We start from the raw sequence: 72,089 nt of genomic DNA, 5'->3' as shown, positions 1-72,089 counted from the left end.
TTATTATCGCAGATTTATTGAGGGCTTCTCTAAGTTGGCATTGCCGTTGACGCAGTTGACTAAGAAGGGTCAAGTGTATGTGTGGGATGCCGCTTGTGAAGCGAGTTTTGTTGAGTTGAAGAAGCGGTTGACCAGTGCTCCAGTGTTGATCTTGCCTAATCCTGGTGAGTCCTTCGTTGTCTATTGTGATGCTTCTTTGATGGGTCTTGGTGGTGTTTTGATGCAGAATGGTAAAGTTGTAGCTTATGCTTCTAGACAGTTGAAAGTTCATGAGAGGAATTATCCTACGCATGATCTAGAACTTGCAGCTGTTGTATTTGTGTTGAAAATGTGGAGACATTATCTGTATGGTTCCAGATTCGAAGTGTTCAGTGATCACAAGAGTCTGAAGTATCTGTTTGATCAGAAAGAGTTAAATATGAGGCAGAGAAGGTGGTTAGAATTACTGAAGGATTTTGACTTTGAATTGAGTTATCATCCCGGTAAGGCTAATGTAGTTGCAGATGCGCTGAGTAGAAAGTCTCTACATATGTCTATGATGATGGTTCGAGAGCTTGAGTTAATTGAACAGTTCCGTGATATGAGTTTGGGTTGTGAAGTTTCCGCTAATAGTGTAAAGTTGGGTATGCTGAAGTTGACTAGTGGGATTCTGGAAGATATTCGGAATGGTCAGCAAGTTGATGTCGCTCTAGTTGATCATATTACTATGGTTAACCAGGGTAATGGTGGTAATTTTGAGATTGATGAGAATGGTATCCTGCGATTTAAAGGTAGAGTTTGTGTTCCTGAGGTGTCTGAATTGAAAAAGAGTATTCTTGAAGAGGGCCATAGGAGTGGATTGAGTATCCATCCAGGTGCAACTAAAATGTATCAAGATTTGAAGAAGTTGTTTTGGTGGGCTGGTATGAAAAGAGATGTTGCTAAGTTTGTGTATGCCTGTTTGACTTGTCAGAAGTCAAAGATTGAACATCAGAAACCGGCAGGTATGATGCAACCTTTGAAGATTCCTGAATGGAAGTGGGATAGCATTTCCATGGATTTTGTGACGGGATTGCCGAGGACGACGAAAGGTAATGATTCTATTTGGGTGATTGTGGATCGATTGACTAAGTCGGCGCATTTCTTGCTGATGAAGATTAATCACTCTTTAGAGAAGTTGGCAGAGTTGTATATTGAGGAGATAGTGAGGCTGCATGGTATTCCATCCAGTATTGTGTCTGATAGAGATCCCAGATTTACTTCTAGATTTTGGGAAAGTTTGCAGAAAGCGTTGGGAACTAAGTTGAGGTTGAGTTCAGCTTATCATCCTCAGACTGATGGTCAGACCGAAAGAACTATCCAATCCTTGGAGGATTTGTTGAGAGCTTGTGTGTTGGAGCAGAGTGGTTCTTGGGATAGTTATTTGCCGTTGGTGGAGTTTACTTATAATAATAGTTTTCATGCTAGTATCGGTATGGCTCCGTATGAAGCATTGTATGGTAGGAGGTGTAGAACTCCATTGTGTTGGTATGAATCAGGTGAGAGGGTTGTACTCGGACCTGAGATTGTGCAGCAGACGACTGAAAGGGTTAAGATGATTCAGGAGAAAATGAAGATTTCTCAGAGTCGTCAGAAGAGTTATCATGATAAGAGGAGAAAGGCACTTGAGTTCCAAGAGGGAGATCATGTGTTCTTGAGAGTTACTCCGACGACAGGTGTGGGTAGAGCTTTAAAGTCTAAAAAGCTTACTCCGAGGTTTGTGGGTCCGTATCAGATTTTGAAGAGGGTTGGGGAAGTGGCGTATCAGATAGCTTTACCGCCGTCGCTTTCTAATCTGCATGATGTGTTTCATGTATCTCAGTTGAGAAAATATATTGCAGATCCTTCGCAGGTTGTTCAGTTGGATGATATCCAGGTGAGGGATAATTTGACCGTTGAGGTGTTGCCAATTCGGATAGATGACCGAGAAGAGAAGACCCTGAGAGGTAAGAAGATTGCTCTAGTGAAAGTTGTTTGGGGAGGTCCAACTGGTGAGAGCTTGACTTGGGAGCGTGAAGATCAGATGAAGGAGTCGTATCCGGCTCTATTTGCTTGAGGTATGTTTTCGAGGACGAAAACTTCTAAAGTGGGGGAGAGTTGTAACACCCCGAATATTGTTGGACTAATTCAAATATTATTTTAATATGATTATTGGAAGGTAAAATGATTTATTAAATAATATTGGGAATTATTATTATTATTATTATAGATGTTAATTATTTAATAACAATTAAATAAATAAATGGAATAGGAAGAGTGGAAGGGTAAAAGTGGAATTGGGATAAAAAGAGGCCAAAGTGAGAACTTAGGGTTTTTTCACGTATTGTTGCCTCAGAGTCAGAAAAAGGGAGAAACGCTGAAGAGAAAGAGAAGGAAGAGGGAAAGGCCAAAGATTGCTCAGAGCTTCCTTCAATCCAAAGAGGTAAGGGGTCTGAACCTTATTAAACGATAATATGCGAGCAAATTCATGATATATGTTGGATTGTTGATGGATTTTGGGGATTTTAGGGAGATTGGGAAAGTTGGGGTTTTGATGGAAATCCCCGATTTGTGAGTTTCGTTGAGTTATATGCTTTATAACCGAAGTATGTTGTGTATGTATGACTGTTAAATGTTGATATTGGGTTGTTAGCTGTGGAGTATGAGTTATGGCAAGTAGAGAAGCAAAGCTGCGCTAGGTTCTGTAGCAGAGGGCTTCTGTTCGCGCGCGATTCGCGGCGCGAAGCCCAGTTCGCGGCGTGAACTGGGCAGAATCCAGAGGAGTTCTGGAACGCACCGTTCACGGCGCGAACCCTGCTGCGCGGCGCGAACTGTGTTGTGCAGAAGTTGATGTTGGCGAGTTTTGGGTACGTTGAGTTGCGAGACTCTTAGTAAGTCGCTGTACTTGTGTTATAAACAATTAATAGTGATTATATGATTGTGTATGAGGTGTTTATGATGATGAGATGTTGAATTTACGTGTTTAGTTATAAATGTGTTATGTAACGATGTGATATCGTTGTAATATTGTTGTTGTTTTGTTGAGTGTGTGTCATGTTATTAATGATGACGATAACATGACTATATGATGCTGTTGTTGCTATGTTGATTATGATGCATGTTTGATGTGCATGCATTCATGAAAGGCCGATGCCTAGTGATGAACGGACTGAGTTCCAATGATGTTGTTGACTCCGGCTTGTTGAGAGGCTTGGTTCCTTGCGGGGAACTCGGATTCTATGGTGATGAATCTGGGAGTGGTGATCCTATAGTTGGTCACAAAATGGGTATACCGAGTCGTGTTGAGTCATGCATGGGTGTGTGCATTGCATTTGATATGTTGTTTTGTTGATGTTCATGAGTATGATGATTATGATGATTATGATGAGCTGTGTTGGCATATGTGAAATATATTTATGTTTATATTTCTGTCGTTATATTATTATTTAATGATGTAATTCTCACCCCTTCTGCATGTGTTTATGTTCATCTATGATGAGCAATGTGCAGATAAAGAAGAGTAGCTATTGTTGAGGTTTGAAGAATAAGTGTAGAATTATTCTGCAGAGTCGAGTCAAATGCTCTGGTCATGTGACACCGGGGTTATGGGATTCGATAGATAATTGGTTATTATTTACGTTGTTTATGATGACTAATATGCTGAGATGTTTTGTTGAGATAATGTTGAAACATTATTATTAATTGTTATATGATGAATGATAATATTGGTGTTGTGGTCCGCTGCGAAGTTTTAATAAAATAAATAATATGTTTTTTTGTTGTGATGTGATAAAAGTATTATGTTGTAAGAAATGTAAACTCTTCTACATGTTGTACTCTGATAATCTATCTAAATATGTCGTTTGGGTAGGAGGGTGTTACACTAAACATGACTATGAGCATGTTGAAAGCTAAAGAAGTGCCAAAGAAGTTTTGGGGTGAAGTAGCTTCGACAATAATATACATTTTAAAGAGATGTCCAACAAAGAAGATAATTAAGAAGACATCTTATGAGGCTTAGATATGACAGAAGCCAAATGTTAGTCATCTTAGAGTTTTTGGATCAATGTGTTTCAGGCATGTACCGAAACAATTGAGGAAGAAAGTAGATGATAGAAGTCAGGCTATGGTGCTCATAGGTTATCATTTGACTGGTGCATATAAGCTGTATTCACCAAATGACGATAGACTTGTGATCATCCGAGATGTTCTAGTGGATGAAAGCAAAGGGTAGGATTGGAGTCAATGGTATGTTCGACAGGAGCAAGAAACAATCAAAATTGTGCTTTGATGAAGACCAACAGACTGAAGTCACAACCAACCGAAATGAAGAACCACCTGAGCAAAATGTTAAGAGATTGAATAGAGCAATAACTAAGTCGACAAGGCTAGCTAGATATGACATATTTTCAGGTCAAGAGGTCGATGCATATGGTGACTTAATAGAAGAAGTAATGATGATGGCTGAATTAGAACCAATCGATTAGGATTAAGCCATGAATGATTCGAATTGGTTAGCAGTCATGCAAGAAGAACTCTGGGAAATCGAGAAGAAAAAGACCTGGGAACTTATTGAAAAAGCAATTAAGAAGTCAATTGATGTGAAGTGGGTTTACAAGTTGAAGCTAAGGACAAATGGTGAGATTTCTAAGCACAAAGAAAGACTGGTAGCAAGAGGTTTTCTGCACACAAAAAACTGGTATTGATTTCGACGAAGTTTATGCACATCTGGCAAGGCTGGAAACCATCAAAATTGTTGTGTCGAATGCAACATACAAAGGATGGAAGATACATCAACTAGATGTAAAGTCAACATTTCTGAATGGACCTTTGGAAGAAGAGGTATATGTCAGTCAACCACCAGGAATCGAAATCAAAGGACGATAGTCGAAGGTATACAAATTGAGGAATGCTCTCTATGGTTTGGAGCAAGCCCCAAGGGCTTGGAATAAGAGAATATATAGCTTCCTAATCCAAGCATGTTTCTCAAAATGTATCTCATAACATGGGGTGTGTGTCAATAATGCAAGCAGATTTAGTCGAGTTATCATATGCTTGTATGTGGATGGTTTACTGATTACATGTGCAGATAAAGAAGAAGTCAAAGAACGCGATTCGAAATTGATGCAGGAGTTTGAAATGTCTGACCTAGGGAATTTATCATATTTCTTAGGGGTGAAGTTTAAAGACACAAGTGAAGGATTGTTTCTGCACCAGACGAAGTATGCTTAACACATCTTGAAGGGTTCAATATGAGTAATTGTAAGGTAGTTGTTACACCGTTGGAGACTAGAGCAAAATTGAGAAAGGAAATAAATTATGAGTTTGTAAGTGCAACAATGTACAAGCAAATCATTGGATCCTTGAGATATCTTTACAATACCAGACTTGGCATTTGTTAAAGTGTCAGATTGTTAAGTAGGTTCTTGGAGAAGCCTTAAGAATGTCATCTAACAACAGTCAAAAAAGTGTTGAGATACATCAAAGGTACGATTTATCATGTTGTGTTGATGCCAAGTCAAAAGAAAAACAGCACAAAGCAAAGATATATGGTTACATTGATTCAGATTTCAGTGGAGATCAAGATGAAAAGAAGAGTAATGCAGGCTACATATTCATGATTGGAGGTGCCCCAATCTCATGGAGTTCAATAAAGCAAAGCATTATGGCGTTGTCGTCTTGTGAAGTTGAATATCTGGCTGCATCATATGCAACATATCAAGCAACATGGATAGAGATGTTGCTTGAAGAGCTTAAGATAATGGAACCTAAGAAAATGAAGTTGTTTGTAGATAACCAGTCGGCTATCGATCCGACGAATCATCGAGTGTGTCATGGTCGAAGTAAGTAGATAGAAAGAAAGTATCATTTTCCGAGGGATCTAGTTAACAAAGGAAAGTCTGAACTTAAGCATTGCATAATAGAATCACATTTGACTGGCATACTCATCAAACCCCTGAAAACAATCAGGTTCAATGAGTTAAAGAGAAATATTGGGATGAGAAGTCTCGAAAACATGAATTAGGCGGTGTGTTAGAAGTTGTAATTCGATGTTTTGAATAAAAATTAGTATTCGACTGTGTCAAAGTAGTCAATCCAAGTAATAGGAGTCAGTTGTATTCGACGGAGTCGAATAAATCATTTAGCTTGGGTTGTAAATTTTGGGTTTAGACCCTGATTGTCTATAAATAGGCATGACATTGTATAGTTTTACATATGACTGTTTTAGTAAACTTAATAACTTTTCAAATATATTTTTTCTCTCTTCTCTCTCTTTTTTCTCTTCTTTTTCTTCTTCATTCTTCTTGAAACCCCAACTATTATATATGTTCCAAAAATATGTTACTCAAATTATTCTTACTAATGATCAAATTTTTTATATTAACAAAAAATAATTTTCAACACCAAATTATGCAACTTAGATATATTATTTACTTGTTGGTTTGTTAGTTACTACACATGATAGATAAGTCTTTTTTTTCTGCAATTGAAGAAATAAAAAATGTTTCCTCATCCTCTTAAAGTAATCATGACCTCATTTTTGTATTAAAATTAATAATTTCTTAAATTTAAATTCACACACACACACATATATATATATATATATATATATATATATATATATATATATATATATATATATATATATATATATATATAAAATTTTATAAATGGAAAATTATAAAATAAAAGAAAGGCAACTAATGGTCCACCAAAATACAAAAAAGGGTACTATCAGTTAGCACAAGGTCAATTAGCACAAAAGTATCGAGTGAATACCACTAAACATATAAAGTAACCAAACAAAATATTTTAAAAAATCACAGATACATATGATAAATCAGCCAATAATGAAACAATGGGAAATAGAACAAAGCAAAGCCAAAAACAAAAAAAAAACATCCTAATAGATCACCGCCCACATGAAACCACCATAAATAAGAACAGAGTCCTCAATAAAAAGCACTTATAAACACTACCACGAAAACAATATCATCAAAGACTCTCAAACATCTATTGATTTAGATAGAAGATAGAATTTAGTCAAGCAAAGAAAATACAAAAGTTGATGCCATTTTTAAGTCAGGAAAATGTTTTTTCCATCCACATCCTTCACATTAGTTGATGAATAAAAAGATAAATAATTCAAAGAGAGACCTAAGATCCTCATGGAGAACCAATAACCCCACATTCTAACCACTGAAAAATCGTATATCACACCGTGGAAGTCACCTCACAGAAGAGATGAGAAATTGAATCTACCAACCCCTACACATAGCATAAGAAATCTCATATAGATCAACTAAAATCATATGTTTAAACAAATTCTCGCTATTTGAGATCTTATCTTGCAGAAGTTGACAAAAACCATCACTTTAGAAAGGATTTAACTTACCCAGATGAAAGAAAGGTTCAAGTTCACATACTGGGAAAAGAGTGCATGGATATTTAGCTTCAGTTTGGTAGAAAAAGTATAGGCTACCGAAAAGATCTCGCATGCTGCTACCACCCCCTATCACTATCTAAAGTAAAGTGGCATTCCTTGGATAACTCAGAGTAGCAATCATATCATGTTCATTAACAAAATATATATATATATATATATATATATATATATATATATATATATATATATATATATATATATATATATATATATATATATATATATATATATATATATATATATATATTCAATTGTCCTCCCACATATCTACCTCACCCACTAACCAATTTTGTTAACCAATGATACTAGAGTCTAGAGAACCTAATTAGAGGAATCGTCTACATTGGATAAAAAAGATAAATTCATTTTTATTGAGTAAGCGCAGAACGAAAACCATAAGACCTACCCCATCAAGGAGGAAATGACATGAAAATTCATATCTAACATATAGGACATCACACTAAAGATCAGAAGTATCTGAAATCAGCCTTCACCTGGATTTACCCAAAAGAGCATAGTTAACCAGACAGAAATTTCTGACACTCAATTTGCGTTGTTACCTACTATAATATGAAAGGGTATTCATCGTCATATAAGTGTGAAAGATATCATAATCCAAATTTTAGAATCAATGATCAAACATGTTAAGAGTCTCACATCGGACAATATATGGCCTGAACACGAGTTTATAAGTGGGGGTAACCCTCACTCTACCAATTGGTTTTGTAGGGTTGAGTTAGGCTAAACCAGAACAACAAAAAAATTAGTGTTAAAAATTATTGAATTAGGAGAGACTAAGAGACATTTAGGTTAGACTTTATTATATATAGAGAGATTACAACTAATCACATGATATAGTCGATGTGGGACTATTCTATTTACAAATATCAACACTCCCCCTCAAGCTTGAGCATATAAGTCACAAATATTCTAACACTATGTATTTACAAATATCAACACTACCCCTCAACTCAAGCTTGTTACATATATAATTAGTCTGACAATTGATCATTAGAATTGACAAAGCTTGTGACGATGTCACCTGACAAAGTGACAGTCTATCTCAATATGTTTGGTCTTCTCATGGAAGACTGGATTTGAAGCAATGTGCAACTTTAACCAAATAAGTTCACATGTTGCCATTGCCATGGCCCTATACTCTGCCTCGGCGCTTGATCTTGCAACTACGTTTTGTTTCTTACTTTTCCGGGATATAAGATTTCCTCCAACAAGTACACAATATCCAGAGGTGGATCGTCTATCAATGGGTGACCCTGCCCAATCAGCATCAGAGTATCCAATTATCTGAGTATGTCATTTATCTTCATACACTAAACCTTTTCCTGGAGCACATTTGATGTATCTCAGAATCCGGATAACAGCATCCATGTGTTCCTGACAAGGGGAATTTAAGAACTGACTTACCACACTAACCGCAAAAGAAATGTCTGGACGTGTGACTGTGAGATAATTCAACTTTCCAATCAATCTCCTATACCTTCCTGAGTCAGATAAAGGCTCCCCCTGATTGGGTAGTAGTTTGACACTTGGATCCATAGGAGTATCAGCTGGTTTAGCATTCAACAAACATGTTTCTTCCAAAATATCCATAGCATATTTCCGCTGAGAAATCACCAAATCATCTTTAGATTGGGCTACCTCAATACCCAAGAAATAGCGGAGTTTACCAAGGTCTTTTGTCTGAAGTTGATTCGAGAGATGTTGTTTTAACTGGAGTATACCCTGCTGATCACTATCAGTTATGACAATATCATCTACGTACACAATAAGATAAATACACCCTTGGGATGAGTGACGATAAAAAACAGAATGGTCAGCTTCACTACGGACCATACAAAATTGTTCTACTACAGCGCTGAATCTGCCGAACCAAGCTCTCGGAGATTGCTTAAGACCATAAAGAGACATGTGTAACCTACACACCATATTCAATGACTCCCCCTGAGCAACAAATCCAGGTGGTTGCTCCATATATACTTCCTTTTCAAGATCACCATGTAAAAAAGTATTTTTGATGTCAAGTTGATGAAGAGGCCAATGCTGAATGGCTGCAATGGCTAGAAGCAGTCTAACAGATGCCATCTTGGCTACAAGCGAGAAGGTATCACTATAATCCAATCCAAAAATATGAGTGTATCCTTTGGCTACCAAGCGAGCTTTAAATCGATCAAGCTTACCATCTGGACCAACCTTCACTTATAAAGTCAATGACAACCTACTAAAGATTTCCCAGGGGGTAGAGGAACCAGTTCCCAGGTACCACTGCTTTGAAGAGCACGCATTTCATCAATCATTGCTTGCCTCCACTCAGGGTGAGATAATGCTTCACCTGGAGTTTTAGGAATAGAAACAGAAGACAAAGAAGACAAACAAGTATATTGCAAAGGGGAAAGACGATGATAACATAAATCAATATAATGTGGAGACGGATTTCGTGTTTGACGTATACCTTTTCGAAGGGCAATCGTAAGATCAGACTCAGGTTGCAGGATCGGATCCGGTGATGGCGGAGGCGTCGGAGGAGAGTCTGCAATGACCTCGGGGACAGGTGTGACCTCAGGGACGGGGACGACAGACGTTGGGCGACGACGTTGATATGTTTGAAGTGGTCGAGAAGTAGGGGGTCAGGAGTCATAGACTGGTGGGGGATAATGGTAGGCGGGACATTAATAACTGCCAGAAAAGGTGTGGGAGTACTTTCTTGAAGAGGTTCTGGAGATACTGGGTTGTACCCGAAATATGGAACAGATTCGAAGAAGGTAACATCGACCGATATGAGGTATCGTTGTAGAGTATGAGAATAACAATGATAACCCTTTTGGGAATGATGATAACCAAGAAAGACACACTTTAGTGATCGAGCTGCTAGTTTATCAAGACCAGGGGAGAGATGGTGTACAAAACACGTTGACCCGAATACTCGAGGAGGAATTGGGTGGAGAGGAGAATTTGGAAACATGATTGAATGAGGGATTTTATTATTAAGGACAGATGAGGGCATGCGATTTATGAGGTAACATGCCGTGAGCACCGCATCCCCCCAAAAACGGAGAGGAACATTACCATGGATAAGTAGGGTCCGAGTGGTTTCTACAAGATGCCGATTTTTGCGTTCGGCTACCCCGTTTTGTTGGGGTGTATGAGGGCAAGATGTTTGGTGCAGAATACCATTGGATGACATAAAAGTTTAAAACTGTTGGGATAAATATTCACGTGCATTGTCATTTCTTAAGGTACGGACAGACAAACCAAATTGGGTTCTTATTTCTCGATAAAATTGTTCAAAAATAGAAAACAATTCAGATCGGTTCTTCATTAAAAATAGCCATGTGCAACGTGAAAAATCATCAATAAAAGTTACAAAATATCTAGACTCAAAAGTCGACACGGTACGCGAGGGACCCCAAACATCGGAGTGAACTAAAGCAAAAGGGGAGGCAACCCGTTTATTGACTCGATCAGGAAAGTGACTACGAGTATGTTTCCCTAACTGACAAGACTCACAATGTAAAGTGGACAATTTAGATAGACTAGGCACCAACTTTTGTAGCTTGGGAAGACCTGGATGACCTAACTGCGCATGTATAATGAGTGAAGAATCTGTGGTGGAGCATGTGGTAGATGACATAGAGAAGTAGTAGAGGCCTTGAGACTCACATCTGACGCCAATCGTCTGTCCCGAACTCCGATCCTGCAGAGTAACATTACTATTAGTAAAGGTGATAGAACAATTTAGAGAACGAGTTAAACGACCGACTGACAGTAAATTAAATGGACAATTAGGTACATATAGGACAGAAGTCACAGAGAGAGATGGTAAAATTTGAACAGTACCAATCCCTTGGGATCGAGTTTGACAACCATTTGCGGAAGTTATACTCGGTAAGAAACCAGAGGTAGAGAGGGAAGAAAAAAGACCTTTATTACCGGTAACATGATCAGACGCACCGGAATCGAGGACCCAAGGACCAATAGGAGATGATTGAGAGAAGCAAACAAATGAATTACCCGTGTGTGCAACCGAAGTCGTGGAACTAGAGGTCTGATTATTCTGACACCACTTGAGAAAATCCTCGTAGCTTGGCGTAGGGCTCTGAAGAGAAGGTAAAGTTTGCATAGTATCTGGATTATCAATTTGAGCTGCATTTACCTGGCGTGGAGGTCTACCATGTAACTTCCAGCAACGGTCGATAGTATGTCCAAGCCGGTTACAATGGTCACACTTGGGACGAGGTTTGGAGTTGGATGACCCTCCTCAAAGGCGATTTTGATTGTTGCCAAGAGATGCAAGGGCAGCAGTGTCACCTGGTGTCGAAACAACAATAGATGGAGGGGAAACCAGACCAAATGCATAAGGTGTAGCCAAGCGCAACAGTTGTTCACTAACTGCATCGTAGTTAGGAACAATTGTACCTGATAAAATCTGATTACGAACGGACTCGAGTTCTGGTGGTAGTCCCTTAAGTGCCATGACCATGAAAAATTTACTCTGTTGTTCGGAATGAGCTATTGCATCTTTTGCATAAGGCATGAGAGTTTCGTAACTCGCTTTCAAGGCATCAAGCTTACTCAGATAGGCTTGCATATCCATATTTTGCAACTTCAGTGTGTCGAGTTTGAGGATGACGCTGTATAGACAATGAACGTCGTTGGAGAAGACTTTCTTAGCCTTTTTCCAAACCTCATTGCAAGTGGAGAAGGTTTGATACTGCGCTTGGAGGTTAGGTGCGATGGAAAACCATAACACAGTATAGAGAGAGGCATCCGTTTTCTTCCATTTAGCGAGTTTTGCGGCGACAACATCAACCAATTTTGTGGTTAGGTGATCTTCATATCCCTGACCATGAAACCACATATCGACAACACGAGCCCATATGTTGTAGTTGGCTGATCCGTTTAGTTTTACACAGTGGGTCAATCGGGTAAAGCACAGCGAAAAGTTGTCTCTTAGTAGGCTCTAGATACCATATTGAATTAGGAAAGACTAAGAGATATTTAGGTTAAACCGTGTGTTTTAAAAGCACTACGGAGACTTTATTATATTTAGAGAGATTACAACTAATTACATGATATAGTCGATGTGGGACTATTCTATATACAAATATTCTAACACTATTTATTTACAAATATCAACAAAAAACGGTAGTATATACTGTGATACAAAACCATTTTCACTTATCAATCAACGAAAAATCATGGTTGCAACAATAACTCTTAATATCTTTATTTGAATGTAGCATTGTAGATGAGAATTTTAACAAATGTAATCTTCATATCTTTATTTGAATGTAGCATTGTAGACGAGAAATTTAACAAATGTAATGGCATTCCTGAATACATGATTGGTTACATAGAAGAAAGAAATATAACGAACATTTGAGTTTGTATAACTCAAAAATAGTACAAATAATAAAGAAATTGCGTGAACTATTGAAATGTTGGAACGCTAGGTTGTATGAGAACAAACAAAAAAATCATTGCATAAATAGATGAGCAATTATTAAGAGTTTGATTGAAGTTGCCAAATTCAAGCGTGCTATAGGAGTTGTTTGAAAATAAATAACAATAGTGCACAGCATACAAAAATATGTACACAATAAAATTTATCAGATTTTTTAATAACATTAATAATTTATAAATAAATCACTAAATAGTAGGTTTCATATACATAAAGATGAATTCAAATAGCCACAATAAAATGTGCAACTCTTCATCCGTGATGAAGCAAAATATTGAACCAACATTGATTTGTTGACCTCAAACTTTGCAGAAAAAGGCTAAAGATGGAAGTTGTCTATCATATGGTAAACCACATCAGCACCATCTGAATTCAACCAATACGTTTTCACCTGAGAGCAACCATACAAAAGAAAAACATAACAATGAACATCAATCTGAAGTGGCATCTTTGAAGCATTTGGCACTAGAGTTTCGCAAAAACGGGTCTATTAGAAGCTTGCGAGTTTAATGGCTTCTTCTCCAAACAAAAAAATATGAGGGAAGATTCAGAGCAAGTAAAAATCTATATATATATTATGCAAAGCCAAAAACTGGTTAAACTTCTATCAAGAAAAAAATATCCAAATCTTAAGTATATATTAGAACTTCAGTCAGATGTATCAATGCCCAGAAAATGCAGAATTCTATTATTGGCATGAAAAATGATATTTTGACACTATTTTAGATGTCTAACGCGCCCTGTATGTATACGGTGTAGATACAATTTTAATTTTTAATTAGTTTTTTTATATTTCATCTTATCAAATCAATAGTTATAAGCGTATTCTATTGCCATGTAACAGAAGCAAGCAGAAACAACGGTCAATAGAGTGCACAATCCCCTCACACACAGCTATGAAATTATTAGAGCATAAGGTGAAATTTCCATGTGCTATTTAGAGTATTACTAGATTGCAATACTTTATAGGCTTTACCAAACCAAAATTGTTTAAGATCATCAGGTTTAGTCTTAAGACCTGGTTATCTGCAGTTCCTGTTTATAGTATCAAACTGTATTTGGGTTTTAGTTAAAACTTTCGTATCTTTTTGAATGTTTTCAAAGTGTTCCTAATTGATCAAGTTAGAAAAAATTTGTAAGACGTGAAAATTTCAATTAGTTATTTAGCACAATGCTCTTCTTTCAAGAATAATCCTCATCACTCTTACAAATTTATTTTATGAAATCACTATTTTCCAGGTAGTGTATGAACAAACCGTGCAAGCATAGCGTAGGATTTTAAATTTCAATATAGCATTCTAATACGGTAATACCCCATATATTTATTTCTGTATGAGTCAACTAACCCAGACCTATCTCCTTGTCACACAGAACATAATACTTTATCTCATAAATCTAATTTAACTTTTGGGAAAAATGTTTCCCAACCCCGGCATGAGTTTGTGTGTGTTGAGATATGATTGATTTGTATACCATTAGAATTGTTGTATATTGACTTATCCCCTTTAACCAAGAAAATCTCGGAGCACAATACTCAATATAAATAACCCCAGTTGTTGTGATAATTCACTTTTCTAAATTCACCACGGATAGAAAACCCACTTTTGGATATTATGTAACCATTGGGCAAAACTTGATTTTCTATAAAAGAAGAAACTGAATGTTGCCACAAATAATGAGTGCTAAAGCAGAATATCGACATTTTAAAGTACATTATATCTAGTATCATCTATTTTCATGAGTCGAGTACAAAACATGAAGAAAGCATTTGGAAAGACTGCATCAAATGGAAATCACACAAATTCTGTAATAAACATTTAAGATACAACAAAGCATACCTGAATTGTACTGTGAGCAACGTATCGCTGTTTACTTGTCTGAAAGCTGACATCCACACGCTCCCAAGATACCTTAGTTAGACCCCTTATCATCTTCTCTACATTAAGGAAGAATTAAAATATCATAAAAATAAGGACTTTATAGTAGTCTATGAATCAAAAGAATCAGCTACTGAATAGTTTGTTCAAGACAATTCATTAGATATCAGTCAGGCAACTATTGTTGTTAACAGATCCCAATCCCTTACTTTTAACATTATTTCTGAAAATTAGAACTTCTAAATTAGGGCCAGCTAGCATATTTGCATAAATTAAATTAGAGAATACCAAGTGACATATCTAAGTTTAACGTATTTGTCCAATTGAGATGGACAAAAAAATGATAATATGTTTTTTGTCCTTTTAAAATTGAAAATTTTCAATTTTGGTCCATATATAAAATCTATTCTGCTTAATAAAATCAATAAGAAAACTGTTACATGCTATAATTTTTTTTATGCTTAACAATATAATTTGCAAAAGGTCATAAAACATACAAGGAAATGAAAAACAAAGAATAGAAGATTGCTCTTATTTTATTATTTTAATTCTGGAAGAATTAGACATTTGTACTAATTATCAATAATTAAGAATAAAGCATATCGATCCTCAAGACATGGATCCAAATGAAGAGTTATGCTCCAAGGTATCAGTACAGTCTCATTTATGCAGGAGCAGTACAGAAAAATAACACAAATCATTTTATGAAATTAATTTGCATCATAAAATAACGAAAGAACCTTCTAATTCAGCTGTTTGGCCTCCAACATTTGAAGACTCTGTATTGTAAATGCCGCTGGTGTTATCTCCTTCAACATAAACAATGTGTGGGTATTTTTCATCATTTACAATAAGATTGGACTAGCACAAAAGAAAACAGAATTTAGTCTCTGAAGGCAAGGTGAATTATTAAGGTAGAATAATATTATTAGATTGGACTAGCACAATACCTTAGGAAGTTCATGCTGACGGCGAATCGAGGAGGTACGCCATCCAACCATCTCTTCAAGCTAAGTCAAGAATCATCTGTGCGTAAAAGTATTTCCTTATTTGAAAGTTTCATCAGCACCTTTGTGCCAATTTATACTTGAAAAATTACCAATTTATTATTAGCCAAGGTGACATGGTTTCTAGCTGTCTATAAACTCTTTACAAAGAACACAAAACTGCCTCTTCATACTTTGACATATGTGGTTGCTCTAGGTTCATAAATCTTAAGCTTTTGTAATATTGGAAATTTAATAAACATCAAAGATGTGTTATTATTCAATATCTAAATTAAAAAAGGATACGATCATAATTCGCATTTGCATATGCCACCCGGCGCTTGAATGCATGCAAAGCTGACCTACATCATCACAAACAATTACATCGGCAATATTACAGAAATGGATAAAATGATATGTTGAAATTGACTGATACAATAGTACTAACATGAATTTTAAATCGTCCGAGTCATCAACCATCCGCAGGAGCAGAGGAGGTTTTCCACCATCACTGTCCATGAGGAAGAGATGCTTCCCAGATCTCCCGGCAACTAAGTGTGCAGTTTGGGATGCTCTTCTCTCAAGGAAAGGAAGACCGCAAAGCAAGGGAAGCTAAAACAAACAAACAATGGAGAAAAGCAATGAGAGATTTTACTGCAATTTCAATATATGCACTTGAATATTAGTGTTATAATATAAATAGGTTAGTTATAAGTTTTATAGTATTATGTAATTAAAAGTGATTATGATAACTGCAAAATATTTGTATTTATTGTTTAATTTATACATAAGGTAGCCTACTAAGTAGTTGAGGCACATTAATTACATCATATACCTCCTTTTTCTCATTTCATTTTCTCTTAACATGGTATCTAAAGCCTAAACATGAAACAATCCTAATCCATGAGAACATAGTAGAACTATGGCCTGCAAGTATACAAGTATAATTTAATTTGCTGAAAAGTGTGTTTCACCTCTAGTTTCCAGCCTCCCGCTGTGTATATCTTTCTCAGAACTTAAAACTCATTTTCGGTTCACAATTCCCTGCTATCATCAGCCGCCTTCCCAACCAGCAACCACTGGATCTGAAGCACCTTGTCAAGCCTAACCCATCATCACTAATGTTGTCTACAACGGACCCCACTAACTCACTGTTTTGTCTCCATTTGCCTTAGTTTATTTTAGTGTCAGTCATATTGTGTCTACATTTGGGGGAATGGATTCTCTCAAGTGTAATTTACACTTGAGAGAGTAAAGTGCAGGAAAATATTCCTTTTTAAACATAACCAACTTTCACAAACGGCAGGAAAATTAAACTAGATGATATTGGCCTAGACATTGTCCTTATCCTTAAACAACCTTGTGTTTGGAACATGTCACATTAACAGTTCTGTGACTGCTTCCAGCAGCACAAACCATGGTGATGGTCAGACGACAAAACTACCAAAACAAACTTAAGTTAGACAATACATTTGTTACCCATGCTGATGACTCAATTTAGACGTTTGTTGCTCTAAGGGACTACCGGAGACTATTGAATGTTTGCTAAGACCAATCACTAGATAGTATGCCATTAGATACTATTTTGGGCCGCCCACAACGGCCCAAAAGCACGGAAACCCAATAGCGGTGACAGGCAACAGTAAGGCGCTGAACATGTGGACTCCTTTTCCCTATCAAGGAGATAAATTCTCCTACAGAGTCTAACCTCGCCATCCAGACCAATTTGACGGAAGGCCGCATTTGACGCCCTCTTGCGCAAATTCAGTTGCTAACTACCTCTCCTATTTAAAGAAGGGATCGCGCCATTTATCGAGCTATTCAATCCTTCTCCCTAAATAAACTAAGATGATCTAAGATATTATACTATCACAAATTGATCCTACTAGATAAACTAAGATATTCGAACACAATATAATTATTGTACAAGATATTTTTGAATATCCTAAAAATATCTAATGGGAAAAGGATACAAGTGTAACCAAAACAAATTCAAAATAAAAATGTCAGTCTGAAGCTGTGCCTATAGAGTATAAACTGATTGCCAGAAATTAAATGCCAAAAGCTATAACCAAACCTAACAATTTCCCTAATTGCAGTGAGTTTCGACTTAAATGATATCCATGTGTACGTTTCTTCTAAAAAAATTGAAATGACTAATATTTGTTTGTTCAACAACTTTAAGTAATTAAGTGACAACCTCAACCAAATCTTGAGCTACAGCTAATATAAAAGTACCTGTTTATTTCCTCTTGAACCAAGATGAGGTGTTGCAAATGTTATAAAGTTCATTGGCTCTAAACCGGCAATTTTGGCTTCATAACTCTGTTTAAGGCACTGCTTTGAATATTCTGTCTTCTCTTCATTGAAACAGTTTCTGGTGGAACCAACGCGTTCCAATTTTGAAGAATCATCATAAAGTCTCCCAATTGCATATCTTGCCACCAAGCCTCCTAAAGAATGTGCGACAAAAGATATCTTCTGTACCTCTGGCCATCGTCTAGTAACCAATAGTACCTGGTCAAATACGAAATAAAACTGAAGATTTAGATGCAAGTGAGTAATGGCAAACCCAACATTATAAATGAGATTTTAGGGAAGCAAGAAAAATTAAGATGAGCAAAGAAAAAAAGGTCATATTATTATTACCAAAGTACCTCTTCAGCCAGTCTCTCGCCCATTGTGTCAACACCATCAAACGTCAATCTTGAAGAATTGCATTCACTGCCTGTCCATAAATTGTCGAGTAAAATAACAGATGGTTTTCTTAATAGACAGTGCAAAAGATAATACAAGTTAAAGATTGGCAGACTTGGAAATGTCAGGGCAAGAATCAGATGAATATCAGAGTAAGATGATTCAATATTTTGAGAAATTAAAAAAAAAATAGTTGATAAATTTATGTGATCAGTAAAGTTTCTGTTTGTGAAAGATGTTTTATATCATCTATAGAAAGATGGAGAGAGTTCAGCCAAAGAACAAACTATCCATTTGTAATTCAACAACTGACACAGATCACAAACCCAACCAAAAAACTTAACATTTCAGTGATATGGTGTATTTCAAATTCTACTAAGGTATAAATGTAGCAGCTATATTTATGAAGGAAGAGGGAATGTAGCCAGCTATATTTATGAAGGAAGTGGGAAAGCTTACGGTGCACAATAACTTTATCTGGAAGCCTCTTCACAAACTGCTCTGCAGCATATCTCCAATCAGAAGCACTGAAGAGGAAAGCATGTTTCATTGTAACCATAGAAAAACAAAGCATGTTTCACATATAATCTATTTCAAAATATCGAATAAACTTCATCGCACCAAGGAAAAATGAGATAATGTTGAATAAGTGTTCAACTAAATTATTCAGCTAACATAATCATAGAATAATAGAATTTTGATTATAAACTCAAACTGCCCCAGAATCACTTCTTTTTATTGGCAAATGTTAATAATTAGTTGTAAGAAATGTTAATGTGTTAACAATAGATATAACAAAATAGAGAAGAAGAAAGAGGCCAGGGTTTTAATAATGTGAATATTGTAGAAATATAGTGTATATTTCCTTATGTTTTATGAGAATTACATATGCTGTATTTATAGACTGCATAAGGCAGGATTTGAAAGAGAAATCTGACCTAAGAATCAGGGGAATTAATTTCCCATGAATGCTAATTCTAATTACAGAAAAAAAACAGGAAATAATAGCTAATTAATTACATTAATCTTAATCCTTAATGAGCTGTACAAACAGAATCATTTGATTCTGTATTGATTATTCCATACTCCCCCTCAATCTGGGTGGTAGATGTCTATCATACCCAGATTGGATCTGATATTCTCGTATATGTTCCTTGGAAGGGCTTTTGTTAGAATGTCTGCAGTTTGCTGGCATGATGGAATATGATTAACACTTATAATTTCATGATCAATTTTCTCCTTGATGAAGTGTCGGTCTATCTCCACATGCTTTGTTCTATCATGCTGTACCGGGTTCTTAGCAATGCTAATAGCAGCCTTGTTATCACATAATATCTTCATGGGGTGATTGGTAGGAATTTTGATCTCATCTAGCATTCGCTTAAGCCAAATTCCTTCACAAATACCTTGTGACATAGCTCTGAATTCTGCTTCTGCGCTACTCCTAGCCACAACAGATTGTTTCTTGCTTCTCCAAGTTACCATATTACCCCATACAAATGTGCAGTAGCCTGTAGTTGATTTCCTGTCAGATAAACATCCTGCCCAATCAGAATCGGTGTAGACTTCAATGCCTCTGTTTGAGTTCTTTTGAAAATAAAGTCCTCGGCCTGGCGTACCTTTCAGGTACTGGAGAATTCTGTTCACATTTCTCATGTCAGTTTCAGTTGGATTTGACATATAACGACTAGCCATGCTTACAGCAAAACCAATGTCTGGTCTGGTGTGAGTTAGATAGATTAGTTTTCCGACTAGACTTTGATATCTATCTTTATTAGCTGGTACATTCACATCTTCACTCCTTTTTACTTGTTCTATGGGAGTATTGGCAGCTTTGCATCCAAGCATACCTGTTTCTTGAAGTAAATCCAGAGTGTACTTCCTTTGAGAAACTGAAATACCATTCTTTGTTCGTGCAATTTCCATCCCTAGAAAATACTTGAGCTGTCCCAAGTCTTTGACTTCAAATTCTTTTGCTAGAAGTTTCTTTAACTGGTTGACTTGTTGATCATCGTCTCCCGTAATTACGATATCATCAACATAGACAATAAACAAAGCTATCTTCCCATCCAAAGAGTGCTTGACAAACATGGTATGGTCTGTTTGACATTGAACAAAAACATCTTGCTTGACAACTTTTGTTAGTCTATCAAACCATGCCCTTGGTGATTGTTTGAGGCCATATAGAGATTTGCGAAGTCGACAAACCATGTTGGCGGTTCCAGGTGATTCAAGTCCCAGAGGAATTTGCATATATACCTCTTCTTCTAACTCTCCATTTAGAAATGCATTCTTTATGTCTAGTTGGTGTAGGGGCCAATCTAGATTTGCTGCCAAAGATAGTAGAACCCGGACAGACTTGAGCTTCGCAACAGGTGCAAAAGTCTCCTCATAATCCACCCCATATGATTGTGTGAACCCCTTTGCAACCAACCGAGCTTTGTACCTGTTTATACTCCCATCAGCATTGTGTTTAATTGAAAATATCCACTTGCATCCTACTGCTTTCTTCCCTTCTGGTATAGCAGTGATCTCCCATGTGCCATTTCTTACAAGTGCTTGAACTTCTTCTGTTACAGCTGCTGCCCATTCAGGTTTCTGCAATGCTTCTTGAATATTATTTGGAATTTCTATGTTGTCAACAGTTGCTACAAAGGACCTGTAACTTTGTGATAGTTTTCCATAGGAGATATATTTTTCAATAGGGTGTTTAGTGCAAGTTCTAACCCCTTTTCTCATAGCAATAGGAATATCAATATCTATTGTATCAACATGTTCAGAGTTAGGAAGAATATTACCTGTGGGAACTTCATTTTCTAGAGTCTGGTTTGACTCATGGCCTTGCATTGGAGCTTTGCTTGACTCTACCTCCTTCCTTTTATAACAAAAACCCTTCCACTTGCTTGTTTTTGGATCACAATCCTGTTGAGATGTGGTTGAAACTATAATTGGTTCTGTTTCCGTCACAACTTCTGTTGTCCTTTCACTTGGCTGAATGTTTGAGGTCTGGTCTGGTAATTTTTCAGCTGGTTTAGGCATAGGTTCGGCTGATTGAGTGTTGCCGGTTTGGTTTGGTAAGATTTTGTCATGTTCGGTTAGTTCAAGAGGCAAAAGTTGGTATTCTGAATTTTCTATATGCTCCCCCTGAATACCAGTTTTGGTGTAATAGGGTTGATTTTCAAAGAAGGTTACATCCATAGTGTGGTAAAAATTTTTGGTATGGGGAGAGTAACACCTATATCCCTTTTGGTGAGGAGAGTAACCAAGAAAAATGCATTTGATGGATTTTGGGTCTAATTTGCTTCGGTGAGGGTTGAGGTTATGGACAAAAGTTGAGCATCCAAATATTTTTAATGGAATAGAGGAAAAGATTTTGCTGGTTGGAAATAGGTTTTGAAGTGTGGAGAGTGGGGTCTTAAAGTTAAGGATACGGGAGGGTGTTCGATTTATAAGGTGAGTTGCTGAAAGGACAGCTTCTCCCCAAAAGTGTTGTGGGACATTTGTGGCTAACATGATTGATCTAGTCACTTCCAAAAGGTGTCTATTCTTCCTTTCCGCGACTCCATTTTGTTGGGGAGTGTCCACACACGAGCTTTGGTGAACAATTCCAACCTTTTGAAGATAGGAATTTAGAGCAAGGTTGTAATACTCACGGCCATTGTCAGTTCTAAGTATCTGAATATTGCTTTGGAATTGTGTTTGTACCATCTTATGATAAATTTCAAATATTCTCCCTACTTCTGATTTTTCCTTCATTAGAAACACCCAGGTAACACGTGTGTGATCATCAATAAAGGTGACAAACCATCTCGAGCCTGTAATGTTGTGGACTCGTGATGGTCCCCATACATCACTATGGATTAATGAAAAAGGTTTTGAGGGTTTATAAGATTGGGGTGAGTAATGGTTTTGTTATAAACCAATCGAACAGTACACACACAATTTGTTTATGCAATTAAAAATAGTACTGACAGTGCAATCAAAATGCAGTAGCAGAGAAATAGTGGTTATATTGATGGAAAATGGCTAAGCCAATTGCAAGAGGAATACAGTAACAGAAAAGCATAGAAGCTTCCAGAGAGGAGAGAGAGTCAGGATATCAATCCACTAAATTCTTCCCACCCTATCATTGCCACTCATTGTGGTACTTATTAAAATTCTGCAGCATATTTTCTGTTAGGGAATTTAGTCCTCAATCCACGTCTAGGCTCCTCAAAATGTGGATCATGTGCCACGTGTTCTTCTCCATCATTTACTGTGGTAATTTCTTTGTCCTTATTCATAACATTACTCCCCCCTTTAAAATTAACCTTGTCCTCAAGGTTAAAGTTTGGATAGTTATGGGAAAATTCCCTCCAATTTTCCCATGTAGCTTCAGAGATAGGCAAGTTAGACCATTTAATCAAGACTTGAGGCACTTCAATACCATTCTGCAATAGAACTCTAGAATCCACTGCTACCTCAGGTTGTAAAATAGGACCATTTTCAATAGTGAGTAATGGTAGAGGCAAATATTGAGTATGATGTTCTCCTTTGCACAACTTCAAATTAACAACATGAAACACAGGGTGGATTTTTGCAGAAGGTGGAAGTAAAACTTTATAAGCTACAGCACCAATTTTCTGAATGATAGGGAATGGTCCAAAGTATCGAAGTCCCAACTTTTGGTTCTGATGTAAGGCCAATGAATGTTGTCTGTAGGGTTGGAGTTTGACCAACACCATATCCCCTAATTGAAACTCAACAAATCTTCGCTTAGCATCCGCATACTTCTTCATAACCTGTTGAGCTCGGTGCAAGTTAGCTTTGAGAAGTTGTAAGGCGTTATCCCTCTCAGTGAGCAGCGTTTGCAAGGCCGGTGGATCAGCTGCAGCAGTATCGTATTTGAGAAGAATCGGAGGCTCCCTACCATAAACTGCTTTAAAGGGCGTCATGCCAATACTACACTGGTAGGAAGAGTTATACCAAAACTCGGCCCAATCTAGTAGTTTAGACCATTTCTGAGGAACCTGACCAGCAAAACATCGCAAATACATCTCAACACATTTATTAACCGCTTCAGTTTGACCGTCCGATTGTGGATGGTAGGCTGAACTCATAGCTAAAGTAGTCCCACTTAGCTTGAAAAGTTGCTTCCAAAAAGAACTTGTAAAGACTTTGTCACGATCCGACACTATACTTTTTGGAAAACCATGGAGTTTCACCACATTGTGCAAGAATGCTTCAGCTACTTTCACACTAGTGAAGTCAGATTTGAGAGTAGTAAAATGGCTATACTTTGAAAGTCTGTCCACAACGACCATGATAACCGTGAATCCATTGGATGGTGGCAACCCGGTAATAAAGTCCATGGATACGTCATCCCAAATTTGCGATGGAATAGGCAAGGGTTGCAGTAGGCCGGCTGGGGCAGCAGTAGAGTATTTAGCTTGTTGACATATTAGACATTGAGAGACAAACAAGCGAATATCTCGAGACATTGAGGGCCATGTGAACTGAGAAGCAATTCTTGCTTTGGTGCGTGCAATTCCAGCATGTCCTCCTAACATAGATGAATGGAACTCTTGCAAAATTGACTGAATAATGCTAGGCACATTGGGCACTATTATTCTGTCCTTCCAGTATAGAATGTCTTGTCTCACTTGATACAAAGGGTCTTGACAAGTTCCCTGCAAACATTGCAATTTAATCTGAGATAGAGAGGGATCAGCATTGACTGCAGTGATGATAAGTGATAACAGAGGATTGACAGGTCCCGACAAAGCCATACAAAAGGACCGAGACAAGGCATCAGCAGCTACATTGTCCTTGCCTGGTTTATATTCGATAGTGAAGTCATATCCTAGAAACTTATGCAGCCATTTTTGTTGCTCCGGGGTTTGTATCGTTTGGTCGGTTAAGGCCTTTAAGCTTTGTTGATCTGTGCGGATGATAAATTTATGACCCAATATGTAATGTCTGAACTTAGCCATAGCCTCAGTAACGGCGTAAAGTTCTCTAACATATGCAGACTTGTGTTGCATCGAGCTGTTGAGTTTTTTAGAGAAATAGGCAATTGGATGCTTGTCCTGACTCAGAATTGCACCAATGCCAGTACCCGATGCATCAGTCTCTAAAATGAAGGGTTTAGAGAAATCCGGAAGTGCCAAAACAGGAGCCACGGTGATGGCCTTCTGTAAAGCTAGAAATGCCTCAGTTGCAAGTTGGTTCCATACAAATGCATCTTTCTTCAACAATGCTGTCAAGGGTGCAGCAATAGTAGCATAATTTCGAATAAATCTGCGGTAATAACCTGAGAGACCCAAAAAACCTCGTAAGTGTTTGAGCGTTCTAGGCAATGGCCAATCCAATACAGCTTGTACTTTGGATTTGTCCATTTGTACGCCCTGGTGAGAAACCGTATGACCTAGATAATCCACTTCACTGAATCCAAAACAACATTTGGACATTTTTGCAAATAGAGAATGTTGGCGTAGGAGCTGCAACACTTCAGTCAAGTGAGATAAATGAGCTGACCACGTCGGACTGTATATAAGAATATCATCAAAGAATACCAATACGGACTTTCGGAGTTGAGCCTGGAATACATGATTCATTAAGCTTTGGAAGGATGCAGGGGCATTCGAAAGGCCAAAGGGCATGACCAACCATTCATAAAGGCCTTGATGTGTTCGGAAGGCAGTTTTATGTCGATCTTCAGGCTTGACCAGTATTTGGTGGTACCCGGATCTAAGGTCTAACTTAGAAAAATATTGCGCACCAAAGAGTTCATCTAAAAGTTCATCCACAGTTGGGATAGGAAAACTGTCCTTGATAGTGATAGAGTTTAAAGCGCGATAGTCCGTGCAAAATCTCCATGAGCCATCTTTCTTCTTAACTAGTAACACAGGGGAAGAGAAAGGACTGTAGCTAGGTTGTATAATACCTTGGTCAAGCATCTCTTTCACCATGAGTTCAATTTGTTCTTTTTGACTATGGGGGTATCGATATGGTTTCACTTTCACTGGGTTGCTACCTGCCGCCAACGGAATAGCATGATCTTGGAACCTAGCTGGAGGAAGACTTTTTGGTTCAGCAAACACATCAACAAATGCTTGTAATATAACTTCAATGTCAGGGTGTGGATCAGCGTTGACAGTGTTATCCTTAGGTACAATCTTGTCAAACTGAAGGTAAAAAGCAACATCAATAGCATGAGTATGTTGTAATCTCCTGATGTGATGGAACTGTGCCGGTCTTGGACCCTTAGATTTCTCACCATAAAGTGTAATAAAGCTATCCTTGACATAAAATTTTAAAGACAGAGCATTGTAATCAGCAATATGTGGTCCTAAGGTTTTTAACCACGGGACTCCCAACACCAAATCAGCTCCAGATATAGGTAATAAGTAAACAGGGATATGTAATGTGTTTCCTTGAATAGCTATAGGTAAGTCTTCAATGTAACCCATCGTAGTCAAGGAATTCCCATTTCCAACCATAACTTGAAACTGTGTATTAGCTTGGACTGGCAATTGCAAGGATTGAGCAATCCTTGGTTGTAAAAAATTATCAGAGCTGCCACTATCCAATAAAATTGTAACTGCAATGCCTTGAATCTGACCTTGAAAGCGCATTGTGCCCAAACCATGAGAGCCATTCAATGCATTAAGTGACAAGTGATGCTCAGAATCTCCAATTGTTGGTGGTTCATGGAAAGTGGTGGCAAGGGAATCTGGTGGTGGGTCATTGTCATCCTCCTCCATTTGTAATAAGAAGTAATGACGGTTTGGACATTTGTGGGTAATGGAAAATTTCTCATCGCAGTAATAACAAAGCCCTTTTTCGCGGCGGATTTGCATCTCGGCACGAGTAATGCTTTTCACTGGGTTGTTTGGTTTAGGGTTAGGAAGTAATGGTGGATTTGTGGGGTTTCGAGGTGTGGAATTTGGGCCAGGGAAATGGTACGGCTTGTTGACGGTGGAATTGTTAGGTTTTGGTGGTGGTGTAGGGCAGTATTTGTCTTCGAAGAGTCTGGCCAAGGCGTAGGCGCGAGACAACGACGACGGTGTTTGAGCAATCACGTCACGCTTGATATCCGGTTTAAGGCCACTTATGAAACAATCAAGGGTGGCTTCAGGACTCAAACCTTGTGCTCTGTTGGCTAATGCAGTGAAAGCAGTGTAAAATTCAGAGACGGTAGTGGTTTGTGTGAGTTTGAATAGAGTGGGTCGTGGGGATTCATACGGAGATGGGCCGAACTCCATTTCCAAGGCCCGTGTAAACATGGCCCAAGACTGAAACGGCTCATTTCGAGAAATCATTTGGAACCAAGGCACAACGTCTTTTTCCATATGCACGGCGGCAATGGTAAGACGGTGGTTATCCGGCGTAGCATAAAATTCAAAGAATTGTTCAGCCTTAAAGATCCAATTCATTACCTCAGATCCATCAAAACGCGGAAAATCGAGTTTGATGTTGCGCATCTGAAACGGTTGAATCGTTGGAGTTGGGGTCGCTTTGTTAGAAGAGTTTTGCGTCACATGAAGGGAGCTAAGCTGATTTTCAACCCGTTCGAATCTAGCTTGATCCAGGTGACGAGATTGCATATATTCGTTGTGACGGCGTTCTGAATCTTCAAGAAACTTCTGCAACGTTTTGTGCATATCAGCGATGGAGTTCTCCATACTCTTCATGCGTGTATTCTCAGCCATTGAAGAGCTCAATGAGAGCACCAAATGTTATAAACCAATCGAACAGTACACACACAATTTGTTTATGCAATTAAAAATAGTACTGACAGTGCAATCAAAATGCAGTAGCAGAGAAATAGTGGTTATATTGATGGAAAATGGCTAAGCCAATTGCAAGAGGAATACAGTAACAGAAAAGCATAGAAGCTTCCAGAGAGGAGAGAGAGTCAGGATATCAATCCACTAAATTCTTCCCACCCTATCATTGCCACTCATTGTGGTACTTATTAAAATTCTGCAGCATATTTTCTGTTAGGGAATTTAGTCCTCAATCCACGTCTAGGCTCCTCAAAATGTGGATCATGTGCCACGTGTTCTTCTCCATCATTTACTGTGGTAATTTCTTTGTCCTTATTCATAACAGGTTTTGAGTATGTTTAGACAATTGGCAAATTTCACACTGAAAATGTTCCTTGTTTTTATTGAATAAAGAGGGAAACATTTTTTCCAAGTATATGAAATTTGGGTGGCCTAATCTATAGTGCCACGTCATTACAGGATTATTATCACTTGAAACTGCAGCTGCAACATGACAATTATTCTTGAGTTTTTCTTCTGATTTTTTCACTTGAAGGAGGTAGAGTCCAGCACACTCTTCAGCATTGCCAATCGTCTTCCCCGACTCCAAAGTCTGAAATTCACACAAGTTAGGGAAGAATTTAGTAACACATTTCAAATCTCTTGTGATCTTGCTAATAGACAGCAAGTTACAATCCAGTTTAGGCACATACAAAACAGAGTCAAGTGTAATATTTGGTGAAATGATAATTGATCCTTTACCCATGACCTTAGAATGTGTACCATCAGCTATTCGAACATTATAGTTATAGGGACATGGAGAATAACTACTAAACAAAGTAAAATCTCCAGTCATGTGATCTGAAGCCCCTGAGTCAACAATCCATGATTTTATTTTTTCCTTACTAGTGTTTAGAGCATGTAAGTAATTACCTCTTTGAGCCACTACAGCAGTACCACCTTTTTCTGCAATTAACATGGTTTGCTGAAGGAGTTTTTTAAGAGCCTCCATTTGTTCTTTGCTAAAAAGAGATGAGTTAGAGTATACCTCAGCTTCTTGATTGTTAAATGCTGTGTTACCTCTTCCCTCCTTGCCTTTGAAAATTTTGGTCTCCGAAGGTTTTCCATGTATGATCCAACATGTTTCCTTTGTGTGGCCTGGTCTCTTGCAGTGTTCACACCAGGGGCGGGTTTTCTTTTGTGGTGGCCGAGGCTGATTCCCTCTTGCTGCCATTGCAGAGCTTTCGCTGTACGGAACTGAGCTAGGTGTTCCCAACATGATTTTCTTCCTGCTTTCTTCCCTTCTCACTTCTGAAAAGGCTTCTCGAATTTTGAGAAGTGGTTTGGTTCCAAGGATCCTTCCACGAACTTCATCTAGGTCCTTGTTTAACCCCAATAGGAACTTGTAAATCCTATCTTTTTCCACCAGCTCCTTATATTTCTTTTGATCTTCTGTACAACACCATGTAACCTCTTCATATATGTCGAGTTGCTGCCAGTGTTTGTTAAGTATATTAAAATACTCAGTAACAGAAGATTCTCCCTGTCGAAGGTCATGAAGAATGCTTTTAATCTCAAATATGACAGATGTATTGTCAACATTTGAGTATGTTTCCTTCACTGCATCCCATATCTCTTTTGCAGTGTCATAGAACATGAAATTTTCACCAATTTCGTTTGTCATGGTATTGAGCAGCCATGACATTACTTGGCTGTTCTCAAGTTTCCATTTCTGAAAGTTTGTCTCCTTTTTCGGGACATTTAGAATCCCCCGTTGTGTAGCCTTCCCTTCCTTTTCCTTCGAGGAAGATCTTGACTGACCTTACCCATTGGGTATAGTTTTGACCATTTAATTTATGGCATGTGATGAGGTGAGTGAGCCCTTCGTGTGAACTGGTCGGAAATGATCCAGTCTCCACTTTGAACGATTCATCAGATTTGGGATCCTCCATAGTTTGGCGGCGCTAGGTTAGGGATGGTTCAGATCGTGCTCTGATACCATGTAGAAATATATTGTATATTTCCTTATGTTTTATGAGAATTACATATGCTGTATTTATAGACTGCATAAGGCAGGATTTGAAAGAGAAATCTGACCTAAGAATCAGGGGAATTAATTTCCCATGAATGCTAATTCTAATTACAGAAAAAAACAGGAAATAATAGCTAATTAATTACATTAATCCTAATCCTTAATGAGCTGTACAAACAGAATCATTTGATTCTGTATTGATTATTCCACAAATATCATAGCTTATGAAAAATTTTAGAATGTGTGGGTTGGGTCTAACTCATCCCTAAGACTGAAATTTCACCACACACCCTCTCACTCAAGCCTCAATGAGGCCAAAGCATGGACGATGCGGGAATGTGTGGGTTGGATTAACTCATCCCTGTAAAACCAACTTGTAAAGTGAGGGTTGCCTAAACTTTTAAACACTGCACATGTCATAACTCTAAGCAATGTGGGGCTAAATTCACCCCTTTAAACCCAACACAATGAAGGTGTTAGAAACTGCAATGAAGACAAGTCAAATGCCGTAATTTAAGCGACTAGAGGTAGACCGCAATGAAGACGGAAATTCCAACAAAAATAAGAGGTACAAAGAGAATATATAATATATAATAAAATATAAATACATTAAAATATCATTAGCCTAATTAAAACAAAAGGCTCATTACATATACCATCTAACATCTCTCCCTCAAACTCACAGAGTACTAACATGAAGTACTAAAACTAAGTCAAACAAAAAAAATCAAATCAAAATAACTAACATCATAATCAACCAAAAGAGAAGTAGCCAAAGAAAGGATGCAACATAAAGAGGAAAAGTAGCATCATAATCAACCAAAAGAGAAGTAGCCAAAGAAAGGAAGCAACATAAAGAGGAAAAGTAGCAACGAAATTGCAGTCAAGCAGAAGAACACAAAGAGAGAAGCAACCAAACAAAAGAACCAATATGGACGGGAGCAGTCAAACAAAAGAACCAATGGAAAGAGGAGTAGCAGCCGAAGAGAAGGACCATTCGACACAAGAACCAAACCAAACCAAACTAGCTGAACAAACATATCTCCAAACCAAATCAGTCCAAACCAAACTAATTCAAACCAAACTAAATCAAACCAAACTAACAAAAAATTCAAATCAAACCAACAAAAAATTCAAATCACAATGAAAAGAGAGAAACAACCGAAAGGTATGCATGATCAATGCCAGAACCAATAGTTAAAGGATCAACCGAATTCATATATAATTCAATTTTGATCTTCAAGCACACAAAGTGGAAGATGACATGCCGAGAACAATTTAACAATTGAAATCAATAATCAAAACAAACACATTTTCAAACTTTTGAAAACTCAATAGCAGAACGACAAGTAGTTCAAGGAAAATCAAAACAACGGTTACAATAAATATACAACAACAACAACCAAGTTTTATCCCACTAGGTGGGATCCGTTACATGGATCAACTTCGCCATAATGTTCTATCCAGGACCATGCTTTTATCCAAATTGTTAATCTTGAGATCTTTCTTAATAACTTCTCTTATAATTTTTCTAGGTCTTCCACTACCTCTAACTATTTGACTACTCTCCATTTGATCAACTCTCCTTACCACAGAATCTACAGGTCTTCTCTCTACATACCCAAACCACCGAAGTCTATTTTCAACCATTTTTTCGGCTATAGGTTCTACCCTAACACTCTCTCTAATATTGTAATTCATAATCTTATCATGTCTAATCTTACCACACATCCAACACAACATCCTCATCTCTGCTACACTTTGTTCTCATGTTGATTCTTAAACGTCCAACATTCTATCTCATACAACATCGTAGGTCTTACCGCAGTCCGATAAAATTTTCCTTTCAACTTAAGCAGTACCTTTCTGTCACATAAAATCCCTAAAGCCCTCTTCTATTTCAACCACCCAGCTTGAATTCGATGGTTTACATCCCCATCTATTTCTCCATCGTTTTGTATTACAAACTCAAGATATTTAAATTGTGTGACTTGTGGGATGATATGGTCTCCAACTTTCACATCTAGGTTAGAAACGCATCTCTTTTTGCTGAACTTACATTCCATATATTCCGTCTTACTTAGTCATACGTTTCTAAAGCTCGTTTCCAACTCTCATTTAGATCCTCCTTCGACTTTTCAAGTAGGAATATATCATTTGCAAAAAACATGCATCTCGGTGCTACCTCTTGGATGTCCTCCATGAGTACAACCAAAATTAAAGTAAAAAGATAGGGGCTTAGGGTTGAATCTTGGTGCAAATCTATTGTAATAGGAAAATTGTCTGTCTCTCCACCTTGTGTTCGCACACTAGTCGATACTCCTTCAAACATATCTTGAATAACTCGAATATATGCAAATAAAATATGTAATAAAACATAAATAGATTAACCTATCCTTAACACAATTATAATAAAAAGGCTTATTACAAATTATCTACTAAGTCAGAGTCATTGAATCCACAATCCCTTATTGCTCCAGCTCTTGTGTTCCTCCCCTCAAACTACCTTATCAGTTATCTCATTTGGTTGGTTGTGGTAGTATATCAAAGATATCTATGTATAAAACTGACAGCTTGCCTAACTCGGTTGTTAGTTAAGGGACTTGGACTCGCTGCAATAATAATAGCATGCCGTAATTAACCTTGCCATTAATTCGAGATTGATCAACTTAGATTACACATTCACTAAATCAATATTAAAGGTTTTCGACTGTTGATTTAGTATATTAGTTTGGACAGTGACGGTTGAGATTGATAACCGTATTATGCAGAGAATCTTTTTTGTTAGTTAAGCCTTAGTAGTTAGGATTCCATCATTCCTTAAGCCTTCTATGAATTACTAATCAATGTATCGCAATCAACCAAAGACTCTTTTTTATAAATTTTAAGCACGTAATATTAAGAGTTTAATTGCTACGCACTGTCATGGTAAAAAATTTACATGATGATGCATCACAATCATTCATATGGGTTATTTTAAAAGAAGTTAAAATGAACTACAAACATTTCAAAAGATTCAACAGCCGTAATTAAATGGGGGTAAAAGTCGTTAGTTGTTAGTGCATATGAATTAAATTCCAATATTAATTATTTAATTTGTATAAAAAGTTGAATAATGTGCTATCCTGCAACATCATCGGCTCCACCATCTAGGATTAGATAACAATTGTATGAGTAGATAATAAAATATCTCATAAATGAATTAATGGTTGATATTGTTGGGATAACTTGAGGAACAAGAGAATAGAACAATAAAGCTTGATGAATAATGAAAGTATATGCTTATTGAATTTGAGGAGTACATGGATTGATTAGAATTGCAAAAATTAAGAAAGTTAAATGAATGAACTGATATGTAGCTTATATATAAGTTGAGTTTCTAAGCCTAACAAACTTAGCTAGCTTGCACAATGGCTTAATAACGTCCTAACTGACTTGTGTTGCAACAAAAGTAATCCTTAAATATGAACTAGATACACATCAGATACTATATGCACTACATAACAACAAATCATGAGTAGTTAACTTATAGTATGTACTTAAACTTTCTCATTTTACTAACTAGAAGAGGCAAATTTTAACTATAAACCATTCTGAGAACTATATTCTAAACAATGATCCCAGTAATAAAAGCTACTATAGTTATTCCTAATTCCAATATTCCAAAAAAGGAAAGCAAATTTAGAGGATCATGAAACGAAACCCTAAAATGTATTAAAACCATTACCTTCCAGTTATACCATTAACCATAATAACAAGGTGATTCGGAGCTCGTTTATCCGTGGCATCAGCGTTGAAGAACTCTTCACCGCCGATTTCGGCGCGGGGGCTACTGCGGTAACTGGTTCGGCGGAGCAGTTGCATTTTGACAGAATTGAGGGAAAGAGTGGGACCCGCGGAGAAGCTGGGTCTCGATAGTGTTACTCGTGAATCGAAGCAGCAAGTGTTGGTGGAGGTGAACAGTGATCGGGTCGGGTTGCGAACGGGTATTCGGAGCGCGACGGTAGGGTCCGTGGCGAGCATGAAAGAGTTGATTTTGTAAAATTGAACGCAACAGTGATGTTTATTGTTTAGTGAAGAGATGGATAGAGGTTGAAGTTGAAGGGAGTTGAGCGATCACGAGTTTGCAATGACAATCAATTCGTCAACGTCTCCGAAACAAAGTCAAAGTATTACATCCACGGTTTTAATGCGCACGTGGAAAAGTAGGGGGAAAAATTATTTTAATTTTAAATTTTTTTCTTATAAAGTACTCTTATATTCCAAAAATAAGAGAGAAAGAGAGGAGTCAAACCAATACCCTCTCAAATACCAGCAAATCTAAAACTAGACATTCTTAGTTTATTGTGATAAAGATAAGGAGTAAGTAATAGAGGAATAAAATCTCAAACAAGATAATTAAAGGTAGGGGAGATGATACGTGTTAATTTGTATGCATATCTATTATCTTCTCGAAAGGTATGGGTGATGAAGAAGAACATGAATTTGATCTTAACCAATGTGTTAAGCCATCTAACTTTGATGTCAAAACACAAACTTTGAATCATGAATAGCAAGAATTATCAAAGAGGAATTTTTTTCTAACAACAACTTCTTCCAACCAAAGTGAAAGGTTATTTCAATGGCATGGATGACACCAGTCAACTCAGCTTGAAGAGATGAATTACCTTCCACCAAATTCGAAAAACCATAAATGAAGTCCTTTTGATCATCTCTAAAGATACCTCCATAAGAAGCCAAAGAATTGGAGAAGGATCCATCATTGTTGCACTTTATCCACCTCTTGTTTAGAGGGAACAAAATAACCTCAATGATTTTTGGAGCATTGTGAGGATGAAGCTTGACTTTGAAACTCTTAATGATTGTGAATTCAAGAATAGAATAGTTAATAGATTTCTTCGTGAGATTGCCAACAAGAGCCACTTCTGGTTACACCTTGCTTAAAACTTGCTTCCAATGCAAGACTTTCTGATTGAATCTGCTTTGATTATGGGAAAATCAGATTGTGATGATGATTGAAATGATAAATGCCTGAATGATAACTTTGCATTAATGACTCTAGTTTTCATCACATGTCTTTGAAGCTTCAAAAATGTTGGATGGCCAAGGGACTTTTGTTAGACTTAAGAACCAATGCAAAAGATTTCGGGCAAAAAGGCAGGAAAATAAGAGAAGGATGGTGATTAGACTCTTGTTCTAAATTGAAAATAATGCACCAATAAGAACAAAAGCAGCCTCTAACACATAAATTGTCATCGGTGGGAAGTTTGTTGTGGCATAACCTCCAAACTATGAAGGCTTTAGAAAGAGGTATGTCTGGATTCCACAGGTTTTTTCCCAACTTTGAAAAGGCAAATGCAAAAATTTGAAGGCATATGTATCATCCATAGACAATTCTTCATTAGTGGATTAAAGCCAAACATAACCATCCTCTCTAAGATCCAAATGGAGGCTTATTTACATGACCTGGAAGATAAGTTAGGAAATAATTGAATGATACACTTAGAAAAGTTCCAGGTGTCACGGTGAAGAAAACTAGATACATTTATGTTATTGGAGGTTGCATTGAGAGTAGATAAAGATCTTAAGCCTAGGTCACCATGGAGAAAGGTCTCACATACCTTATTCCAATAGAATGTGACTGGATTACTCTTCAAGATATCTCCAAACCAAATGAAGTTTATTGTACACTTCTCAATTTCAGGAATTAATGACACGGGTTAGGAGTTGATGGAAAAGGTGTGAACCAACATAGCCTGGATAGTGGACTTCACCAATTTCCATGTAGTCGACTTAGATTTGATCTTATCCATAATAGGCCTGAGGTGAGAGGCCTTAGGCCTACCTTTAAAAATAGGTACACCAAGTTAGGAGAAAGGAAGAGTTCCAACCCTGAACCCAAGCTAATTAGAGATACGGTGCAGTCTAAATTCAAATATAGAGCTAGATAAAATGAAGGACTTGGTTGGATTAACATGTTAACCTAAAGCATTAACATACCTAAGTAAAAAGTTAATATGGGCTCAAATGGTATTCCTTTCACCTTTGCATCATATCATTACATCATCTATAAATAAGCAATGAAATGGAACTGCAAAATATTTAGGCCTGAGAATGGGCTTCACCGTATTTTGCATGACTAAGTTAAAAATGCATCTAGTAAGGATTTCATATGCAATACACAAGAGAATATGTGATAGAAGGAAACCCTGTCACACTTATCTATCACAACCAAAGTAGCCTTTAAGTTTGCCTTTGAATGAAATGAATATCTTAGCCGGTTCAAGAATGGCTAAGATCCAAGAGTTAAATTTAGCACTGAAACCAAAGCCTTGAGAACCTGCACACAAAAAACCCAGTTAAGAGAATCAAAAGCCTTTGTCATGTAAAATTTTATGACAAGGTTACCACCATAAGTTTTCTTGTGCAGCAAGTTATAGCTTTAGAGGTATGCCATATGCAATCTTTAATACACATGCCCTTCATAAAACCCGTATGATCATTAGAAATGATTAGAGAGGTGATTTAGGACAATCTTGTAATATCCCATATCCCCTTAAATGCTCAATTAGTTGTCAGTTGAGGCCAATTGAGTTCCTATGTACTCTATCTTTTGTCAGTTGAAATAATTAGAGCTCCTATATGCTCTAAATGTTGTCAGTTGGGACCAATAGAGTAACCAGTGAACTCTTAAGAGATTAATTATTAATAAAAGAGACATACCATTATTAATAAGTATAAGAGATGACATTTTTGGTAACATTAATAATTGGTCAATTGGTACTGGAAGATAAAATATCAATTGAGATATTTTTATTACTACTTGATATTATATGTTATAATTATATATTATGTATGTATATTGTGTAGTGGTGATTGAAAAGAAAGAAGAAGTGAATAAGAATGAAGATAGAAAGGAAGAGTAAGTAGGAAGAGAAAGAGAGATATCATAAAGAAAAAGAAAATAAGAGAGAAAGGTGGAAATAAGAGAAAGAGAGAGGAATGGAGAAGAGAATGAGATAAGAGGAAACTTGAAGAAGAGGTGGAAACATCAACCATCAAACCAAATCCTTACCATCATCTCATCTTCATCATCATCATCACCAACTTCATCTCTATTTCATCATTTTCATCATCAAACCAAGGTGAGTTCTTAGATAGAGTTAGCATTTGGGAGGGTGAGAATTTCATGAAGGAAAACTAGGTTGTTATGATATTGTGGTTGTTGATAATAACATGTTAATGTTGCTTCATGTTATTCTTGATATTATGTTATTTTGTGTGATTATTGTCTTTATTGCATGATTACTATGTGTTTTAGCATGGATTCATGATGATATATGTTTTGGTATGGATTGGAGTGGTTGAAATTGGAAAAGGGAGTGTTTAGAAGATGAATATGTGAAGAAAACTAAAGAACCAATCGATTGATTCTGGAACTAGCTGTCAAACAATCGATTGTTCCATGATTCTGTGAAGAAAAACATAATTTTTACTCATGTCAATCGATTGACATAAGAGACCAATCGATTGGTCCTGGCAATTTTGTGAAAAATACTTTACACAAACTTCATGCAATCGATTGACTCCCAGCTCAATCGATTGGTTGAGCCTTGTTTTGCCTAAAACCACTTAGTTCATGTTTCTAAACCAGCTTAGATGTATTATGACTTGTACCATGATGTGTATGCATTAATTTAACATTAATCGGTCGATTTTCATGAGATTGGATGGGTTTAACCTAGAATATTAGTTAGGTTAAAATATGTGGTTATTGTTTCCACCATAACTCAAGAACCGGGAACCCGATTGATATGAGACTCGAAGCTTTGGAAAGATAATCTAATGAGATGTTGCATGGTGATGAGAGACCATGAACTAACCAATAATGCTTGGTAGAGGATAGTAATGATTGTGTGCTTGATTATGTTGACTTGTTTGTGTATGACGACTTGAATAACCTAAGATACTTATGAGTATGTCATGAGTCGGATATGCCAAGGGTTTATTGTGACATGTTATGCCATTATGTATGTTTCATGTATTATATTTTCTATGCTAATGTGCATGCCATGAATTGGTTGGATGTTTGATTGTAAAATAACATGATTAAAAACCTTACAAAAATGAGTGAGGAAACCTAGGAGAATAACTTGATTAATAACTTAGAAAGATAATCTAGTTATGTTTTATAGAATTAACCACGTATTCAGAATGTTTTGCCCTTGATGGTATACATCCCTATTTGATATGCTTAGACGAGTACGCAATAGGATGTGACACCAATGATTCGTGCCTCAATTGGGTTTGAGCCCCAGCCATGGTGGACATGGGGGATAGGTGGACACCAAAGTGGGTTAGAGACCCATATGGTGAAAGATACCCTAAGTGGGTTAGAGGCCCATACGGGTGACAGTCGCTTGGATTGAGCTTGAAACTCATAGAGGACCCGATATCCACCGTGAAAGTCGAATCATACGAGCATGCATGAACTGGGCTTGCCCTAGACGTAGGTCCGCTCAGGGATTGATGTTTCGTGAATCAGAATAGTGATTTATTGAGTTATGTGAACTCAGGTGGCATGTTTCCATACATTGTGATTATCCCTTAGTTACTTAAGTCCTAGTTACAAGGTACGAGTGGTGGACAGGTAACGAAAGGTGAATATTTGAGTTAGAATCGAGTAGAAACCCTGTAGGGCCGAGTGGACCCGTAGGATAGGAGAACTCACTAAGATTATTATCTCATCCCATTATTGTTGTTATTTTTCAGGTATTCTTTGCAGGTTGAATTAAAGAGAAGTTGTCTACTGATGTTTCAAGGGATGCAGTTATTATGACCTTCCGCTGTGGAGTTGTGTACAATGAATATATTGTACATAGTTCTTAGATTTTTATTTGTAGGCATTATTGTATAACATGCCCCATTGATGTTTTTAGTTGGACACGTGTATATAATGATGCCATTAGACACTTATGTTGTGTCAGTACCAATTAATAACACTTGTATGATATTATTCTAGATATATATTATACGGGTTATTACAAATCTGTTATTTATAACCTTGGATATAATTTTAAACTTGAAATTGGCAAGGGTTGTAGGCCTGAACAGATTAATGGAATATGCATTAGCAACTTTAGGAAGAAGGATGAGAGTGTTAGTATTATAGTTGGGGGAAACACGAGAGGAATTGAATAATTGTATTATTTTTGCAATGACACCAAGTGTATGATATCCCAAAAGTAATGATAGAAAGAAGCTCCAAAGCCATCAGGGCCAGAAGCTTCATCCTTGTTGAGGTTGAAGATTGCTTCTTGGATCTCCAAGTTATTGAAAGTTCTGGTGAGCATGTTGTTTATATCATCATTAATGCTAAGAGAGATACATGAATTGCTGAGTTATTCATAAGAATAGAGAGTTTGAGGGTTTGTGAAAAGGATTTTGAAGTAATGCACCACATGATATCTAACGACATATTGGTCAGTAATGATATCTAAGGACATATTGAGAGCAGAGATAGATTTAGTGGTATGCTTGATCACTACAAAAAAAAACGCGTAAATTATGGCGGTTTAATTATGTCACGATCGATGGCGGTTTTATAGGCATACGTAATGTTCGTAGTAAAATGGCGGTTCCAACTTACTTAATTTTTTAAAATATCCACATCACTTTAAATGACACTTTTTTTTCTCTCTTCCCTTTATTTTACATAATAAAGTGGAGCTTTTTTTTTCCTCTTCCTGTTTTTTTTTAGAGATTAATTGATATACACTGACAGTGTAAAGATTTTTTACACTGTCAGTTGATCACAACCACTAATTTATTTGAAAGATTTGACTTTTATTTGAAACATTTAAAAAATAATACAGACGAATGATTGTGATGCATTGACAATGTAAAACTTTTTACACTGACAGTGCATAACAATTAGTCTTTTTTTTAATATTCACATGTTCTTATTTATTTATTAAATAATAAAAACTTAATCAATATTAAATAAAAATATTAATCTTATTAATTATGAATTAAATAGAAAAATAAAACCTAAAGTTATTTCATATCTTCGTCTCAAAAAAAAAACCCAAAAACCTTTTCTTCTCTCTTTCCACAATTTATCTTCCTTCACACCATTTCGATTTCAATATCAGCTTTCTCTTTTTCCTTTCAAAATCATTCAAACTTAAATCCTAAAAATGATTTGAAGTTCAAATCACACATATTCAACATCAATATCAATATCTAACCCTAAAAATCAACCCTAACGTTTGAAACCTTATTTTTCTTTTTTTTGTTGGAAATCTCCAATCGTTGTTCCGCAACCGTTTGTTCTATTGCTTTATTTCGCTCCACCGCAATTCGGAGTTTTGCAACCGGTCGTTCTATTGCTTGAAAATCTACAGTTCCATAATCGTCATTTCAAGGTAAAGTTATGGTTTCTCTTTTCTATGCTAACATGGAATTTCTAGACAAACATGGAAAGATTTAGATGAGTTAGGTTTTCTAATATCATGCTTTATGTAGATCAATTTTCATAAATTTTGTTTGATTTTGTCATATAGTTGCAATTTTTGTTTTTAATTTATGGGTATACTAAATATGTATATTATATATTTGAGTTTATAATTATATCAGATCATGTCCAACACAAACAGAACATTTGGGATGAATACGTGTTCACTTTCAGTTGCATACAATGGAATACCATGACAAAGTTAACAAGTGTGAAAATATGGGGTTAGTTTAGGTGTTATTGGTTTGATTATTACAGTTCACCAGTTAGATAAAATCAAGATTGAAATAAGTTCAATACAACCCATTATTCCTGGTACAATTTAGTATAGATCAATTATTAAAGGTTCACTAAGTTGTTGAGTTCATACTTGACAAAATGAAAAAGATTTAACGTCTGTTACTAGAAAAAAAAACTAGCCAAGCTTTAATCTCCATTAAGTTTTAAGCTTATCCATTTATACTACTCTATCTAACAAAATGTAAAATAATAAAATAAATAAAAATAGCTTAGATAAGTTGTTTTTCGAGTAATTTTTTTAAGATTATAACCATTGTTTATTGAGTGTTTAAGATTTATTAGTTTCTAATTGTGTGATTATAGGGTGTTCAAGTGGAGTTATGCACAGAAGACGAGAAGGGACTTCTAATTCAAGTAATGAGAACATGGTAGTCAAAATCGTGATCCTACTCGTAGGATCGTACGATTTTACGATCTTGCAACTATCCACCGTGCCAGAGGGTGATCAGAATAGTTTTTTGGTAGGCACGGCCAGAATCGTCGTGATATCACGTGAAAACGGTAGAATCACCGTTTCTGTTGAAAAATTTTGTTTTTGTTTAAAGCCCCCTATGAATTCGGGTTCGCGGGTCGGGTCCGCGACCCGGTTCAGAAAAAACCTTAAAAAAATTATTTTTTAAATCTGAAACGATTCTTTTCAGCCTAATAACTAGGATAAATGATAATAATTAAGAGTAATTAATACTCAGCCACCAAATAATTATCAATTTATTCAACTTCCCAAAATATATTATGATTAGGGTAACTTCCCAAAATATATTTATTCATTCCAATTTATTCAAGTTAAACTATTTCACCTCTCTCCCGTTAAATAAAATCGTTGTCTCACTCAATATTTCATTCTCTATCTTCTCTTTCACGGTTAAAATAACCTTTCATTCTCTATTAAAAAAAATTCAACCTTTCTCCCATGGCTTCAAGTTTTGCTGTTGGAACTTTAGTTGTTGGTGCTTTCACTGCTCCCCCTGCAATTGCACCACCACCACGCCAGAAAAAAACTACCAAAAAATGCTCCTGGTAACCAAACTGATATGGCATGGAAACATGGCATTGCTGATCCTGATAATCCAAGAAAAATCCAATGCAAGTATTGTCAAAAAAAGGTAACTGGAGGAGTCTACAGGCTAAAGCATCACTTGGCTGGAACTCAAAAAGATGTTGAAGCATGTAAGGTTGTCCCAGATGAAATCAAGAGAGAAATATTGCAGGTTTGTTCAAGATTGCAAGAAAATTTGATAAAAAAAACATAGGCAATGGTGGAGGAAGAGATGTCAGAGGCGTGCTCAAAAAGAATGAACAGTAACAACTCTGGAAACATATTTAAGAAAAAGTGTTTCAGCTCACAACCTAGCATCAATGCAGTTCTAAAGAAGGGTTTAAGAGATGATGCATGTCAAGCAATTGCAAGGTTTTTTTACAATAATGTCATACCATTCAATGTAGCAAGGAGTGAGGAGTTGACTATCAGGTGTGATATGATTTCAAGACATGGTAATGGATTCAAACCACCATCTTATCATGACTTGAGAATTAAGTTGTTAAATCAAGAAATTAAGTTGACACGTGAAGCTTTAGAAGAACATAGAAAGGAATGGAGGAATATTGGATGCACCATAATGACCGATGGATTGACTGATCGGAAGAGGAGGACAATTTTGAATTTTTTGGTTAATAGTCCAAAGGATACTGTATTTTTGAAGTCTGTTGATGCATCTAACATATGCAAAACAGCCGACAAAATCTTTGAAATGATTGATGCTGTTGTTGAAGAGGTTGGAGAAGATAATGTCGTTCAGGTCGTGACAGATAATGCGGCAAACTACAAGGCTGCCGGTGAGATACTGATGCGAAAGAGGAACAAATTATATTGGACACCTTGTGCCACACACTGTCTTGATTTGATGCTTAAAGATTTGGAGAAGAAGATATCGGTTCATGAAGAGACAATTCCAAAGGGTAAAAAAATTACAACTTTTATTTATTCAAGAACTTCTCTCATTTCTATTTTGCATCATCACACAAAAAACAAAGATTTGGTGAGGCCAGGCGCTACTCGATTTGCCACGTCTTACCTTACTTTAGGGTGCTTGTATGAGAACAAGGAAGCTTTTATAAGAATGTTCACTTTCAAAGAATGGAAGTTGAGCAAATGTGCAAAGTTAAGAGATGGAAAAGCCATTGGAGATGTGGTTTTGGACAAAAGTTTTTGGAAGAATATTGTTGTTTGTTTGAGGGGTGTTACACCTCTCATTAAAGTGCTTCGTTTAGTTGATTCAGATCAAAAAAACAGCCATGGGATTAATCTATGAGGCAATAGACCAAGCAAAGGAGGAAATTCAAAAGAATTTTAATGGTGTAAAAAAAAGGTATCTTTGTTTTATTTAACTTTATTCAAGTATTTGTGTCTGTACTTGATATCAAATGTTAAAAATAACTCAAATTATTATAATTTGTAGTTACAAGTCTATTTGGAATATCATTGATGATAGGAGGACAAAATGCTACATAGACCACTACATGTTGCATCCTATTATCTCAACCCACAGATGCATTACGGCTCTAGATTCAAAGCTGATATTCAGGTTAGAAAAGGTTTAATGGACTGCTTAACTAAAATGGTGGATGATCCTGAAGAACAGGCTAAGATTGAAGTCCAAATGCATGACTTTAAGAAATAATTAGGGTATTTTGGCACAGAATTGGCCAAACAAACACTTGAAAAATCTACTCCGGCAGATTGGTGGGATTCAGTTGGGTTTGAGTGTCCAGAACTGCAAAGATTTGCTATCCGCATACTCAACTTGACATGCAGTTCATCTGGTTGTGAGCGAAACTGGAGTGCTTTTGAGATGGTAAGACTTTAAGAATTTATAATTATATATAAGGCTTTCATCTTGCTTATGTTAATTTTTTTTCATTTACTGTAATTAAGGTCCATACAAAAAGAAGGAACCGCTTGAAACAAAAAATGATGAATGATGTTGTATTTGTCATGGCTAATTCAAGATTGTCCAAAAAAAATAAAGGGAGAAGAACATTTGAGATAGAGTTTGATGACCTTGGATCTGATGATGATTGGCTTATGGACGAAGATGGTGACATTGAAATTTCGGATGAAGACTTTATTCAAATGAATCAAGAACAAATTCAAGAGGATGATATTTTTGTTCATGATTTGGAAGATGAACATGATGGAGGGATAGATGAAAATGAATTTGATGATGACTTTGAAGATGAAAATGAATATGAAGGAGATAATGAAGACAACGATGATCCATTGAATGATTATGACCAACTCCAACATGAATTGTTTGGAAATTGAGTGAATTTTCATTAAGTTTTTCTTATAAGTTTTCAATTATTATTTGCTACTGTTTTGAATGTTGTGGTGTTTTGGAATTGTCTTGAATTAGTTTTAATGAATATTATCCTATGAAATTTCAGTTTTTAAAAGTAATTTTAGTGTTATTTGAATTTTATTTTTATATTATGTAGTGTCATATGCATATTATTAATCTATATGTAAAATATATGTGAATTTTTAAATTTGGTAGGATCTTACGATCCGTGTTACGATCCCCCGATTTACGATCTAATTACCCCAACCCGATCTTGCATATGATCTCGAGTTTGACTACCTTGAATGAGAACCTTTAGAGAAATACTAGAATTACCTGTCAATGGAAATGGATAAGTGCATCCACTAGTAACTTTTAGGTATGTTGTATTTAAAATTCTTGTACTGTATTTGAATACAATAGAAAAGTTTTAATATTCTTGTGGTTATAATTCATTTTAATATTCTCAGTATCATTTTTTAAATATTTTTTTACTATAGTATATTTTGAAATATGTGTTTTTTAGACTGTTTAGTCTTAACCCTACTACTAGGATATTCCAACAATTATGAATATAGAGAATTCAATTACATACCAACCTAATTGTAAGTTTTAACGTTTACCTTAAAGTATGTATAGAACTAAACGTTACTCTTTGGTATTTAATTTTAAAAACGTTAATTAACAAAATTCAACCTGCTTACTTAAAGTAATCTGGTTGAAAGAACCTCAGTTGTCTTCTGTTAGAGGTTTTTACGGAACTTGTTAATCTTCAACATGATGTCGTTCAAGCTAAGGTTTGGACTTATAATGACTGCATTGTTTCTTTGTTCTATGTTAAAGAATGTGATTCTGGAACCACTGTTGATAACTCTTAGAAGATTAAAAAGATTAAAGTTCGTTTAAGAAGTGTTTTGAAGGTAGACAATGACATTAGAACTGCAAAAACTTGTGTCTCAATGTCTCTCATGCATAGTCAAAGAAGGTTGCATCAAATGATGTTCGCTGATCGAGACTACGAGAGGACTCCCATTCTCAAGCTCATTTTCGGTGACACTGTAGTAACGGTCCAGAATTGGGAGGAAATGGGGTTATTTAGCTGTGAATTCGATAGACATGGAGTAAGTCGTGTTTCACACAACAATCAACACAAATAGTAACCGAGCTTACTTGGTAATAGTTACTCATCAACTTCCTTACATGAAATCCAGTATAAATGTTTTCTTAGTTTATGTTCTAAGTTTTGTTTATTGTTATTCAAATTTCAAATCATTAATTATTTTAGGAGTTTTATATAAGACACATTGATGGTACCCCAATTAGTTCTGAACCTGAGCGACAATTGTAGCAGTTTACAATTCATTAAAATGAAAATTGAAAATGAAAATTGTAGCAGTTTACAATTTATTTTGGCTGAATTACAATGGTTAAGAATTACATAATTAGTAACAATTACGTTGGTTCTAACAGACATAATTTGTAGGTATATACTTTTGCGCAATACATATGGCGTTTGAAACCGCCACTATTTTCAATCAGAAAACGCAAACGCCACTATTTTCAATCAGAAAATGCCACATTAAACTATGCATGAAACGACGTTTAGCACGGCGTTTAGATTTAGACCGCCACTATTTTCCTAGCGGCAGCCAAATTAAAGGAGTTTTTGAAAATACCGTAATTATAAATTGAGCCAGTTGAAACCAACACAATCTTCTTAAATTAAACCCCCAATATACGCGAATATTTGTAGTGGATCTTAGACATTGTCTAGACGAACTTGGTATTTTTATCTCCTTCTAATTTTCAATTGACTATAATCTTTTCCTTCCAACATAATTTTCCTTGTGCGGAGCATAGTCCAAGTCTGACAAAGCATGCGTTTCCTCAGTTCTAAGCTCTTCATTAAAGATTCCATCACCAATACTTCTCGCATCACTCTCCCTAAAGTGAGGCCAGACCACAATCCCTTAAGGTTGGAATTCACTTTCTCTACTTCTTCCTTTTCCCATTCTTTCAATTTCCTTCAAATGTGGATTGACTATCCCTTGTGCTTGGAGGTGGTCAAAAGTAGTTGGAATGTCAAAATTTATAGTTGCCTTTGGTTGTCCTCTATAATAAGCTTAAAATCTCAAAGGATCGGCTTAAAAACTGGAATTATAACACATTTGGTAATGTTTATCTCATGGTCAAACAGGCTGAAGAAAAATTGAATAACATTCAATTGAGAATTCATAACACTGTAATTAAAGAATTGAAGAACCAATTTTGTGGGGAGATTGGCCAGACCCCTAGAGTTCCAAAAAATGCAAATCATTTCAAAGGTGTGGATTGATCAACCTTTGATCTGGTTATGTATTCACTTCTTTGCCTAATATTTTTCTTTTAATTTTGGCTTTAACCAATGTGAATTTAGGAGTTTCATTACGGTTAAGGCTTTCCATCATGTCTAAATCCTCCTTTCTAGTGTTGGCTAGATTATCCCAAGAAGTTTGTAGGAACTTCTCATTGTTTAGCTCTGGGGAATTCTCAACGGGATCTACATCCCCTTCTATTAATTGAGTGGCATCAACAAATTCTTTGTTCATGCAGCTATCATCAGATTCCACAATGTATTTGTCGCCCCATCAAGAATGGCATTGTGGTCTTCAATGTCTTCCACAACCACATCAATCAGGGCATTAAACTTGTTTTGTAGGAATGGAGATTTGACAACACCACATGTCCATGAAACATTTTGTAAAAGGTGAGTGTTAAAATCCTTATCAGGTAGCTGGTCCTGATAAGGTGTTTGGGTAAAAACCTGAGCCAAATCAGGAAAAGGAAGCACATGTTCTTTTCCTTTAGGCTCAGGCTTGAGGTTAGGAGCATGCTTATTGATAGAAACGTAGACTGGTTTTAGGCTTATTAGGGGCATGTTCAAAATTCTTGGTTGTAGTTTGAATTGTTCTATCAAGATTCAAGCGAATGGCCTATCATTTTGCAATAAGAGAAAAATGGAGGTAAGTTAATTAATAATTATGATATAAAACAAATAAATGGTACTAGATAATGGAATAAAAACAATATCTAAACTAATATATAAACTGTTTTAAAATTGTTAATGTGAGAACTTAAGGTTTAAATAAAAATTGAAAAAAATACATATATTTAAAAAGGCTATGCTAAAATGGTTAAATTAATTATACTCATGTTTATTACGAAATTAGAAGAAAAAAATCCGTCTATTTCTGAGAATGAAGTAACTTCTCATAACTTTCATATTTTTATGGTTTTATTCTCATGTAAAAAGTTGGAAATATTCACTCTAATGAAATTTTATATATATATATATATATATATATATATATATATATATATATATATATATATATATATATATATATATATATATATATATATATATATATATATATATATATATATATATATATATATATATATATATATATATATATATATATATATATATATATATATATATATATATATATATATATATTACATCCGGATATTCTTAAAGTCGAGTTACAAATTATTAGGGTTGAGAAGTAAAAGTTGGGTGTGCCAGGTACTTGAAAAAGATAACGATTATCGAGTTGTTACTCATGAGACAAATAGAAGCTTGAATTATAGAGTTCTAAGTGACATGTTTCTGGACATTGAGTACAAATCGGTGTAACTACTATAGGGTATGTACATCCCGGATTTTGATATTTCCTGGAAGGCTTACTTAGCCAGGATGCACTCATCTCAAATTCTAGAAGGGATAGCCAAATGTCATTCAACGGTTATGCAATTATAATTTGTTTGTTACAATATTTTTCTATAAATCATGGAAAGTTATGACATTCATCAATAATGAACTGTTGTAACTGTTATTCTACTATTGACCATCAAATTGCTACTCATGTAATTGTGTGAGTCTCTTGGAATCATGGCAGAGGGAGAATAATACTATAAATATTAAATATGGGGCAGACAATAATGGAGGGTAGACTGATAAACATGAAAACCTAAAAGACCACATAAATGGTGGTCATTCCTCTCTTATAAACAAACCTCCCTTAAAAACGCATAAAATACCAAAATCATTTAACTATTGTGATCCCACCTGACCAGCTTCAATGGAATTAACCAAATTATGTTTTTACCAAGAATATATGGTGCCCACCGTGAGACCTGGTAAAACTACTATGGACCTCAAAATCATTCCATGTAACCACTACTATCAATGGTTCCGAGAAATAAGTTGTCACTCCTCTTGAAACTGCACCCTTGTTGGAAGAGGTACGGTGATGTTTGGTATCCATTATTTATTTTAATGTGATAATATCACACTTGCAAATCACCACTGGTTATCACTAAAAGGTTAAAAATTATCCTTCTAGTTTGGGTAGGTTATGTTTAATAAGAATGAGTAATTTGAATTCAACATTCTTTGTTCGACCTTCTAATATAAAATACAATATAGTAATTATTTTGGAAAAGATATTGCGCATACGAGTTACAACATCTATAAGGACAAATCTAGTGAATTTTTAGTTGATACAACGTATGGTGTGCAACAATTATGAATGGGTACTATTGACAGAGTTTTAGTGCTTACTCACAATTATCTTGATAAATCCTTATCATATGAAATCGAAATATAAGTTTTGTACTTGATTTTGTGAGCAAGGTCGTGAGAGGAGATTGTGGTGTAAAAAAGGCTTGATGAAAATGCTATTTCATTTTCCCAAAAAGCAAACGTGAGTGTAACAGGTAGTTGGAGACATGTGGTATGTAAAGCAATTTTGTAGTTTACCGGATCTTAGGGCAGAATATATATATATATATATATATATATATATATATATATATATATATATATATATATATATATATATATATATATATATATATATATATATATATATATATTAAAAAGTTATAACAAAATGGGTTCGACCTTTTTTGGAAGTGGCATAAGTGAGTTTGCTTTGTCATGTTCATATCGGCTTAGAAATAGTGTTTAGACCTGGGTTAGTGAAAGATACGAATAATATCTTGTCCTCTCCAATGAGATCGCCTCCCCATGGCTCTAATCTTCGACGAGAATTGAATGGGTGGTGTTTCGTGATAACCTTGCAAAATGCCTCATTTATATTAATGTATAAAAAGCAACAGTAGTATTAGTGTCCAATTATCTTTCCCACTTTTGAATTTGAATAAGTGAACGTTGATCTCTTCATTTTTCTCAATAGTGAATATGTATGTGAGTGCTTCCTTGGTTTGAACTTGAACTCTATATGGTAAGAGTTAAAATTCCTAGGAAGTTGTAAAGTAGCTTTATACTGCTACTACTACAAATAATATATTTTATGATGAAGCTTTCACCTTGAACATTCAAAAACTGAGGGAATATATCTTGAGAGTACCATATTTTATTTTACTAAAAATATTTTCTCTCGTTTTTGTTTAAAAACCGATGTAATGTATATATAAAAAGAGAGACCTTACTTCGAATCTCATGTACTGTATTTTATGTTATTTTTATTTTCTATGATTTGTTTAGTATTTCTCACTTTGCGACTTTTTCAGCTTCCATTTTTTTCTTTGTTAATATTTTAGTATTTTTTTATATTTTATTTGTATTAATCCCGGTTACATGTATCAACTGAGGGGTAATATATTGTGTCAATATTTATTAGTTACTTTTTTCAAAACCTTATTTTTTTTATGAACTCGTATACCCCTGTTTTCTTTAAAAATCGACGTGAAAGATCTTTTAATTGAATTCACATAATATGGTGTTATACCAGTTTTTCTTTTTCTTTTATTTTTAATTAATGAATACACGTCGATTTTCACTAAAAATCGACATGCAAATGTTTTGCATAAAATACTTCAAAAAACTAATCTTTAACTTTTTATTTACTCTAACTTCATCGTCATTCTTTATGCAGAAATCCTAGGAGATTTCACCAAAAGGTGCTCCTTTTTTTTATGTTTAAAAATGTTTCAAAGAGTTGAAGAATATAACTAGTTTGGTTGTATTTCATGTATTGGTAGGGTGGCAAAACGAGCTCGACCCGCCGGGCATGCCCGTTTTGCCCGCACTTTTGTGCGGGGCGGGCCAAGGATTTAGGCCTTCACCCTCAAATGTGTCCGCACCCCGCCCCGTTTTTTTCGCGGGCTTTTGCGGGCACATATATTTACATAATTTTTTGCATTTTTAGACTTAAATAGTGGAGTGCCCGCGGGCTTTCCCCGCTCCGTCCTCACTTTTTTGCGGGGCGGGTCTAAGTTTTAGGCCCACATCCTCAACTATGACCCCCCGCCCCGCCCCGTTTTTCTACCAGCTTTTGCGGGGCGGGCCTAAATGGCGCGGGCATGCCCGTTTGCCACCCCTAGTACTATGTGAGTGCATTGGAAAAAATGAAGGAAAAATTTGCAAATGGTATGGTGATCATAGGAAACAGGCCTATAATTAACATTTAGTGCCACGGTAAAGATCTTACACCAGAACAAAAAAGATATCACGTGATTGTGTTGAACAATAGCCTTAATTGATTATGGATGCAACCCTACAATGACATGAACATGTTAAGTGGAAAAGCAGTACACGCTAGACATTCATTTGTTTGTCAATCTACCTTATTGCCAATTAGGGTGTTAAAATAGCTTCATTAGGTGGTATGTCATACAAATGACAATATGAACCAAACTAAAGTAAAAGGAATAAATAAAAGAGATAATGATATTTTTACTAAAACATTTTTATCATGTATTGGGAGTGATGAAAGTAATATTAATTAAAGGGTAAAATTGAAAAATATGCATTGGAAATTGAAATGAGTCATTTATTTTGAAACACTCTTTTATTTCAAATGGGTCATTCATTGTGGGACGGAGGAAGTATTAGGAATTGATACCAAATTCCATCTAAAAAGTCAATGTATCAACTATGTTACATGTGGATATTATGATTAAACATTCATGATATGTTGAATAGCTAATTTCATATTTTAATTTATCATGTATCATGACTCGGCGAGCTAATTGACAAACGGACTTGGAGAGATAATGTATCAAACAAGTCGTCCGCAAAGAGGCAGAATGTGTCACGCCACGTCGGGAGTGCCAAAATATAAACTAATAGAAATCATGAATTTATCAAATGAGACCGCCGATAAAACTAAGAGGCTGGACAAATACAAGTGTATGATTTAAAATAATTATCTTTATTGTAGGATAAGGCGAGATAATTTCTCATTCGTTTGTAACTAATGACCTATTTAGAACTTACATTAGGCAATTGGTGTCACTCTTTTCCCCTGCGAGGGCGGCAGAAACCTCCTCTTTTCTAAACTTTTAAAATTATGCAGGTAGTTGTAGGAAGAAACTATGTCATATCAAAGAACTCGGATTTTCAGTAAGAAACCTCTGGAAAATCGGTCAAGTAAATAGAAACCTCCCACCGAATCAAAAGTCCAAGTAAATAAGAACCTCTGGAAAATCGATCAAGTAAATAGAAACCTCTAACCGAGTTATGTTAATTAAGATCTCTGACAGAATCAAAAGTCAAAGTAAATAAGAATCTCTAGTGAATCGGTCAAGTAAATAGAAACCTTTGACCGAGTTATGTTAATTAAAACCTCTGATCGAATTAAAAGCCCAAGTTAATATACATTTGTCGTCCTGTTAAAAGTTAACATACATCTGACCTTAAGAGGTTTGGTTAACTTATCCACAACCAAACAACGGGGTCCGGTATAATCCACTCGGGGTTGGTCGGTCTGTATTTAAAATGACAAGACCCATCAGTCACTAAGGCCCGACTTACTAGTGCTTTGAATCTATACGGTAAAAGCTTCAGCTAAAGGTGAGCTAAAGATTTACTTGGGGTCGACCATTCTATTTGATTTCCAATTGAATAAATTAATTGTTATCAAAGAGATAAAGCGTATTATGGCTACATAACAATTCTAAAAGGACTAACATGGTCACAGCTAAAACAATCTCATGAGGGCTCGAATATTATTGTCAAAGGATCAGGAAAGCCTCAAAAATAATTATAAAATTCACATGTAAAGGAAGACTAGTGACAAAACGATTATGAACTGATGCTCTAATGAAAACGATCTCTGATTTTAATCACACCAAAGATTCTCGAGCATTGGACCAACTCACCTGGGTCATATAAAGAATGAAGAAAGGTCTACTCGAAATTTGCCAACCTATGAACTTCTGGATCTTTCGGCATTTTGTTACTACTAATATTCGAAAACCCACATGGCTATCACTATGCTAATAACAAGGCCAAGCGTTGGCATAGTTAAAACAGGACTTCGACTAGTCGAGATGCCACATGGGCTCTCCGACCTCACTATGTCTAGAATCTATCGAGTTCTACGATACCAACAGGTCGAGATCTCACTAGGGATCTCCGACTTCTCTATGTTTAGAACCAACCGAGTTCTACGACACCAATATATCTAGATCCCATTGGGCTCTATGACTTCTCTATGTCTAGAACCTACTGAGTTCTACAATGCCAATAGGTCAAGATACCATTGAGGCTCTCTGACTTTTTTATCTCTAGAACCTACCGAGTTTAACGAAATCAACAAGTTGAGATCCCACTAGGGATCTCCGGCTTCTCTAAGTCTAGAACCTACCGAGTTATACGACCCCAACATGTCAAAATCCCATATGAGCTCTCTAACTTCTTTATGTTTAGAACCTACAGAGTTCTATGACATCAACAAGTTGAGATCCCACTTGGGCTCTCTGACTTCTCTATGTCTAGAATCTACCAAGTTTTACGACTCCAACAGGTCGATATCCCACAAGGGCTCTTCAACTACTCTATGTCTAGAACCTATTGAGTTTCACAACGCCAACAGGTCGAAATCCCACTAAGGATCTTCGACTTCTCTATGTCTAAAACCTACCGAGTTCTATAATATCAACATGTTGAGATCCCACTGGGGTTCTCGGACTTCTCTATGTATAGAACCTACCGAGTTCTACGATTCCAACAGGCCGAGATCCCATAGGGGATCTCTAACTTCTCTATGTTCAGAACCTACTGAGTTTTGCGATGCCAATAGGTCGAGATCCCATTGGGGCTCTCTGACTTCTCTATGCCTAGAACCTACCGAGTTCTACGATACCAACAGGTCGAGATCCCACTAGGGCTCTTCGAATTCTCTATGTCTAGAATATATCGGGTTCTACAACACCAATAGGTCGAGATCCCAATGGGGCTATCTGATTTCTCTATGTCTAGATCCTATCGGGTTCTACGATAACAGTTGGTCGAGGTTCCACAAGAGCTCTCTAACTTCTCTACATCTTAAAACAGTTTGGAAACCTTGTCGAACTAGAGCCATGATGGTGATTAGCTTCCCCATAAAATTCATCATGACTATGATAGATAAGAGATCTGACAAGATAGGCATCATCATTTCTCTTAAAACCCCATTATTAAATGTCACTAGGACGCAATACGATAACTGGATTAAACCAAACCAGATAGAAGTACAACCATTCAAGAGGAAAGAATTTAGGTATTCTTTGTATGAATGCTTTATCCTGTTAGGCCTCATGATCAAAGGGACTTATATACACCCCGAAATTCTTAAAGTTGAGTTATAAGTCATTACGGATGAGAGGTGAAAGTCTGGGTATCAGGTACTTGAAAAAGATAATGATTACCGAGTTGCTACTTATTATACAAATAGGATCCCGGGTCATAGAGTTATCGGAGACACGTTTCTGGACGTTGAGTACAAATCAGTGTAACAGCTATAAGGTGTGTATATCCCATATTCTGATATGCTCGAGATGGCTTACTTAACTAGGATGCACTCATCTCAGATTTTAGAAGGGATAGCCAAAGGTTTTTCACCGGTTATGAATTATGATTTATCTTTCACAACATTCTTCCATAAATCATGGAACGTTATGACCTTCATCAATAATAGCTGGTTGTGACTGTTATTTTACTAATGGTCATCAAACTGTTACTTGTGTAATTGTGTGAGTCTCTTGGAATCATGGACGAGTGAGAATAACACTATAAATATGGGGAAGATAGTAATGGAAGAGGGGAGGGGGTAGACGAATACACATTAAAACCTAAAAGACCACAAAAATGGGGGTCATTCATCTCTTACAAACAAACCTCCCCTAAAAACGCCTAAAACACCAATTTTTTTAACTACTTTGATCCCATCTGACCAAATTCATGGGGATTAACCAAATAAATATTTTAGCAAGAAAACACGCACACGCACACATACACATACACTCACCCTCTCTCTCTCTCTCTCTCTCTCTCTCTCTCACACACACACACACACACACACACACACATATATGTGGATCAGGGTTTGAATGCAAAATTCAATAAGTCTGAATGCAGTGTCTCCGACAAAGATCAATAAGTGATAATAAAGGGGATAATTTCCAAGGAAAACTGTTATATGTGGATCAGAAGTCAGTCATCAACAGGTTTGGAAGATGAGACCAAAATATTGTAGAACAGGATGTCCCACACGATGCTCAAACATCATACCTCATCAATAAGTATGGGGTCTCTACACAGGGGAAACACATAAGAAATAAATAAAATCCTATGTGTTAATGATGATGATTAAGATCTCATGATTGGCAAGAATTATGGAAAGTCAAATAAAATGTTAGGATATTTTGTCCTACATATGAATTCTGAAGTTATAAAGAAGATGGTCTCTAAAATCCTTAAGTGTCAAGTAATTCTTAAAAGCAAGAATGAGTCTAAAAACAAAAGGGCAATGTTGACATTTTCTTGTGTGAAAACTCATGGCCATTAACTCAAGGGAGACATAAAAAATTAAAAGGAAAGTTTCTCTCTCCAGAAATCATTGCATGTGCTTAAATCAAAAAAAATCTCTTAAAATTCAAATTTTTCTTACAGTCACTCCCCCCACTCTCACAACCAGTCTCTCTCTATCTATTATGATAACATACTTTCCTCTTTCCAAAATCATCAATCCTATTCTAAAGTGAGCAAAGAAGGATCATCAAAGAGAACTAGGGTTTCAAACACCAGCGATGTTGATGATGAACCTGTTATGTATTTAAATCCAAAACCTCTGAAAATGCTCATTCTAGATGATATTTCCACAAAGAAATCAAAGAGTACTACCAAGGAGAAGAAATAATTTGAAAAGGTTAGTAACTTTGATATATAATCTTTAATGCATGTTGAACATATGAATATAGATGAGAAATATGCCCCAAATCACACTGAGAAAAGTATAGGGCATGTTGAAAATGTTAGTGAAAAACCACAAGTGGAACCACATGGTGAATCATATGTTGATTCACATGTTGAACCAAATGTTGAACTATTTAATCCAACCATTAGTTGCTCATTGGGTGATCCCACCTCTGTACTTGATGATGAACCATCTGAATCCTTTACTAAGCAACAAGATAGAGTAAAACCTATTGACAGTCCTATTATGGTGGATAGTCATCATGTTAATACACTTGTCTTTGGTAATTTCTTTGATGACATTATCAATGACAAATATGTACCCTATGAAGATTCTGATGACCATCAAAATATGGAAGTCGAAGTTTTAAGTGAGACATCTGAGGAAAACAATAAGGAAGTGAGTCATAAAGGTTCTCTTAGTGTTAAAGATTATGGACAAGAGGAAACTAATGTTGAAACATGTGATAATGATGACATACTTATTACCCACATGATGAAAAACCTAATTAAAAGTGTTACCAAACCTCATGACAAAGGCCCTCAAGAAAAAGAAAAGGAGGTGATTAAGGTTGATAAAGAAACGAAGACTGGTGAAGAACCTGCTAGGAAGAGAATGGTTAGACCTTTCTGGGTGATGAAGTAAAATAAAAGAGAAAGGTTTCTCATAAAACCTTCAAGAGGAACACTAAAATTGATAAAAATAGAAATTATAAATAGAAAAAAGGTTAAAGAGACTGCTTTTGAAAAGAAGACTCTTAAGAGGAAACTTATGGAATCAAGTGACTCCGAAAAATATGTTAAAGCAGATGTCCTAGACATCATGCCCTATTTCAAAAATAATATTTGAGGAAAAAGGTTCCCTATGAATATCCCTAATGCTCCTTTGGACAATGTGTCTTTCCACTCTAAAGAAAGTGTAAAGAAGTGGAATTTTGTGTGTCAAAGAAGAATTGCTTTAGAAAAACAGATGAGTAAATATACTTTGGACTATCAAGAAATTTGGGATTTAATTAAGGAAGTTATGTTTTTGAATACTATGACAAACATTGGTCCTTGCTATGAGAAACTTGTCAAGGAATTTATTGTTAGTTTGTCATGTGATTTGATTAAGGAAGGGAACAAATGATTTCTGAAAATTTATGTTAGAGGATGTTATGTGAAGTTCTCACCTAAAGTCATTAATGCTTATCTAGGTAGAATCAAGACTGCGAAATCAGATGTTGTCCCTTCTCTGGACAAGATTTCTAGAGAGATCACATCTAATCAAGTTCAACAATGTCCAAAGAAGAGCATACTTTCCTATGGAAGTCTTAGTGTGAAGTATGAAATGTTTATGATCAGACAATGAAACATAACTCTTATGTTGTGAAACTTCATATTGCCTTTCCTTGTTTAATCACCCCAACATAGTACATGATGGTGAAATCAAAATAAAAAATTCGGGTCCATTGACCTTGGACTACAGGTTTTTTGTTGTATCACATGTTGCAGACATTGGCCTTGGACTATATGTGATGTAATATTAATATGTGAACCAAGTATCACCAAGTTTTGAATGTCAAGGACTGATGTTCAAGCATCGGGTTCAACATCTTGTTCGTTTACTCATGATATGTTGAGGAATACTTTTACTAAATTGTGTCAAAAAGAGTGAGTAATAAGGATCTTCTACATACATGATATATCCTGATGTGCTTAGTACTGACTGATCTATGTGGTAATAACTAATATAATATTTATATAAACACATGTTAAAGCATCTAGTCCTAAATGTTATGTGTTGATTTATGTTAGTAAGAGAGTAATCAATCGCGGCTTTGAATGACGTGATCCCGGGTGGTCTGGTCGGAGTGGGCACCCACCGCATGCGAAGCCGGGAGCGGATCTACTTTGAAAGCGTGAGCAAATTTTTTTCTTTAGCGGGTCGCGGGTCATTCCTGAGCGAGCGGTTGCTCTGTTTTTATTTTTAATTTTACTTTTTTAATTTGAAATTATGTTTTTGCCCTTACTTCTAAAAATTTTAAAACACTTTTCTTTTCCTCTTTCTTGTGTTTTACCTTCCATTTTTAGAACGTGTTTCTTTTTCACTTCTTCACTTACTCATTTCTCAAACCCTAACGTATATTCCTTCTTCGTCTCTCTCTCTCTTCAACAACCGACGGTCGCACTTCTTTGACAACTGGCGTTCCCCCTTCTCCGACAATCGATGCTCCTCATCCTCTGTTCTTCTTCAGGTGATTTATTTTATATTATGTGTTATACTTCTTTTATTTCAACCCCTTTATGTCATCTCTTTTCTTTCATCCTTTTTCTTTCATCCCTTTGAGGTTTTTTTCCTGTTTTATTCATAAACAATATGGTAACATCTTCCTCTACACTGAATTCTACCTCAGTTGCTTCATGCGGTCAAACCTTCAAACCAAGCGGTAGTAATATTAACATAGCATGACAATATAATCACCGGAAGTATTTAAATAACAAGAATAAGGTGATATATGATTTTTGTAATCTAACAAGTAGTGGGGGAATTAGTAGAGAAAAAAAGCATCAACTAGGAATAAAAGGTGATGTAGTTCCTTGCCTAAAAATACCGGCGGATGTTAAAGAAATATTACATATTGATATGGTTGAGAAAGAAAGAATTAAAAAAGAAATATAAGAGGTATTAGTGCAATTAGATGCAGATGATACAAATGAAATTGAGGAAATAAGTAGAATTCGAAGAAAGAGGCTTGTTGAGACATTTTCAATGGTTGTCAAGAAGACTAAAGGACCATTGGATTTAGTGTTTAAGAAGACTAAGGACACAAGCATCAACGATGCGTGTGATAAAGAAGCAAAGGAAAGAACCATACAATATATTAATCGCTTTGTTTATACGCGTGGAATTGCTTTTAACATAGCAAATGCAAAAGCCTTTAAGTTGATGTTGGAATATGGTCCTCATTAGAAACTGCCATGTTTTCATGAACTTAGGGTTCCACTCCTTCAAAAGGAATTGGAACATACAAATGGTTTGTTAAAAAATTACGAGGGGCAAAGGAATAAATACAGATGATCAATTATGTCATATGGTTGGACGGATAAAATAGGTATAACATTGGTTAATTTCTTGGTCAATTACCCGACGAGAACCATGTTTGTGAAAAGTGTCGATGCTTTTAAATATGCCAATATGGGGGATAAGCTAGATGTGTTATTGGACATTTTTTTGAGGAAATGGGTGAACCAAATGTTGTTAAATTTATTACCGATAATGGAAGTAACTATGTAGCGGCGGAAAATATTAACTTCTGAAAAGCAAAGCATGTTTTGGACTCTATGTGAAACCCATTATATAGACCTTATGTTAGAAGACATGGGAAAAATTATAAAGGTTGATAAGGTTATAAAAAAATGGAGTTAAGGTTGTGGGCTACATTTATAACCACGTATTTTTTGAATCTAATGAGAAAGACTACCGACAATGTTGAATTGGTTAAAAATTGAGTTACAAGGTTTGCTACCTCTTTCCTTACTCTACAAAGGTTGCAAGAACTAAAAAGAAAGCTTAGAGAAATGTTCACTTATATAGAATGGGTGAGATCCAAGTGTGCAAATGATTCTAAAGGAAATGGGGAAAGTAGTATTATACTCATGGCATCATTTCGAAGTGATGTTGTATACACTCTTAAGGTCATGGCACCTTTTAAGAATGGTTGATAATAAATGGAAACCCACAATGGATTACATATATGCTGCAATAGGATAGCGAAGGAATCAATTGAAAAAGATTTCAATTCAAATTCAAGCAAGTACAAATCCGTATTTGACATCATTGATAAAAGATGGGAGTGCCAACTTTATCATCCGCTACATTATACAGGTTACTATCTCAATCCTAAACATTATTATGATAAACCAGAAATTGAGAATGATCCTAAATTGGTGAGAGGCCTCCGTAAATGCATCGAGATACTTAGTGAAAGTGATGAAGTGAAAGACAAAATTCAATACAATTGGCACAATACAAACGTGCTAACGGTCTCTTTGGTATAAAAGCGAAAATTAGACAAAGGTCGACACTAGCTCCGGGTAAGATGGAAGTTCATTTTTTTACAATTTTTCGAATTTAGAAATTAGCTCCAAGTCGAGAATTATTGATTTTTTACTTGCAGATGAGTGGTGGAAGTCTTATGGAGCTGAAACTCTGGATTTGCAATTGTTGGTTGTTAAAGTGTTGAGTTTGAGTTGCAGTGCTTCGGATGTGAGCGTAACTGGAGCATCTTTGGGAATGTAAGTATTAGTTTTTACTAGGATATTAAAGTATCTTACATTCAAATATTATTAAATTAATACTTTAAATTATTATACTTTAGATTCATTCCAAGAAGAGAAGTAAGTTGGAACATCAAAGGTTGCAAGACTTAGTTTTCATCAAGTATAACCAATATTTGATTGAAAGGTTTGAAATTCAGGACAAGATTGATCCTATGGAATTTTTCGAAATTAACTATCACACTGAATGGTTGGTGGGAGAGATGAGAGAGATAGGAGTAAATGGTGAGCCTTTATAAGAAGACTTGGTTCATGAAAATGATGACTTAACCTGGTCTCAAGTTGTCGATGCAAGTGAGATTAATGAGCGTATAATCTACACTAGGAGGTCAAGGCTAATTAAAATTACAAGTATATTTAGGGCAACAATGACACAATAAATTATGGTAGAAGAAGTTGAAGAAGATGATGAAGATGAAGAATTGGAGGAATATTATGAAGAAGACCTCTTTGACGACGATCTACGATTTCTATGTTTGCTTGAATTTTTATATAATAGTTCTAAGTTTGAATAAGATGTGATGTTTTGAATCTTCTACTATGTTTTGAGTTTTCTACAATATTTCGAATCTTGATTAAGCATTGTTCTTTGGCATTGGATTTCATAAGTCTTCTGAGTGTTATGTTATTTGTTTAGTTTTACATTAAGTATATGCCATATGTTTTATAGATTATTATATAATTATTATTTCAAAAACTTATCCTGTTATACCACTTCTGGGATCGGTCGCTCTGATCCTTTATCTGTTATTAATAACTCTGGTTAGTAGTAGTTTCTGACCTTTGACAATTGACTACTAACTGTGTATACATGCATGACTAACCCACCTTGAATGATTGCATGTTGATTATTTATGGAGAATTGTGTGTAACAAACTCATAATATTGTATTTCTAGTTACCTCATGATTTATGAATTTTGCTTTGTTATGTGTTGCTTCTTTTATTGTGGTATGCTCTGATGTTTGGTGTTTGGTTCTTCTGTCACTATTATTGTTGGTCTAAGTAAATCTTTGATGCCTAGCTGCTCAAAGAGTTATTTTGCCAAAATTTATCAAAGAAGGAGATTGGTGATCCTTTTGGGATTAGTTGCATTATGCAAAACAACATGGAGTTTACTCAATATGGTTCTGGTGCAGAAGGGACACATGTTGAACACAATCGTCTAACATGTCTGTTGCAACATCTGGTATCTGGCAACAAACATATGGTGTTGTAGTTTGGTTGGGAATTATTATATATAATTCTCTCTACAAAGAAGGTCTGCAAGTCATGGAGAAGAATTAATTTGGATGTTCCAGCATGTGCAATGCAAAATCTAGCCTTGTCGGCATGCCATAAGGGATGTTGTGTGGTGCAAATTTTTCTGATTGGATTTCAATCAGATTTGTTACAAATTTGTTAGTAATGCATGGTTGATTTGTTTGACAACTATTGAAGATCAAATCAAATTTAAATGGAGATTTGAATTTAAATTTGAATGCAACAAATCATATCTTTTGGAGAGTTTTATGGAGCAATCAATTCCAACAAGATTCTCTATTATTCTGGATGAATTTAAATCAGAGATCCATATGGAAAAATCTCAGAAGACATTGCTATATAAGGAAACTCAATTCTCATGTTTTACTTTAGGGGTTGTGCGCAAGATTAAGTTCAGTATCTAGAGTTTGTGAGTCTTTTCTTTCTTGTATTCCATGATAATGTCATAATTAGGATTAGTGTTGAATATTTGTGTACACCATTCTATGTTTCAATAATTTGGCATAGTTGTTGGTTTGTATTAGTTGAATTGTAAATTCAACAATCAATAAAGTTGTTATTGAGGTTGATCACTATGGGTTAGTGGTTGAAAAAAGTTAGTTGGTTATCATATGTAGGTGGAGACCTAAATAGAATGTCACTAGAATTAGGGAGATGCATAAAACTTCATACAATTTGAGGTTCTTATAAGACTATTTGTTCTAATTTGAAGTAGTGAATTTTTTTCTTAGGTAAAGTGTCCCCCGACATATGTGTGGTTTCACCAAACTGGATTACCAATCTCTTGTTTTTTTTATTACTTTATGCATTACTATTTTTATTGCTGTCATTCTGATTTAAGAAGTTGGGTTGGTTATCCCAACATTCAGGGTCGGCCCAATCATATCAGAGGTCCCGTTCTAATTCTAAAAATAGACTCAATTTTTTTTTAAAATACAATTATAATAATTAAAAAAATATATCAAAAATACAATTATATATTAATTAAAAATAAATTTAATTATAATTATTTTGAGTTTTGATCAATCTTAATTTTTGTATGTATTAAATTTTTATCATAATATTTTTTCAATTATTGAATTTTTTTAATAATATTTTATTTATTTTTATTAATATTTATAAAAAAAATCAAATTTTGGAGCCTTATAAAATGTGAGGCCCTGTGCTGCAGCACATGTTGCACATGCACAGGCCGGGCCTGCCAACATTATGTCTAATATGTGTCCCTCAAGAACAAAATTTTAATATAGTCTTATATAAATATAATTATAATTTTACTTGCTATTAAATATATGCTCTTGAGTAGAAATAAACAAGACAATAGTTTTAATTCAATATATTATATATATTATATTATATATAATAATATTTAAGAACATTATTTCTCTTAATGGAAAAAGAAGCAAGAATTTACCGTAGGATATAACAATCAAAGATACAATGTTTAAGGATAAAATATTATTTGTGCATGTGAAAAAATATTATGAAATAGTGAACTCACTATACCCACAATCTTCTCCTATATAAACTTGAGAAATCACTACCTCCAAAAATACAAATATAACCTTTTATAGTATATTTATCTGAAAACACATATTATTTTTTTATGGTATTATTGTAATTTGGATTTTGTCACATATTTATATAAAAGATTTTTTCTACTAGAAAAACATTGTATCTATGCTGTAACATGTATCACATTTTACTATCATTTGATTTTCTTACACATTTTTTTAGGAATAAAAAAACATTATATTTATGTTGCAACATATGCATCACACTTTGTTGCAAGATTATACATGTGTAAAATATTTTTACAAAAACATTCCCTGTTAATTTTTGCAAATGAATCAATAAATATCATTATTGAAATAAATGACTAATTCACAAATGACCTTTTTATGGTTAATCAACTAATTTTTAATATTTTTTGAATAAAATAAAAACAATTAATTATTAAATCATATGCAGAACAAATACATATGATTAAAATTTAATATTTTTTAATGCTAACTTGTGTATTGATTTTATAAAAAGAACTATAATTAAGATTTTACTATTTTTTACAATACAAATATTTTATTTGTGGATTTCTTAACATATGTCTTTAAGACCTAAGTTAACATTACCATTTTTAAATATTTTTGAGATTATAATACATAACTTATAATTATTTATATTTTAATATTTTTACATTATTTTTTAAAAATGAAATCTTTAAAGAGTGATATTTGAGCGAATAATTTATACACAAAATAATTATTAATTTATCATTAATTAATTAATTTAATTCAGTTTATTATATCTATATCTCCATGTTTTTTATAGTCAATTAATTATTTGTTTTAGATGAATTTTGATAGATTGGAGGATGATAATGTGACTTTTTATGTTAAGACGTGTTATGCTATTTTAGATACAAAATACCCAGAGACTTCGACTAGGACATATTTGAGACCAACTTTAAGAATTTTGTGAAACTTTAAGGTGTCTTTCACTATTTAAATGTTCGTCTGGAGGATGTTTCTCAATAGACTACTAATAAGAGATCAATTATCCATTTTTATTTTCAGGAAGAAGAAAATAATATTCATATGTTCATATTGTATGCAGTGACAAGAAGACTTTGGGTTGCATAGTTAACAGGTGAATAATAAGGATAAACGAATCAAAATATGTGTGATCTGATTAGATACTAATTGGAAAATTTGATTGATGAGAAATATTATTATGTTTCAAGGTAGAGTTTTCAATTTTGATGGTTGTTTGTTGACCATTAAATTTTTGTCACATAAGTGTATAGGTTTGAGTAGCAAATCTTCTTTCTTTTGTAATTATTATGATTGATATACCTCGCCTTTTAATTATCTTAGGACGTGGGGATAATATTTGTTGTTGGATTTAGGATTAGAGTACCCCTTATACTCTATTTTGTTGGAATGAAATCATTGGTTATCAATTTTTTTATATCTTTTAAATAAAGATAAAAATAACTCTAATATATTAATTTTAATTTATTATATAAATCATAAGGCCTAAAAAAGGGGAACAAGTTTTGGTCAATCTCTCGGGCAAGGAAGAAATGCACCAGGTCTTTCTCTTTTAATGACGAGATGCTAACTCGATTCGCCCTTGCCTTTACGGGACCAACTATTACTTATATAAAGAAAAAGCACCAAAGGTCAGTTGTTCCCAGTCGAAAGAAAAAAGATATTCTTCTTAGCAGATAAACAAGTGAATGGAATGACCCTCCCCCCCCCCCCCCCCGGGTGACTAAACTACTCAGATCTTCATCTCGTGAACTCGTTTTGGCAGCTAGTTTAATGACACCAGCATCTCATCTAGTCTAGATCGATTCCCTAAGAGCTTCTTCTCTAGCATGATAAAAATGCAATAGATCATATAGAAGAAGATAAAGAGATATATTCCCACGTTGCATGAGCATGCTAATACCATGCACTCTTTCTTACTTGATTAACTACTATTATGTTAATTATATTGAGTTAGTTAGGATGATGATGTGGCATAACTACCTAATGTAACTATATAAGCATGTTTTATTCTTTAATCAATACAAACTGTTATTTAATCTTTATTCTTCATTCTCCTTCTATTTTCTCTCAATCAATAGAGTTTTGTGATTGCTTAAATGGTATTAGAGCAGGTTCATCATGTTCTATTCTCGATGTGCTTCAATCTGTTGCTTGATCTTACATCCATTGCGATTGTAATTGCTTCTTCTTGAAGCATAGTTTCTTTTCATTTCTTCTTGAAAGCATTAATTCATTTTTTTTCATTTTTTTTCATGATTCTGTTGTTTGTATTGTGTTACTATGACGAGAAACAACAATAATCAAGTTAAGGATCAACTTGATCCTTACTATGTGCATCCATCGGAGAATTCATCAACGATTTGTGTTACTCCGGCACTATTCGGTGATAATTATCACATGTGGTCGATGAATATGAGGAGTTCTTTAGCGATGAAGAACAAGTTCCAATTTGTAGATGGAACAATTAGCATTCCTAATGATAAGGATTTGAACTATGTAGCTTGGAAAAGATGCAATAATATGTTGCATACATGGATCATAATTTCAATAACACCATCAATGGCTCAAAGCGTGGTGTTTATTGATAATGTTGTGGACATGTGGAATGATCTCAAATATCGACTCATGAAAGGTGACAGGATTCGTGTTGCTCAATTGCAGTAGGAAATTTCAAATTTGAAACATGGTAGCAAGAAGGTTTCGGATTATTTCACGGAATTGAGGAGTTTATGGGAGGAATTGGAACAGTATAAACCAATGCCAAATTGCACATGTCTTGTAGCTTGTGTCTGCTTAGCAATGAGAAATAACATAAGTTTTAGAGCTGAAGATAGAACCATTCAGTTCTTGATTGACCTAAATGAAGAATTTCATGGAGTAGTTTCACAAGTGCTACTCATGGAACCTCAGCCTCAGATTAATAGAGTATTTTCCATGGTTATGCAGCAAGAGAAGGGGATATGTGGTACCATTTTCTCAAGTGGTAATGTTGCTAAAGATGGATCTGACATGGTTAATGCGGTAGATGGAGCAAAACAATTTGGTAGAGGTAGAGGGGGTGGTAGTTTTACTGCTGGAAGAGGAAGAGGAAATATGAAAGTTTGTACCTATTGTAGTAAAAGTAGTCATATAATCGATAATTGCTACAAGAAGCATGGATATCCACCAAAGTTTGGTTGAGGAAGCTCATATGCAAACCAAGTGGAGGTTGATGATTCAGATAACAAACCTGCATTAACATCAACAAGTGACATTGGAAACATGTCCCTGACAAGAGAGAAATATCAGAACTTGATGGTGCTTCTTGAGAATAACAAATGAGCTATCAATATTACCAAGGAAGGTAAATCTTACATTCCTAGCTTTAATTCAAATAGTAGTGTAAGTTGGATTTTAGATACAGGAGCTGTGTAACACCCTTCTAAAATACCCCAAAATTAAATTAAAACATCAAAACATAAATCAGAGTAAATATGCAACTAAGGGTGTCACACTTGACACTTCACACCGTGTTCCAAAATATCTGGTCATACTCATTTATTTATCAAAATAAACATTTGCATAATTCGCAGCGGATAGAAATTAACAACAACATGCAAACCATGTAACACATTACAGGTAAGATCATTCAACAACCAATAATGAAAATAAGGTAAAACATCCCGTCCCGATGTTACATCTACCAGAGCATGACCCACTAAGGAACTACACTAGACCCCAAGGACTAGCTTCTACTCAATCACTGCTCGTTACCTGAAAAATAGTTGTAAGGGTGAGTTCCTCAATCGATATAATAAGCATTATAAAATATCATGTAATGCTAAGTAATTTAACACATATCATCACCCTAATCAGATCACACATATTCAGCAACGGCAATATCAACTCATAATCATCATCATCATCATACTCAAACTCAACACAACCATAAAACACACGTATAATATTGGAATACATCCATTCATATTATACGCCATACATACATATATTATGCAATGAGACTCCATGCATGCGGTACCGACTATTCGTGAACATATAGTTCAACCTCACCGATCAAATCCAGATACGGCTACCAAGCTCACTAGTCCCACTCATTTGAGACCTAGTGACTCACTCACTAATTCCTCACCATGGGAATTAGCTACCACCCCAAGGGCTATGATATGCACGCTAATCACCTAGCATGCAAACATCAACAACAATCCACAATACTCACTCACTAATTCCTCACCATGGGAATTAGCTACCACCATAAAGGCCACAATATGCAAGCTAAATCATTTAGTCATGCAACATCAACAATCATCCACAATGGACATATGCTCACACTCTAAGCCATAAACAGTCCATCCACCATTGCATACATAATAGATACATTCACAACATTATGCATACCATCATACATCATCAACATATTTACCACATAATCATATCATGTCATACCACATAATCAATCACAGTATTAGCACACTCTACTAATACCTATACTACTCAAAACAACGGGAAATGATCCCTACTCTATCATACATCAGCTAAATTACATTACTCAGCTGAACAACCAAAAACTGCACAACAACAACACAGAAAAATCACAATCCTGCCCATACGCGTATTGCATAGTCCCATACGCGTATGGCCCAATTCTCAGCCAATCCCATACGCGTACCACCTATCTCATACGCGTATGCTACGCGTACCCCTTCCCCATACGCGTACCAACAGAGACCAAACTACGTTCAAAACATCATCTTCCTCATCCATACGCGTATTGCCTAGTGCCATACGCGTACCAGACCATCTCATACGCGTATTGCCTAGTGCCATACGCGTATGACCAGAAACCAGATTTCCAGATCTGCTATGGTTTTCTCTACCACGAGATTCTTCAGATCCAACCTCCCACAGTCCAATTTTACACAGTAATCGTTCATATCATCTAACACGAATTATCCCCTATTCGATTTCACAAATTCTAACATTATTACATCTAATTCCTACGAATTCCCTTCAATTATAATCCAAATTTCGTTCATCCAAAAGTTCACAATTTCATCATGCATCATTCTAATCAGAGTCAAATCAATGGTTTATCACTACCCACGACATGTTATCCCATAATACCCATTAAACGACGATAAATCCCCCTTACCTGAGTTAATCCGGCAATCCTTCAGCTTCAAGCTCTTCCTCTCTTCAACCCTTGTTCTCTGGCTCTTTTTCCACTTTTCTGTCTCTTTTCCTTTTCACGTGAAAATAACCCTTTTACCAAATGGGACCTTTTTTAATTCCAACTTTTATTCCAATAATAATAATAATAAAATAATCCAATAATAATAATTCCAATATAAATATTCCAATTATTTAATTAAATTAATAAATATATTATTAACTTAAATTAAATAATTATCTTATTTTATCGGGGTGTTACAACTCTCCCCCACTAAAAGAGTTTTCGTCCTCGAAAACATACCTCAAGCGAATAACTCCGGATACGACTCCTTCATCTGGCTCTCAAGTTCCCAAGTCACATTGCCACCTGTTGGTCCTCCCCAAGCTACCTTTACTAAAGCAATCTCTTTACCCCGCAGCTGCTTCAACTCTCGATCCTCAATCCTCATAGGTGATGTTTCAACAGTCAGGTTATCTCTCACCTGGACATCATCTACTTGGACCACATGCGACGGATCATGAATGTACCTCCTCAACTGAGACACATGAAAAACCTCATGCAAATTCGCAAGTGACGGCGGTAAAGCGATACGATAGGCTACCTCTCCTATCCTCTCCAAAATCTGATAAGGAACAATAAATCGAGGTGTCAACTTCTTCGACTTCAAAGCTCGACCAACCCCAGTTATCGGAGTAACACGAAGAAACACATGATCTCCCTCTTGAAACTCAAGTGACTTCCTTCTCTTGTCATGATAACTCTTCTGACGACTCTGAGCAATCCTCATCTTCTCCTGAATCATCTTAATCCTTTCCGTAGTTTGTTGAACAATCTCCGGTCCAATCACAGCACTCTCACCGGACTCATACCAACATAAAGGTGTCCGACATCTCCTACCATACAAAGCTTCAAACGGTGCCATACCAATGCTCGAGTGAAAACTATTGTTGTAGGTAAACTCAATCAAAGGTAAATAACAATCCCAAGCACCTCCCTTTTCCAAAACACAAGCCCTCAAAAGATCCTCCAGTGACTGAATCGTCCTCTCAGTCTGACCATCAGTCTGCGGATGATATGCAGAACTCAATCTCAGCTTAGTTCCCAAAGCCCTCTGCAAACCTTCCCAGAACTTCGATGTAAATCTAGGATCTCTGTCCGAAACAATACTCGACGGAATACCATGCAAACTTACAATTTTCTCAATATACAGCTCAGCTAATCTCTCTAACGGATAATCCATTCTGATCGGAATGAAATGAGCCGATTTTGTCAATCTGTCAACAATCACCCAAATAGCTTCAAAATTCTTAATTGTCCTCGGTAAACCAGAAACAAAATCCATACTGATACTATCCCATTTCCACTATGGAATAGCCAACGGTTGCATTAGCCCAGACGGCTTCTGATGCTCAATCTTTGACTTCTGACAAGTCAAACAAGAATAAACAAAACTTGCAATTTCTCTTTTCATTCCCGGCCACCAAAATAACTTTTTCAAATCATGATACATCTTCGTAGCTCCAGGATGAATACTCAGGCTACTACGATGTCCTTCCTCAAGAATACTCTTCTTAAGTTCGGTAACATCCGGAATACATACCCGATTACCAAATTTCAAAACACCATTCTCATCAACTCTGAATTCACCACCTTGACCTTGATTCACTAGAGTCAACTTATCAACCAAAAGCACATCGGATTTTTGACCTTCTATAATCTCATCCAGAATACCACTCGTTAACTTCAACATTCCCAATTTAACACTATTGTGAGTACTCTCACACACCAAACTCAAGTCTCTAAACTGCTCAATTAAATCCAATTCCTTAACCATTAACATAGACATATGCAATGATTTCCGACTCAATGCATCAGCCACTACGTTTGCTTTACCCGGATGGTAATTCAAACCAAAGTCATAATCCTTCAGAAACTCTAACCATCTCCTCTGTCTCATATTCAGCTCGTTCTGATCAAACAAATACTTTAAACTTTTATGGTCACTGAAAACCTCAAATCTTGACCCGTACAAGTAATGCCTCCATAACTTCAGAACAAATACCACAGCTGCCAACTCTAAATCGTGTGTCGGATAGTTCCTCTCATGAACCTTCAGTTGTCTCGAAGCATAAGCTACAACCTGCTTATTCTGCATCAAAACACCACCTAAACCCAACAATGAAGCATCACAGTAAACCTCAAATAGTTCCGACGGACTCGGTAATATCAGAATAGGAGCAGTAGTTAACCTTCTCTTTAACTCTTGAAAACCTTCTTCACATTTTGAGTCCCAAACAAACGCTTACCCCTTTCTAGTCAACATCGTCAACGGTAACGCCAACTTAGAAAATCCCTCAATGAACTTCCTATAATAACCTGCAAGTCCAAGAAAACTCCTTATCTCAGAAACTGACTTCGGAGCTTCCCACTTAGATACCGCTTCTATCTTAGAAGGATCAACAGCAACACCACCTCTTGAAATCACATGACCAAGAAAACTAACCTCTTCTAACCAAAATTCACACTTAGACAGCTTAGCAAATAACTTCTTTTCTCGTAGAACCCCTAAAACCATTCTCAAATGCTCAGCATGCTCTTCTTCCGATTTCGAATACACCAAAATATCGTCAATAAACACCACAACAAACTTGTCTAGGTAAGGATGGAAAATCCTATTCATATACTCCATAAATACTCCAGGCGCATTAGTCACACCAAAAGGCATTACAGAATACTCATAATGTCCATACCTTGTTCTAAAAGCAGTCTTCTGAATATCCTCAGTTTTCACACGTATCTGATGATACCCAGATCTCAAATCTATTTTGCTGAACACACTCGCACCAACCAACTGATCCATCAAATCATCAATCCTCGGCAAAGGATACCGATTCTTGATCGTCACTTTATTCAGTTGCCTGTAGTCCACACACAACCTCATAGTACCTTCTCTCTTCTTAACCAATAACACTGGTGCACCCCACGGTGACACACTCGGACGAATAAATTTCTTATCCAACAGATCTTCCAACTGACTCTTCAATTCAGTTAACTCAACAGGAGGGATACGGTACGGAGCCATCGATATCGGCCTAGTACCAGGTACCAAATCAATCGAGAACTCAACTTCACGCTCTGGCGGCAATTCATTCACTTCTTCAGGAAACACATCAGGAAAATCACACACCACTGCTAGATCGCAAATCACTAGTTTATCTTTAGCCTCCAAAGTCGCTAACAGCATAAACAACTCTGCCCCATCTGCTACTCCCTCATTCACCTGCCTTGCAGATAGAAACAAACTTTTTCCTTCCTCACTCTCAGGAAAGATCACAGTCTTATCAAAACAGTTGATATAAACTCGGTTAAACACCAACCAATTCATACCCAGGATAACATCAATTTGCACTAGTGGAAGACACACAAGGTCCATCCCAAAGTCTCTACCAAAAATACTCAAAGGACAATTTAAACAAACTGAAGTAGTAATCACTGAACCCTTCGCAGGAGTATCAATCACCATACTCCCATGCATCTCAGATATCTCTAAATTAAGTTTCACAGCACAATCCAAAGATATAAAGGAATGAGTCGCTCCTGTGTCAATAATAGCTACAAGAGGAAAGCCATTAATATAACACGTACCTCGGATCAAACGATCATCTGCAGAAGTCTCAGAACCCGATAAAGCAAAGACCTTGCCTCCCGACTGGTTCCTTTTCTTCGGCTTAGGACACTGTGGGCTGATATGACCCACCTCTCCACAGTTGAAACAAGTCACAGTCTTCAACCGGCACTCTGCAGCCAAGTGACCACCTTTGCCACACTTGTAACACTTCTTCTCAGTACTGGTACACTCATGGATACGATGTCCAGCCTGGCCACATCTGAAACACTTAGCAGGGGCACTGGAGTCTCCCTCACTAAGTCTCCTCATCCCACTCTGTCTCTGGAAACTTTTGCCAACTGCATACGGTTTCCCACGATCATTCTGATTCTTGTCTTTCCTATCAACCCTCTGCTGATAGCTCTCCGCTCTGGCCTTGGTATCCTGTTCAAAAATCCTGCAACAGTCAACCAAGTCCGAAAACACTCTAATCCGCTGATACCCAATAGCCTGCTTGATCTCGGGACGTAACCCGTTCTCAAACTTCACACATTTTGAAAATTCCCCAGTAGCCTCATCATAGGGAGTGTAATACTTCGACAGCTCTGTGAACTTAGCAGCATACTCAGTAACAGACCGGTTGCCCTGCTTCAATTCTAAGAACTCTATCTCTTTCTTTCCTCTGACATCCTCTGGAAAGTACTTCCTCAGGAATCTCTCTCTGAACACCGCCCAAGTGATCTCAGTACTCCCAGCAGTTTCCAACTCAGTGCGGGTAGCCACCCACCAATCATCTGCTTCCTCTGACAGCATATGCGTACCGAACCTGACCTTCTGGTTATCGGCACACTCAGTCACTCGGAAGATCCTCTCAATCTCCTTCAACCACTTCTGAGCACCATCTGGATCGTATGCTCCCTTGAACATTGGAGGATTGTTCTTCTGGAACTCACTCAGTTGACGAGCAGCTCCCATTCCTACAACATTCGGATTCCCTCCAAGTACTCCAGCTAGCATACCCAGAGCCTCAGCAATCGCAGCATCGTCTCTACCTCTTCCAGCCATTCTATTCTGAAAACCCAACAAGCTAAACAATAAGTACTGATAGGGTTACACAACACCTATCCCGTACCGGGGAACAGAATAATTACGACTCGACTCGACCGACTATGCTCTGATACCACTAATGTAACACCCTTCTAAAATACCCCAAAATTAAATTAAAACATCAAAACATAAATCAGAGTAAATATGCAACTAAGGGTGTCACACTTGACACTTCACACCGTGTTCCAAAATATCTGGTCATACTCATTTATTTATCAAAATAAACATTTGCATAATTCGCAGCGGATAGAAATTAACAACAACATGCAAACCATGTAACACATTACAGGTAAGATCATTCAACAACCAATAATGAAAATAAGGTAAAACATCCCGTCCCGATGTTACATCTACCAGAGCATGACCCACTAAGGAACTACACTAGACCCCAAGGACTAGC

The 72,089-nt window shown here is 35.9% G+C and overlaps 1 protein-coding gene, 1 long non-coding RNA gene and 1 pseudogene across 3 annotated transcripts; 1 reads left to right on the top strand and 2 right to left on the bottom strand.

Annotated features, from left to right (window-relative positions):
* Positions 1 to 6,998: 6,998 nt before the first annotated feature.
* LOC127092687 (uncharacterized) lies at positions 6,999 to 7,549 on the bottom strand. Its single transcript, XR_007792267.1, has 2 exons — positions 7,394 to 7,549; positions 6,999 to 7,266 (listed from the first exon to the last, which is right to left on the bottom strand). It is a non-coding gene; the product is annotated as an uncharacterized LOC127092687 (long non-coding RNA).
* A 5,489-nt stretch (positions 7,550 to 13,038) lies between these two features.
* LOC127092554 (putative lipase ROG1) lies at positions 13,039 to 33,439 on the bottom strand. Of its 2 annotated transcripts, none has more exons than XM_051031481.1 (10): positions 32,993 to 33,438; positions 18,943 to 19,010; positions 18,444 to 18,514; positions 18,025 to 18,303; positions 16,235 to 16,398; positions 16,093 to 16,148; positions 15,751 to 15,803; positions 15,541 to 15,661; positions 14,762 to 14,859; positions 13,039 to 13,314 (listed from the first exon to the last, which is right to left on the bottom strand). In XM_051031481.1, exons 1-10 carry the CDS (start codon positions 33,286 to 33,288, stop codon positions 13,243 to 13,245), a joined length of 1,278 nt encoding a protein of 425 aa, XP_050887438.1. In that variant the 5' UTR covers positions 33,289 to 33,438; the 3' UTR covers positions 13,039 to 13,242. The 2 variants fall into 2 exon arrangements, 1 of the variants encoding a protein (XP_050887438.1); XR_007792243.1 differs by having other exon boundaries at positions 13,179 to 13,314; positions 15,541 to 15,609; positions 32,993 to 33,439.
* Positions 33,440 to 40,991: 7,552 nt separating this feature from the next.
* Positions 40,992 to 43,403, top strand: LOC127092472 (uncharacterized; annotated as a pseudogene).
* The last annotated feature ends 28,686 nt before the right edge of the window (positions 43,404 to 72,089 follow it).

This window comes from Lathyrus oleraceus, chromosome 1 (genome assembly GCF_024323335.1).
Source record: "Lathyrus oleraceus cultivar Zhongwan6 chromosome 1, CAAS_Psat_ZW6_1.0, whole genome shotgun sequence".
Classification (NCBI taxonomy): domain Eukaryota; kingdom Viridiplantae; phylum Streptophyta; class Magnoliopsida; order Fabales; family Fabaceae; genus Lathyrus; species Lathyrus oleraceus.
This window is presented reverse-complemented; position numbering and strand designations above follow the sequence as displayed.

Bases quoted from the DNA above. Each gene is read 5' to 3' on its own strand.
- LOC127092554 (XM_051031481.1), bottom strand. From the start codon at position 33,288: ATGCTCGCCACGGACCCTACCGTCGCGCTCCGAATACCCGTTCGCAAC. The intron at 18,515-18,942 runs GTAAGCTTTCCC...ATTTATGGACAG, and splicing joins AGATAAAGTTATTGTGCACC to GCAGTGAATGCAATTCTTCA. The intron at 15,804-16,092 runs GTATCCTTTTTT...CTTAGCTTGAAG, and splicing joins TGCAAATGCGAATTATGATC to AGATGGTTGGATGGCGTACC.